General features: G+C 34.8%; 10 protein-coding genes and 2 non-coding genes across 12 annotated transcripts in view; 10 read left to right on the top strand and 2 right to left on the bottom strand.

The window, feature by feature from the left end:
- The window catches only part of LOC108813880 (uncharacterized), a 1673-nt gene extending 1298 nt beyond the window's left edge, over positions 1 to 375 (bottom strand). The window contains exon 1 of the mRNA XM_018586563.2: positions 96 to 375. Within this exon, the coding sequence (XP_018442065.1) occupies positions 96 to 261 (166 nt within the window). The 5' untranslated portion in view covers positions 262 to 375. The remainder of the gene's footprint in view (positions 1 to 95) is intronic.
- An 11207-nt stretch (positions 376 to 11582) lies between these two features.
- On the top strand, positions 11583 to 11689 carry LOC130497257 (small nucleolar RNA R71). Its single transcript, XR_008936263.1, has one exon. It is a non-coding gene; the product is annotated as a small nucleolar RNA R71 (small nucleolar RNA).
- Positions 11690 to 23481: 11792 nt separating this feature from the next.
- LOC108808192 (uncharacterized protein At4g02000-like) lies at positions 23482 to 24117 on the top strand. The gene has a single exon (XM_018580375.1). The coding sequence runs from the start codon at positions 23482 to 23484 to the stop codon at positions 24115 to 24117; it is 636 nt and encodes a 211-aa protein (XP_018435877.1).
- Positions 24118 to 24156: 39 nt separating this feature from the next.
- LOC108808191 (uncharacterized) lies at positions 24157 to 24849 on the top strand. Its single transcript, XM_018580374.1, has one exon. It carries the CDS (start codon positions 24157 to 24159, stop codon positions 24847 to 24849), a length of 693 nt encoding a protein of 230 aa, XP_018435876.1.
- Positions 24849 to 28897, top strand: LOC108808190 (uncharacterized). The gene is made up of 3 exons (XM_018580373.1): positions 24849 to 26690; positions 26882 to 28510; positions 28625 to 28897. Exons 1-3 carry the CDS (start codon positions 24849 to 24851, stop codon positions 28895 to 28897), a joined length of 3744 nt encoding a protein of 1247 aa, XP_018435875.1.
- A 3406-nt stretch (positions 28898 to 32303) lies between these two features.
- LOC108806093 (uncharacterized) lies at positions 32304 to 34160 on the top strand. The gene is made up of 3 exons (XM_018578120.2): positions 32304 to 32492; positions 32992 to 33741; positions 33825 to 34160. Exons 2-3 carry the CDS (start codon positions 33008 to 33010, stop codon positions 33997 to 33999), a joined length of 909 nt encoding a protein of 302 aa, XP_018433622.1. The 5' UTR covers positions 32304 to 32492; positions 32992 to 33007; the 3' UTR covers positions 34000 to 34160.
- Positions 34161 to 34630: 470 nt separating this feature from the next.
- On the top strand, positions 34631 to 36101 carry LOC108809919 (transcription initiation factor TFIID subunit 14). Its single transcript, XM_018582054.2, is given in 6 exon segments — positions 34631 to 34809; positions 34937 to 35025; positions 35097 to 35318; positions 35390 to 35577; positions 35653 to 35780; positions 35867 to 36101. Coding segments are annotated over 6 exon segments (801 nt in total). The 5' UTR covers positions 34631 to 34728; the 3' UTR covers positions 35960 to 36101.
- An 18110-nt stretch (positions 36102 to 54211) lies between these two features.
- Positions 54212 to 55395, top strand: LOC108808189 (uncharacterized). The gene is made up of 2 exons (XM_018580372.1): positions 54212 to 54226; positions 54337 to 55395. The coding sequence occupies exons 1-2, from the start codon at positions 54212 to 54214 to the stop codon at positions 55393 to 55395; spliced, it is 1074 nt and encodes a 357-aa protein (XP_018435874.1).
- Positions 55396 to 60067: 4672 nt separating this feature from the next.
- LOC108809992 (protein SMALL AUXIN UP-REGULATED RNA 10) lies at positions 60068 to 60760 on the top strand. The gene has a single exon (XM_018582121.2). It carries the CDS (start codon positions 60144 to 60146, stop codon positions 60465 to 60467), a length of 324 nt encoding a protein of 107 aa, XP_018437623.1. The 5' UTR covers positions 60068 to 60143; the 3' UTR covers positions 60468 to 60760.
- Positions 60761 to 65419: 4659 nt separating this feature from the next.
- Positions 65420 to 66566, top strand: LOC108805715 (60S ribosomal protein L8-1). The gene is made up of 2 exons (XM_018577648.2): positions 65420 to 65914; positions 66068 to 66566. The coding sequence occupies exons 1-2, from the start codon at positions 65475 to 65477 to the stop codon at positions 66402 to 66404; spliced, it is 777 nt and encodes a 258-aa protein (XP_018433150.1). The 5' UTR covers positions 65420 to 65474; the 3' UTR covers positions 66405 to 66566.
- A 1682-nt stretch (positions 66567 to 68248) lies between these two features.
- Positions 68249 to 68347, bottom strand: LOC130497150 (U6 spliceosomal RNA). Its single transcript, XR_008936162.1, has one exon. It is a non-coding gene; the product is annotated as a U6 spliceosomal RNA (small nuclear RNA).
- A 3199-nt stretch (positions 68348 to 71546) lies between these two features.
- Positions 71547 to 71694, top strand: part of LOC108806071 (peptidyl-prolyl cis-trans isomerase Pin1) — a 1957-nt gene continuing 1809 nt past the window's right edge. Inside the window, exon 1 of the mRNA XM_018578097.2 lies at positions 71547 to 71694. This exon is cut by the window's right edge and continues 283 nt beyond it. The gene's annotated coding sequence lies outside the window, so the exon portion shown is untranslated.

Below are 71694 nucleotides of genomic sequence, written 5' to 3'. Positions count from 1 at the left end.
TCAGAACTACGATTCAGTAACATCCACAATCTTGAGTAACGAGTATTGAGAAATGGAACAATTGAATTGAATAAGAAGAGGAAGGATTAACGAACCAGTGCAGATCCAATCACCGACACGAGGAAGCCACTTGGAGTTGTGAGAGGTATTGTTGTCCATGAAAAGACGAGGCTGCTTGCATCTGTTGCAGAATGATCGAAACGCGTAGTTCCTGTTACTGCAACCTAAACACTCCCAATCTCCTTCTCTTCCATCTCCCATCTCTACTTAACTCTTCTTCTCCGCCTCCTCCTCCTCCTCTCGGAAGCTTCTGTCTCCGGCGACGAATCTCCGGATGAATTGAAGAAAGTAGGAATATAAATGGGCCAAACTTTTATTATAAAACTATGCCCATAAACACACATTAGGCCCATTATTCACATTAGGCACATTAGAAGAAGGAAGAGTAGGAGAGATGAATGAAGTAATCAACGGCAAAATTAGCAATGCATATTCGGTTCTCGGTTCGGTTTCAGTTTGGTTATTTTGGTTCTGTAATTCTAGAGGTTTAGAACCATTCAGTATTAGAAATTTTGATTCGGGTAATAAAGTAGGGAACCGGCTAATATCCAAGGTAATTTCGGATCTTGTTCAGTTTAGTTTTAGGATTTCGGTTAATTGGATTAAAAAAAAAAAACAAAGGGGGGCTTTTAGATTAAATATTATAAAAAGAAAAAAAATGGTCTTCAAACAAAAAATGGATAATTCGAAAAATTTTAAATATTTTGGATAAAACATATTATGGTAATTTAGTTTTTTGGATATACCGGTTTATAAACAACATTTTTAAAATTATTTGATTACTTTAAAACTAAATGTAATTATTATCTATAGTTATATAAACTATACCATAGAAATTTGGCTACCTATTCGGTTCCAGGTTTAATTCTAGTTTGGTTTCCTTTTTTTGGTTTCCTTTTTTTGGTTCCACAAATATAGGAGTCGCTCTCATAATTGATAGGATCGAAACCCAAACCTAATCTTATTTTTTGGCTTGGTTCGCTACAATGCTTTGGTTCCAAATAAATGTGCCCAAACCTAGGAAAAATGTGAAACCCACGATTTAAACAAAACTTGAACTAGAAACCTTAATCATATCTGATCAAAACTGTAAAAATACATGATTGGATTAAGTAGAACGGTATATAATGTATTTGAATTTGAAATGTAAACTAATCAAATACGAATGAGTAACTTAAAAATCCAACCAAGAAATCGATATTAGTATATGCAATAGTATTTAAAACCTAAATAAATATTTAAAATACATTTGATGTTTTGATGTGATAACTAAAATATTCAAAACGATCTACAATTATCCGATCTTGAATTTGGGTCCAAAATGTGTCATATATAGAATTATAAAACATATTCAGTATAAAGTATTATTAACCAAATCTAATTCAAAGATATAAAAAGGATTTAAGAGATTGAATTAAAAAACCTAAAAATAAACTGATCAAAATTTGATTGGGTATCCAAACACCCAATGCATAGAAAGAAGGGAGAAGAGTTGAACAAAACAGAAACATATATTGGATCCTTTTTGGTGTTAAAAAAATAGAAAAACAATTTATTGTTAAGATAACTTGTTATACTAGGCATATTAATCACAATAGGCTCACTCAGCCAGTTAGACCCATTAGACACATTTTCAATTTCTTAGATCAGAAGGTTTTTGCTTATTGATACACTAAAAATGAATCCTTACTACTGCCAAGTTAACAGTTGCAATTGTAGTACTTGAGATTCAAATCCAGAAGACCAATCTACACTCTAGTTCTATGAGTTTCGAAATCTAGCTAAGATGAAGATATGGTTTTGGTTGAAAGAGACGATAGTTAACAAGCAAATAAACACGAGATTGATTCAATTAAACAAGAGCTAGCCTAGGGTATTTCATTGGATGTTGAATTGGAGCCAAACAATTATTCAAGCGCGATGAAGTGCTTCCTAGAACTCGGATCACTCAGCTGGAACACTCCACTATCGTGATAGTGATCGCTTTGCAGATCGATCTCACCACCTAACTGTCGTTGGGATGAGGATCGATTGCAAGCATTAGAGAACAGGTCCGATCAGTTCACTTACCACCCTAATATCTACTTTCGCTGATTAGGGATACTAAGCTCATTCAATACATGTCAAGTTATCATCCTAAACGGTTAACTAGGTGATGAACTAGTGATCTAACATCAAGTGATCAGGTTAATGAAAGCAGTAAGAACAGTATGAATGAAGAACAATTATGGATCGCTTATCTATGTTTAGCTCATGTCTCAACACCCTAAAAACCCTAGGCGAGCAAGGCTACTACTCGATCATGATGCAAAGAATCAAAGACATAAATCCTGAATAAAATTGCATAAGAACAGAGTAGAAAACAATAGGGTTCAGATGATCTTCTCTATGAGAGGATGGAATCTTCTCCCTTACAAGTTGCAGATCGAAAATCACAGTGTTCTCTTGTAAAAACTAGCGTAAGAAAATAATAAAATGATAGATGGCGTTTTATATGGAGGCGTCAATCAGAAGAAAAGAGATTAGGGCAACATGGCTTTAATTCCCGAAATAGGAGTTTCCATATTCGTCGGGAACAATCTCCGGATCACTCCGTCTGCTTGTTCCGTTTGAGAGAGACTGTTCTCTTGAGTGTTCTCCGCAGGATTGCTCCGAAAGGACATCTTTTCATCAGACACCTTCTCTTCTTTCTTCTACTAACTCCAGACCTGTAAAAGGTCAAAAAGGACTAGACTGACACGAATTAGTGACTTGAAACAAATGAAAACATATATACAATGATGTGAAAAACACCATATATCAATTCCCCCAGACTTAGATCCTTGTTTGTCCTCGAACAAGACAAGTACCAAGAACAGGGAGAAAGGGTTGAAAGCGTGGGAACTCGCTTATTCTCAGCAACCATACTCTTACCACAAATATCTGAACCATACAAGCTGTAGATTAGGACCACACACACTTACTGAGAACCCCCTGATCGCTGTTCGAAGATCGGCTCCTTACTCTACATCTCAACCTGAAAAGGCAACACTTTCGAGACAAAACTCCTTATGTTCAATTAAGATCAGCGTGAGCTTCTTGTCACAGGCTCTACTCAGAGAGAACGGGCTAGGTATAGAACATGCTAACTTTTATGGTGGCGTTCAAGAGTGTTTAGGGTTTTACCAAAAGTGGATGCAGGATATCGCACAAAATGGTCGTGAGAGGACGGCTCTATTGAGGTCCACAGTCCTTACTCATCTCTGCTGATCGGATTGCTCTCCGATAGATCGATCATAGGACTGCTCTGCGCGATTCAACTTCCCCTTCAGAACACTTCACTGAAACCACCATCACTTTCTCAACTTCCCCAGTGGCATGCATCATGGATTCTTCCCCTTCTCGTCACCAATAAATCAAAGCAAAAACAAGAAAAACTTTTTCTTTTCTCTTTTTTTTTTTTTTTTTTTTTTTATATATATACATTGAATACAAAATGCTGGGGTGACGAGTAAGGAGGTAACAAGTGATGTATATGATGCCACTGGTGATTCATTATGGTCTGTTCTAGCCACTTACTTCTTCGTTGTTCTCTCTGGTATCGGAACATCACTCTGGTTGTTCTCTTGTCTGCACTGATTGTTCCGCCTTCTTCCACTATGTGAGCATTGATGAGTAAGAACTGCGTCGATTCTTTCCTCTCCGACCTTTTTGCACATATCTTCACATAAAGTACTAGAAAAGCAAATGCATGAGGGTGGAACAAAAGGTCAGTTCAAGGTGGGAACTAGCTAAAGATGAGCTAGTCACTCAGGAACAGCAAGAGGGATAAAATCGGATAAGAAGTCCTGAGTGTAGTTCTCATTCTATCCTGATCTAATGCCCATGACAAGAAGAATTAAAGTCCAGATTAGGTTCATATAAAGTGGAGTTAAGTCTGCCCAGTGTAACCTGATCGGTATAGAACTTCTGGAGTGTCAAATGAGATAAGTCAGGGTGTTCTAGGTCCATGTGTGGGTCTTTCATCACTGCTAAGGTCACTGAATAAAAAGGTTAAAGCACGAGGTGGTTAAAGAGCATCACAAAATAAGGTCCTGATTCCCACAATAGTTTTGACTGACTCGATCCTAAAAACTGACTCGATAAAAACATGAAAATGACACAAGGACTGACTCAAAAAGCACACAAGCGAATAGAGTACAATCGCTCCCCCAGACTTAGTTCACACCATCCCTGGTTGTGAAAATAAATCAGAGGAAGCTGAAACAGACCAAACAGAAACAAATAACATGAAAAAATAAATAGTTCAGATGGATAAGACAAGGGATAGAAATAGTCCTTTCGGACTCAGTCTGAATCGCCGCTACCGGAGTGACCAGCTGTCCTCCTGTTCCTTGGCAGTCTCTCTGCTCCAATCGATGTTCCCGTTTGCTCCTTGCCTGGGCGCCTTGTTCTCTGCGGTGTATGCTCCTCATGTGCCCCAATGCAGCCGCCTGTGATCGTCCTGAGTATCCTCTTCATGAGGCTGTTGTTCTTCTTCTGGGACTCGACCATCCAGCGTCGGTAGGCGTGATCATCAGCCACATCGGTGAAGTCCTCCAGGTCATACTCACCATCAGCCGGTTGAGGAACATGCTCCTTATCATCCATGTCATCGTCATCGTTCTGTACTGGCGCTTGCGGATCATCGCAGAGGTGCTCCTCACTGAGTGAGAACACAATGTTCTCCAGGGACAAGAAGTCTGTGAACCCATGCATAGGGAGCTTGCAGTACAGAGGGTCCCTTCTTTGTCTTGGAACTTGTAGGTGTTCTCGTCGCGCAAGATGTGGCATGCGATCAGGTAAGGAGTATCAATGTACTCCATCTCAGAGACAACCGTGTAGGAGCTGAGGTTGATGTTGAAGCGCTGGAACAAGGGATTGAGCATACTGCCGGAACGATCCTTCTTGTCATCAGTCCGAATCAAGGTATCCTTGCGCTCAGCGAACATGGAGATGAGATGGAACCCTGGGTTGGTCTTGACTTCCTGGATCGGGGTGATCTTCTCTCTGCGCATCTCGTCCTCAAGACCCGTGTAGAGAACCTGGAGCTCTCCATTCGTGATCTTGGAGGTGTACTCCTTCGCGAACAGGATGTTGGATACGATCTTGGCAATGATCCGGGTAGCAGGGTTCCGGATCTGCGACTAATAGGCCTTGCGAGAGGTGAACTTGCCAGATGCAATGAGGTCCCAAAACGTGTCTGCCGGCTTGAACTTCTTCTCCACTGAAACTCCCCTTGGTGTGTCCGCAATCTCGAGTAGCTCGTTTAGATCGTGGAGGGAGATTGAACAGAACTTGCCATCAGCCATGAAGGAGAAGAAGCAGTTCTCGTATGTTGGCTCATTGGGGTTCAGATAAGTGATCTGGCACGTCGCGAGCACTTGCCTAACCAAATCCGGGTAGAGAACCTGGGCTTGGAAACAGAGAGGCATGAGTCCCATAGCCTGCATCGTATCGAACACCTCAGTGTCAAGGCCGAGATCGCCTAGAGTCTCCTGGTGAGCAAACCGCGTGGGCAAGATCTCCGCTTGAAGGAGCCGGTTGTATCTCCCCGCTGACTCCTTGTCCCATCCCTCAACATTGTAGTCAAGGAGCATCGGATCATTGAGGTCAATGGGTTCGCCCTCAATCTTGTTCGGCCATGGGTAACCAGGTGGAGCCCTCACGGCTGGAGAAGCTGTGCTCTTGGCGGCTCTAGCGTTTCTCATCTTTGGAGGCATCTGCAAAACAATAGCAAAACCCAATATCAGCACAGTTCGTCGGTTGTTCTAGAAACGATGGAACAATCCAATCTTCTTGTTTAACCCAAGTCCATCGATTACTAGACAACCTACACAAGCCTCAATCTCAACAGTACAAATCGCAAAGGCCAAGAATCACAATCAACAATCGGTTCCTCTTCCATTCAAAATCAATCATGAATTCAATCCTAGTAGCAAGTATACTATCAAGAGCTACAATCTAGGATGAAATCGCAAAGCATAAAGGAAAGAGAGGATCCAAGAAATCACTCCCAAATCGCGATTTGCATGCGCAAAGGGGGAGAGTTCTTGTCCGATTACCTTGATTGGAGAGGTGATTCCTGCAAAACAACCCAATCTCAAGAGAATCCCAAGAGGTTAGAACCAAAATCGATGAGAAAGAGGGGGAGGTGTGTTCGCGATTTTAGGGTTCTAAGGGGGGGGGGGGTTTGCGGCGAGAGAGATGAAGTGGGGGAGTGGAGTGTTTGGGCCTTAAATAGGTCCATCAAAACCGCTTCCCCTTCTTATTATTTTTTTATTTTTTTTTATTTTTTTTTGTTCGAGCACTTACCTGGGAACAACCGCTGGAGTGCTTTCCTGGAGTGATCTCGAATTTTCTTGATTTTTCAACCTGCAAGTTAGTTCCTAGAAAGATAAAGACAAAAAGAAAACAATATTTACACTCACCAGTGGGTTGCCTCCCACCAAGCGCTTGTTTTCTGTCACTAGCTTGACTTCAATGAGCCGATTAGGCTTGAGGGGGATCGCTTAAGGGTATCTCTACACCTTCAGCGATTGTTGTGTCAGCAAGATATGGCTTGAGACGCTGACCATTGACAACAAATTCTCCACCTCTTGTGTCCAGCAACACAACAGCTCCATAGGGGCGAACCTCCTTAATGGTGAAAGGTCCAGACCATCTGGACTTAAGCTTTCCAGGGAACAGCTTAACCCGTGAATTGAAGAGTAAGACCTGATCGTTCGGAGCAAAGCTTCTGCTGATGATCCGTTTGTCATGGAACGCCTTGGTCTTTTCCTTGTAGATCTTAGAACTCTCATAGGCCAGATGCCTGATCTCCTCCAACTCGTGGATCTGAATGGTTCGCCTCTCCTTGGCGGGTTTGATGTCGAAGTTGAGTAGTTTGACAGCCCAAGCCGCCTTGTACTCTAGCTCAACAGGTAGGTGGCACGCCTTGCCATAGACCAGATGATAGGGAGTGGTCCCTAAAGGGGTCTTGTAGGCTGTTCTGTACGCCCAGAGAGCATCGTCAAGCTTAAGGGACCAGTCCTTGCGGGTGGTGTTGACAGTCTTCTGCAGGATGTTCTTGATCTCTCTGTTGGAAACTTCCACTTGACCACTTGTTTGGGGATGATAGGCGGTTGCAACCTTGTGTTTCACACCATTCTTGCTCAGCAATCCTTGGAACAACTTGTTGATAAAGTGAGTTCCACCATCGCTTATAACCACTCTAGGCACTCCAAATCTTGGAAAGATGATGGAGGTGAACATCTTGGTTACAACTCGCGCATCATTGGTTGGACTAGCAATCGCTTCTACCCACTTGGAGACATAGTCCACAGCAACCAAGATGTACTCATTCTTGTGAGAGACTGGGAATGGTCCCATGAAATCGATCCCCCAGCAGTCGAACACTTCAACTTCTAAGATGTAGTTCTGAGGCATCTCGTTTCTCTTGCTTATACTCCCCATCCTTTGGCATGAATTGCATCGTGATATGAAAGCGTGAGCATCTCTGAACATAGTGGGCCACCAGAAACCGGCTTGGAGGATCTTGGAAACTGTCTTGAAGGTGGCAAAGTGACCAGCATAAGAGGAACCGTGACAGTGGTGAAGGATCCCTGGAATATCAGCCTCTGGAACACACCTCCTGAAGATCCCATCTTTGCCTTGCCGATATAGATACGGCTCATCCCAGAAGTAGTGCCTTGCTTCCCTTAGAAATTTCCTCTTCTCATTCCCAGTGAACCTCAAGGGCTCTTTCTCAGCTGCCAAGAAGTTGGCAATCTTAGCAAACCATGGAAGGTTCGGGTACTGCTTCTGGATCACTACAACGAATGCTCCTTCTACGCGGGAACAGTCCTTGATGACAAAGGACGACTGTTCCAAGTTGCACAGACCAATCGCATTGACGTATACCATCGGTTGTTCCTCGTCAAGAACTATCTCATCTGACACTTTCATCCTAGAGAGATGATCTGCCACTCCATTATCAACCCCCTTCTTGTCTCTTATCTCCAGATCAAATTCTTGGAGCAAGAGAATCCATCTCAAGAGTCGCGGTTTAGCATCCTTCTTCGTGAGTAGGTACTTGAGAGCCGCGTGGTCCGTGTGCACAATCACCTTTGATCCAACCAGATAGGATCTGAACTTCTCAAACGCGAACATGATGGCAAGGAGCTCGTTCTCTGTGGTTGTGTATCGGCATTGAGCTTCATCTAGGGTTCTGCTTGCGTAGTATATCACGTGAAGCTTCTTGTCTTTACGCTGTCCAAGGACTGCTCCCACTGCAAAATCACTTGCATCTGTCATGATCTCAAAAGGAAGATCCCAGTCTGGAGGTTGGACAACTGGTGCACTGACTAGAGCTCCCTTGATCGTGTGAAATGCGGCTAGGCAGTCATTGTCAAAAGCAAACTGAGCTTCCTTGCAGAGCAACCGAGTGAGTGGTCTCGCGATCTTAGAGAAGTTCTGGATGAACCTCCAATAGAAACCAGCGTGTCCCAAGAAACTCCTGATTCCCTTCACTGAAGTTGGTGGTTGCAGACTCATCATGACCTCGATCTTTGCCTTGTCCACCTCAATGCCTTTCTCTGATATCTTGTGTCCCAGAACAATCCCATCTCTGACCATGAAGTGGCATTTCTCCCAGTTCAGCACGAGATGCTTCTCCTCGCATCGCTTCAGCACCCTGCACAAGTTTGACAAACAGACATGAAAGGAGCTTCCATAGACGCTGAAATCGTCCATGAAAACCTCCATTATGTCTTCAATCAGATCAGTAAAGATTGACATCATGCATCACTGGAAGGTCGCTGGAGCATTGCACAAGCCGAAGGGCATCCTCCTGTATACATATGTTCCATAAGGGCATGTGAACGTCGTCTTCTCCTGATCGTCTGGGTGGATGGGAATCTGAAAAAAACCTGAATAACCATCTAAAAAGCAATAGTAAGGGTGGTTAGCCAATCTCTCAAGCATTTGATCAATAAAAGGAAGTGGAAAGTGATCCTTACGAGTCGCAGCATTCAACTTACGAAAATCAATGCACATGCGATGACCAGTAACTGCTCTAGTAGGGATCAATTCATTATGTTCATTGGTTATCACAGTGATCCCACCTTTCTTAGGTACTACATGCACATGACTAACCCAATTACTATCAGAGATCGCATAGATCACACCTGCTTCTAGAAGTTTTATTATCTCTTTCTTTACAACATCTTTTAGATTTGGGTTTAACCTCCTCTGATGTTCTACAGAAGTCATCGATTCATCTTATAGGTGTATTCTATGCATGCACAGATCAGGTGAAATGTCAGGTATGTCAGCTAGAGAATAACCTAATGCCTTACGATATTTTCTCAGTTCACACAAAAGCAGAGCAGTCTCGGCATTGTTCAGGTCAGCATTCACAATGACAGAATATGTAGAGTTGGGTCCAAGAAATGCATACCTGAGTCCCTTGGGAAGGGATTTGAGCTCTACCTTTGGAGCTTTCGGCTCGCTCCATGAGTCATCGGTCTGAGCCGCGGTTGTTCCAGCCGATATGCTGGACTCACTGTTCTCCCCAAGACTTAGATTCGCCTCCATCCTTTCAATACTCCTGGCTGAATCCAGGAATTTGGCATAGGCATCAGCATCAACACTCTCTAAGCTCTGCTCGGCTTCAGCTCTGACTAAGGCGAGTTCAAGTGGATCCTCGGTGAGAATCTCCTCGATCATTCCCTCATGCGGCTCTAGCGGATCACCATCTTCTTGGACAGTGAAATTTGTCCATCCAGCATCGGCTTCTTGAGCATCTGATCCATCTCAAACTTCATCACAATATCTCCAAGGTGGAGATCAATCTTCCCTTGTCGGATATCGATGATAGCTCCAACAGTGCAGAGGAATGGTCTGCCTAGGATCAAGGGATCATTTGAATCTTCCTCGACTTCCAGAACAACAAAATCGGCAGGAACAAGTGTGTTCCCAACCAGAACTTGAAGATCTTCGAGGATTCCAACTGGAGACTTCACAGATCGATCAGCGAACACTAGTGACATCCTGGTAGGCTTGAAGTTCGTGTATCCAAGGAGTTTAGCCACTGTATATGGCATGAGGTTTATGCTTGACCTAGATCGACTAGTGAGCATGAGAAGAGTGTTCTCCCAATCTGAACTGAGAGGACAAATTTTCCCGGATCACCCAGCTTCTTGATCCTTCTGTTCTGGAGCACCGCACTGCACTCCTTAGAGAAAATCATGAATTCGCTGTCATCAGATATCTTCCCAGAGATCAGTCCCTTCACAAAGCTACGCATGGATGGCATCATCTGGATCGCACTCATTAGAGGGAGTTTGACAGTTAGGTCTTCCAGCATGTTCCTGCACTTCATCTCTTCCTTATCCTTGCGTGTAGCCTTAGCTGGAGCAGGGTAGGGTACTTTAGGTACATACTGACGAGCAGAAGAAGGTGCTGCAGTCGGTGGAACAACCCCAGCGGGTCGCTCTGCTTCAGTCGGAACAGTCTCAGTAGGTTGTTCTGCCTCTTCCTCATCTGTGGGTACAGCTTTAGGTGGCTGATCCGAGTCCTTCTGCTTCCCTTTATCAGCCGATGTGAATCTCCTGGGGTCCAGATCAGGCAGTTGCTTTCCACTCCTTAGACCTACTGCATTGCACTCCTTGGGGTTCTTGTCTGTTTTTCCAGGGAGAGTTCCTTGCTGTCTCTTCACATTCTCAGCAGTCTGAGCAATCTGAATATCCATATGTCTCATATGGCTTGAGACATTGTCATACTTGACACTCAGGTCATTGAACATATGATTCATCCTGGTGTTGATGACGTTTGTGACCTGGTTCAGTGCTTTCCCTTGGATCTGCTGCCCTTGGAGCAGTTGGCTCATCATATTGGCGAGGCTCTTCATGTCATCATGCGGAGCAGTATGAGCCGGTTGTGCAGCCTGCTGATTAACCGGATGTTTCTGGCTGTGGAACTGGGCATTCTGAGCTGGGTTGAGGACAAAGGTTCTTCCCTGATTTCCATAAGGCCTTTGATATCCACTGTTCTGACCCTGATTTCCTTGAGCTTTATCGTCTGGTTTAGGGGCATTGAACAGGTGGGGAATGTTCCTCACGTTAGGGTTCGGGTGATAGTTCTTGAACTGCCATCCTTGCCCATTCACATAGCTCACTTCATGCTGATCCTCAGCCGACTGATCTACCTCTGATGTGCCTTCCGCGGTAGTTTTATCCTGAGGGGATTCTTCCATGATGAAGACCTGGTTCTGATTGCTCTTAATCAGCTGATCGACCTTGGCAGATAGCTCATCAATCTTGCTGTTATCGATGCTTTTCACCTTCTGAGTGCGATCAGTCTCGCGGTTATTATCAGCTGAGCTTGAGGCCATGTTCTCAATCAACTCGAAGGCACCTTGAGTGGACTGGGTCATGAAATCTCCCTTACTGGCTGAGTTCAAAGCGTTCATGTACTCCCAGCCTACTCCATCGTAGAACACTCCCAGCAGATAGTCTTCCTCAAAACCGTAATGCGGGCACTCTCTGCGGTAGACGTTAAATCGCTCCCATGCATCGCAGAACGGCTCGTCCACCAACTGTTTGAAGGTCGCGATCTTCTGTCTCAGAGCTGCCGTCTTCGATTTCGTGTAGAAGTGGCTTAAGAAGGCCTCTCGGACTTGTTCCCAAGTGGTGAGTGATCCTGTGGGTAGGGAATCTAGCCAGCGAGCAGCTTTTCCATCAAGAGAGAAAGGGAACAGAGTACACTTGATGTAATCGGGTGGTACTACATTCGCTTTAGTGAAACCACACATCTTCTCAAAGTGCTCGATGTGGTCCATCGGTATCTCACCAAGAAGTCCATTGAAGATCTTCCTTTGCACTAGACTTATCAAGGCTGACTTGATCTCGAAGTCTTGCCTAGTGCACGGTGGAGGGGTTATGGCAGATCGCGTAGCAGGCAGATTGCGCAGTAAGTTTCTCTGGCCGATCTGGACAACTTCCTCCTGTTGGTTCTGCTGGTTCGCAGCATTCAGAGCAGCTTGCTCACAGCAGCTTGCTGCGCTTGGATCGTTTGCTGCATCTTCTGCATCTGATGTTGCGTGAGTGCAAACGCAGCAGTGAGATCATCTTGGTGATCACCCATGTTGGTGTTCGTTGATCTCGGCTGTTGACGGTTCTGTCGTTCCAATCTCGCTAGTTCCTCATTGGTAAGCTGATGCAATGGTCCTTGTGCATTGCTCCGAGTATGTCTACTGGTCATGCACCTGGATCATCAGCTGAAACAAAGAAATAAACACGAGTTAGATATCTTAGACTAGGTATGAAACCGAAAATTAGAGGTAAAAAATCTGGTCCCCGGCAACAGCGCCAAAACTTGATACACTAAAAATGAATCCTTGCTACTGCCAAGTTAACAGTTGCAATTGTAGTACTTGAGATTCAAATCCAGAGGACCAGTCTACACTCTAGTTCTATGAGTTTCGAAATCTAGCTAAGATGAAGATATGGTTTTGGTTGAAAGAGACGATAGTTAACAAGAAAATAAACACGAGATTGATTCAATTAAACAAGAGCTAGCCTAGGGTATTTCATTGGGTGTTGAATTGGAGCCAAACAATTATTCAAGCGCGATGAAGTGCTTCCTAGAACTCGGATCACTCAGCTGGAACACTCCATTGTCGTGGTAGTGATCGCTTTGCAGATCGATCTCACCACCTAACTGTCGTTGGGATGAGGATCGATTGCAAGCATTAGAGAACAGGTCCGATCAGTTCACTTACCACCCTAATATCTACTTTCGCTGATTAGGGATACTAAGCCCATTCAATACATGTCAAGTTATCATCCTAAGCGGTTAACTAGGTGATGAACTAGTGATCTAACATCAATTGATCAGGTTAATGAAAGCAGTAAGAACAGTATGAATGAAGAACAGTTATGGATCGCTTATCTATGTTTAGCTCATGTCTCAACACCCTAAAAACCCTAGGCGAGCAAGGCTACTACTCGATCATGATGCGAAGAATCAAAGACATAAATCCTGAATAAAATTGCATAAGAACAGAGTAGAAAACAATAGGGTTCAGATGATCTTCTCTATGAGAGGATGGAATCTTCTCCCTTACAAGTTGCAGATCGCAAATCACAGTGTTCTCTTGTAAAAACTAGCGTAAGAAAATAATAAAATGATAGATGGCGTTTTATATGGAGGCGCCAATCAGAAGAAAAGAGATTAGGGCAACAAGGCTTTAATTCCCGAAATAGGAGTTTCCATATTCGTCGGGAACAATCTCCGGATCACTCCGTCTGCTTGTTCCGTTTGAGAGAGAACAGTCTCGGGACTGTTCTCTTGAGTGTTCTCCGCAGGATTGCTCCGAAAGGACATCTTTTCATCAGGCACCTTCTCTTCTTTCTTCTACTAACTCCAGACCTGTAAAATGTCAAAAAGGACTAGACTGACACGAATTAGTGACTTGAAACAAATGAAAACATATATACAATGATGTGAAAAATACCATATATCACTTGTGCCATCGTTCTACATCACACTTTATATACATGTTCATCACTCATCTCTGCTTCTGGGTTTTGAAGTTTATCTTGATTGTCTTAGGATTCGTATCTCATGGTTTCTTATTTTCCCCATTGTTTACATGAATCTCTTAGAACTTATTTAATGTAATCACGTAATCTCGATCTGAGATTTTCAAAAAGGATGAAAAGACGATACAGTTTTCAAGCTTCCATGGCTCTCAACCTACACCAGAAACAGATTGTAACTTGTCTCTCTCTCTCTCTCTCTCTCTCTCTCTCTCTCTCTCTCTCTCTTCTCTCTCCTCTCTCTCTCTCTCTCTCTCTCTCTCTCTCTCTCTCTCTCTCTCTCTCTCCTCTCTCTCTCTCTCTCTCTCTCTCTCTCCTCTCTCTCTCTCTCTCTCCTCTCTCTCTCTCTCGTTTTTGTGAACGAATGAGCGGTCTTTTTACTGTAGAACAGATATGATGAAGTTTGTGTTTTTGGTTGCAGATAAAATCCATGAAAGGTTGATGATATAAAATCATGTTCCCAGAGCTATAGCTATTTAATCGAGAAACATATATGTTTCCAAGGATATAAGAAGTTTTATATATGTGATATATCAGTTTTCAGCCATGGTATGTAGTTGTTCTAGAGTATATGTATTATGTTTTAGAGTATTTATATAGGTTCAGGTATGTTTTGCATCAATGTGCTGATTATTATGGAGCATTTTGGAGCAAAAGATAGATAAAACTCATAACTGTTCAAGGAACCAGCAAGAGTCGATATTTAGAGACAATCGTCGATCGATAAACATCTCTTGTCATCGATCGACAGCAAAGCGCGAGAGGACCGACTTGATTCCTGGCCGACTGAAGTCCAAAGATCCACATACTTTAACCTAATATTTAAATGCTCTGCCATTGTATTAGGCAACACACACTTTCTTTCTTTCATTGACAGCAAATATTATTAGGATTTTTTAATAGTTTGGAGAAAAGATCCAAAACTCCTTCAGAGAGCTTGTATTGGAACTCCCGTTTTTCATACCTATTCTATTTTATTCATTCTATTCGTCTAATTATCATGCTTTGTTTGATCCTGTCTGAATAGATCCACCTTGTTCGATTTAGGACTAATTAGGGTTATGAAGGAATAACCAAAGCTATAAAATTGCTAAGGTGATAATTAGACATCCTTCATTAGATTTTTTTACTACTTGTGTTCTATAGTAGCTAAGTAGAACCCTGATATTAGGATTGTAGACAACTACGACATAGTTTCTTCACCAAAATAGATTCTCTTGAGCTAAGATTGCTAGAAACATACGACAGTTGATCTAATAGGACTAGTGAACCTAATTGATCAGTTTGAGAGCTTGCCTAAGGAAGCATCGATCTCGATCTAACTCAATAGCATCGATCGACACTTGATCCGTGTCAACAAGCGACAGCTGAGATACTGTAGTCAATAGATTAGACTCACAGCGGAAGCTGAACATCTTTTGCATTAGATATCGAAATCTAGAGGTTGTTGTATGAACAAATCTCTACTCTATTACTTGCTTCATTTTACAATAAGTGTTGTTTAAGAGATTTTGCACACAGGTTTAGAAAATAGTATTTTTTGTCTTACTTATACATTTAATATATTGTTTTGTTTGATTTTTGTTCATTGATGAATTAAAAATAAGGGTAACAGTTAGAAAAATTATTTAATACTAGGTGATTCAATTATAACATTTTAAATATTTTCAATATTTTATTATTGTAATTTATATGTATGATTTTTTTTTGTAAATAATACTATATTATTTTAATTAGACATGTGATTTTAGATATATAATATCTAGTTGGGTTAGTTGTAATTTAGGTATATTGGATTGCATATATTTTTCTAAATCCAGTCATAACAATTTTACTCTTAACAAATTAGTGTTTTGATTAATTTTATTATTTTCCTTTATTTTGGATGTTGTTTTACATTTCTATATATAGTTTAAAAATGTATGTATAATTTAATCATATAAGAAAATAGTTTGATATATAAAGAAAATATCTTTATTAGTTTAGATATTTATATAATATGTCGGTAATTTCTGATTATACAGTAAAGTATATTTTGTTGCATTGTATATGATTCTATAACTCTATTTACTTCGGTGTATCAATGAATTATGTTTAAAAAAATATATATCTATATATATGTATCATGTTATTTCATATTATTTTTAAGGAAAAAATTATTTATGTCAAAATTATTTTGTAAACTTTTATTTTTCATATTATGTATAATATATATGTTCGTTTATAAAATTTATAATTATTTTGTTTCAATATATGTTTTTTATTTTTATTGTATATGTTAGTTGGAAATATATAAAAATTAAACCAAATTAAAAAGAAATATTTTTTTGATAATTAACAATTTGATATAAATTTTTATTCATTAAGTATTAGCAATGTAATTAACCACTGTAAGTACTAAAGTGGATGTGAAACGTAGGATAGTGAATTCTAAAATAATACTTTCATAATTATTAGATCCAAATAACATTACAGTAAAAAGTATTATAGTTTATTTTTATAAACTAAAAGTATTTCGAAAATAATATATTAAATATTTACATAAACAACAAAAATAATTTACAATTTTTACAGAAATTATGTTTAACCTGCAAAAATTAATACCCATGAAACTTTTGCGGATTGTTTTTAGAAAAGCGTACTATATAAGTAAAATATAAAGTTAGTTTAAAAATTGTAGATATTTTATCTATGTAATTTGATAAAAAAAATATAAGGAAAGTTTAAATCATAATTTTTAATTTATCAACAATTTATTTTTACAAATATAATAAAACTTCTCTGTAGTTTTAACTCAAAATATTAATAAGTCACTAAAAATATTTTGGTTTATGTTATTGAAATTGTTTTCAATATTATTAAAAATAACTAGATATAAAGAAAATAAATTTATATTTAATATATATATATATATATATATATTACGTTATTTAAGATTGTGTTTTAAAATAAATATATATATAATAATGAATGTATAATCTAATATAATAATTGTTTCTTTTAACAAATGTTTCTTTTATTATATATGGTATTTAGAAATATTATAAAAAGGACACAAAAAATAATTGATTTTGTTAACAATGTCTCATTTAAGGAACAAAATCATGGATTTTATTTTATATTCCTTATGTTATTTAATTACTGACTTATGCATATTTTATTTTAAAATCATTTACTAGAAAAATGTGTTTACCGGAATGCCAAATATAAATTAAAATATGTCATACAACAGACTCATTCCCTTTTATTTATGTCACAAATAACGACATACTTATTATTCATAGATTTATTTGATCATCCCATTACAAAAGTTACACTGCCATAGTTTTAGATTTAAAGAACACAACACATTTTTTTCTGAAACTTTTAGGACACAAAATATTTGATCATTTAGAAGGACAACAACAACGATATCTAACAGGTTCGGATAGAATGCAAAAACCGTTTTTATAACCTAATTCAACACAATGGTTATAGCATTCTTTAAATGAGAATGTACCGTTACAATCTGGTCCACATATCGGTTTCGCAGCTTGCACAAAAATGTCCGCTTCAACTAGCAATCAAAAGAAAATTGGAGGGCATAAAAAATTATACAATATAAATGAAAAATATACTTTGAAAAGAAATATACCAAGTAATAAATCACGTGAAATGGCCGCCATAGCAAGAAGAGCAAAAATAACCATCAGTTTGAAGGAATCCATTTTTAACAGTCTTTCTAATACTCAGTTTCTTAACAAAAAAAAAGATTGTATAGTCAAAACAAAGACAAAGAAACCGAAATTGTATATTTCTAAGATATGGTTTGATGACCAGAAGTTGACCATGAAAGAGATCTATTTATAAAATTACATGAATACATTTTTTTCCTTTGTAGGTTTGATGGATTTGTTTATTTTTGCAACTAACTTTTCTTAATTTTAATATAACTGATATATCATAAATTGTTTATTTTCACATATTAACTTACTTTTGACTAAGATTTGTTTGTTTATTTGTTGCCATATTGTACTTTGTTTTGATAATTTACTTGTTTTTCCACAGATTCTTTTCCATTTTCAACTGATTTTATTTGACAAAATTAATTAGTATTCCAGATATTTATTTCTTTGTTTATCACCTGATTTTATTTGTCAGAGTTAATTTTTTTCAGAGTTATTTGTTCATTTTGAACACAAACTAACTGATTATAACTAAGTCGTACCGTGTTTGCTAAACCATACCATGTTTGACAAAGTTAATTAGTGCATGTTTGAAAAAAGATCATACTAAACTTTAGCCATTGATGTTCGAACTCCAAAGGAGAACTAGTATGTGGTAACTTATGTTTTCACATTTTCCATTAGGCCTATCAATACATTTAAATATATTTTATTAAATTATGTTTTTCCATCCATCATTTTAGTAAACAGTTCTGTCCCGAGATCAGAGCTACCGTATTGATAATTCAGAGAGGGAATTATCCCCTATGACACTTTTTCACTTTTCAGTTATAGAAAAAGTCACACTGAACTTGTCACACACATTTTTATGTTGATTTACATTTACATCCTTTTACTACACTCAACTGATTTTGACCAAACAAACGTAAACCAAAGAAAACATGTGTTCAACTCAAAACCTTCTCTTCACAGAGCTTGACCAAAACCCTTTTTGTTTCATTAGACAAATCACTCTTGAATGATTTTATATTTACTAGTGCTCATTCTGGGTAATTATTTTTATCTTTTTGTTTAAAAAGAAAATTTACTACCAAACTAAAGTCAATGTTATGGATATGCTTGATATGGTTTAAGTTTCAAACCAAATTAATTTATTTTACTGTAATGAATACACGAGTATGATTGCACAATGTATGTTTAAGTACACTTTAAAGATAAGAGTTTGGTTTAGCTTTGAAAAAAATTCTGCTTAATTCATCTCAGGTTTTCATGAACAGACTTTTGAATACAGAAGATTCATCAGTTGTTGTGTACCGTGTAACTTATCAAATTTTTAAAGCATCCTCATTCGTAGTACATTAAAAATTCTGCAAATAATATGAGAGACAGACGTTTATGTTAAAATTTAAAGAGTTATTAGATTCTAACCCATTCTTTGAAAGGCTGGTATATATTTTGTTTTAATTTTTTTTTTTGAAAATTTTAATTTTTATATTTGGTTTTTGTTTGTTATCATATTTGTGCTTAAGATCAATTTAATTTGATAGAATAGTCTCTTAAATAAATGAAATACATAGTTGGACATTAATATTTATCAATAGGTCATGATCATGTTTTAATAGAACAGATATAAGAAAATCCTCACAGTTATAAATGACAAAAAAATACAGTTGTCATACAAAGAAAGTTAACAAAATCAACAATCCACAAAAAGTAAAGAATTGTGAAAAAATTGGAAACTAATAAACACATAAGTAACTATGATGAAAAATGAATTGTTAACTATAAACAAAAATATTGAAAACCTAAATTTGGATCTAAAAACATAAAAATCTTCCAATTAATCTTCAAAATAATTAAAGACTTTGAAAATGAACCAACTAATAAAACAACAAAAACACTATAACTAAACACTTCGTCAAATAATTAAGAAAACGTAGAAGAAACTGAACCAAAAATACCAATAATACAAGAGCAGAAGAAGACAATATTCAATATTATAATATTATTAATAAACAATATAATTTACTTAGATAAGATTTCGTTTACTGAATTATATAATAAACATTAGATTAGAGTTTGTTTTACTCTAAAAATGAAAATTTTTGTATGTTTAATTATTTCTTACTTTTATGAAGAAACTTTTGAATACACAAAACTCATCAGCAATCCACAAAAATAAAATAATTTCCAAAACAATTGAAAGACTAACAAACACATAAATAACTATGATTACAAACAAATTGTTGACCAAAACCAAAAGAAAATAAAACTTTAAATTTGAAACTGAACTTTAAATACCTCCAACCAATCTTAAAAAAAACTAAAATACATAAGGTTGAACCAATGAATAAAAACAGTGGAAAACATTGAAGCTAAACACATCACCAAGTAATTAGAGAGATTGTCCAAGAAATTAAACAGAGAAATACCAATATTTAACAAGTATAGAAGAAGACACATGAATAATCCTACTATTTTCAAAACTGGTCTAAAACGATTATGGATAGTCATGAGCTTGGGCATTTATGATTTTTGGATTTTTTTGTGTGCAAAGGAAAGAGAAAACAAAAAAGGAAAAATTTTGAATTGTCAGATGGAAATGAAAACAACAGATGGAAATGAAATGAAAACACGTGAAATTCTTTTTTTTTTTTTTTTTTTTTTTGGCACTGAAACACGTGAAATTCTAAAAGCAATGTTTCTACTCATTTGCATAAGTACAAATTATTTTGTTCTCTTACTTTGATTGGTAAACAATAAAAAATTTGTTAGTAAAGACTTTTAATACGTTTTTTTCTAAACCTTATTAGAAAAAATTATAACCTTATTATTTATAATATTGTAATATTCAATCTTAGCATAAAATTTTGTCTCTCATGTTATTTATACAGTTTTTTCTACATATTGATAATAAATTATGCTTTTAACCAATAATACAATATTATGAATAAACAATATAGTTTAGTTAGATAAGAGTTTGTTTACTGAACAATATAGACAGGGCTATGCCCGGGTTTTTTTTTTGCTTAAATTTTAGTTTTGATTATATATTTTGATGTTTATTTAATATATAAATATTATAATCTGTTATAAAATATAAGTATCTACATAATTTTTTTGCGGAAAGGTAGTTAGGCAATTATAAAATTAGATATTTCATCTCTTTAATATGTCCTAGATCAGTTTGGTGTTGGAGAGCGTGTTATATTTCTCACATAACTATGGGCGCCATAGGAACATTATGTAAGACTTGTTCTTGGTCATACGTGTCATTCAGATCAGATGAGTTACATAATTTGACTTTGCGTAAATTAAGTGTTTACACGCTCATCTATTGAGTATGCGTGAGTTTTATTATTTCAAACTAATGTTGTGTGTTGTGTAGGTCAAGGAACAAAACTCAAATGTTTTTCTTTTAAATAAGTACGTCATGTTGTTTTCTTATTTTATTGATGTCCAAGATAGTGTATACAATTGTTGGAGGTGTCGCGTGTTATTATGTTTGTGGTGATTGATGATAATGAGGATGAATTTTTTTACAGATATTCTTTCTTATAACGTTATTTTTCTTTTACATGGTAGAGAATATCTTATTAGTTTCCAGTAAGGCTTTTTATTCTCATCTTTGAAAGAAATCAACAATGACACGTTTTTTATTGAAACTTTCTTGAAGATCTAGTCTTCTCTTATTATATGAACACACCTACTTACCTAGTGTACTTACTGGGACCTCAATCACTTTCTTACATTTCGAGTCAAGAACTTATGAATGAAGTTAACTTCATGATGGATGACTTTGATTAAACAATTGAGAGGGAAGAATGTCACTACTATACATAAAGCTATGCCACCTGATAACTTCTGTCAACAGTCTATCGACATCTCCACCTACTTATAGATATAAACATCGAGAGAAATAGAGAGGAGAGATGGGCGAACTAACCACTTATACCATCATTTCCAAAAAAATTAAAGACTAACAAACACATAAATAACTATGATTACAAATAAATTGTTAACCAAAACCAAAAAAATAAAACTTTAATTTGAAACTAAACTGTAAATACCTCCAACCAATCTTCAAAAAAAACTAAAAGACATAAGGTTGAGCGACTAAATAAAAACAGTGGAAAAACACTGAAGCTAAACACATCACCAAATAATTAGAGAGATTCTTCAAGAAATTAAACAGAGAAATACCAATATTGAACAAGGATAGAAGAAGGCACGTGAATAATCCCACTCTTTTAAAAAGAGAGAATTAGTTCAATATATCCAAGAGGAGCTCAAATTAGAGATATGCACATTGATTGACATAAGAGGACAAATGTGTACCTTTTTTGTTAGGATGAGACGAAAATATCCCTAATGCTTGACATAAAAATTCAGACCAGGACAAGCTTAGGGGATAGGTCTGATTCATGCTAGTTCGGTAAGTTACTTTTGTGCAGAGTAGATCTGTTTTTATGACAGTTGAAGATAACTCATTTTCTACAACAATTCATTTTCTTTGATTTACGTGATTCAATATCTTAACTTTTCTTAAAATAATCAATATATTTTAGTTTTTAAACAATTGAGAAAAAATAACTAACAATATGATTATAATAATATAAAAGGATTACTAGAACACACTATTTCTTTTTACGACGACCAAATAAACTATCTTTCCACCATGATATAATCATATGGCTAACTCATTTTTATATAATATTTATAGCTTCGCCAATAAAAACATATATCCTACAGATTTCTCTCTATTAGTATTAAAGTAGAGGAACTACAAGCATATAAAAAGAAATATATCTGGGGGATCTTCCAATCTATATAATAGCGATGAAAAACACATGAAAGTTTCAGCTAATGTAATTTGTAACCGCTAAGACATAGTGTTATATTATATAGAATCGAATAGAACATGTATCAGATAACAAATTATATATCAGCTAATAGAACATGTACCAAATAATAAACTATCTATCAATTTTTTTATACTAAATAGATATCAGGTAAGACAACATGTACCAGGTAACAAATATTTTATCAGATAATAAATCATTTATCAAACAATGTATTAACTTACAAAACCATGTATCAACTCATTTGTCAGCTACCAAACCAGATATCAAATAATGTGCAAACTGACAGACCATTTATCACCTACATAAACTATGTATCAGTTAACGAAGTCTATGTAGCTACCAACCATTTATCAATAATTTGGTATCAAACTATGTATAAGCTAAAATAACATATATCATGTAGCAAATTATTTATCAGATAACAAAGTATTTATCAAAAATTGTATCAATTCACAAACCATGTATCAACCAATTTATCAAGTAACAAACCATGCATGTACAAGTAGAAAAACTATTTACCAAAATATATATCAGCTAATACACTATGTAGAAATTAACAACAAGTATTTTATAAAATCTTATTTATTTTTTAAAAAATTGTCGTCTAGATAAGTTAGTGAGAAGGTGTTTAACTCAATAATTTGATCATTAGTTCTAAGAATCCACTCCATTTCATTTTTTCACTTGGCTTTTTTGCTTGGAAGAAGCTCTGGACTCCATAAATTTCCAAAAGAAAATTATTACAAGACACATTGAAAGATTTGGTTCGAACATAAAATTTGTATTTTACCAAAAAGATTTGTAGTTGGACATAGCTAAAATTAAAAGGTTAATGAAAATATGGTGAATTTTCAAAATGATATGAATGTCAATTTTTAGAGATTGGTATAATAATCAGGAACTGAAATTAGACAAAAAATTATAGATCGTGTAAGTGAGAGGAGAGAAAAAAAATTATGTAAGAAAATGATATAGAGATAGATATTTTCAAAAAATCTCTCTCTTTTGACTCCCTTTTTTGGGCAATTTTTCGCTCTCTTTTCTAAAGGAGAATATTCTCTTTTATAAGGAAAGTGGAGCTTTTTGTGAGATTTTTTTCTCTTTTTGTGGTTGCACAAACAGAAAATCTTGGTTTTTTGGTTAGAAATTAAAGGCTCATAGGTGTTTTGGTGTGATTTTACCTAGGGTTCATCAGCCGTCAAAACACTTTTCATATTTTGAAAGAACAAGGTATCATTTTTGCTAGAGTTTTGGAGTGGAAGTATGAATCTGAACAAGGTTTTTGCAACCATGTCGCTGGAGGAGGAGGAAGTACCGTATGAACTCCCGGATTTACCACAGTTTAGTGCAATTGAGTGCAACAAGATGAGTATCATTGGAAGACTAGTCAACCCTGACTGTCAAAAGATCAAGGATCTTATCCTTGATATGCCAAGGAAGTGGCAAGTGTATGATATAGTGCGGGGAGTAGCTCTATCGTCTACTATGTTTCAGTTCATCTTTAAGTATGAACATGATCTAGAGGAAGTGATGCGCAAGAGAGTATGGACTTTCAATGAATGGAGCATTGTGATTGATCGATGGATGGAAAAACCACCAGAGGATTATCTTAAGTACCTGTTGGTGTGGGTTCAGATTCGCAATATTCCGGTTAATCATTACACTAAAGAAGCCATTGAGGCTTTTGGTGATTTCGTTGGTAGAGTGGATGTAGTTGCTTTTGATCCAAGTAAGGCACAGACGCAGGATTACGTTAGGGTTCGTGTCTTCTTTGATGTCTCAAGACCGGTAAGGAAGACGAAGGTGATCAATCTTCCTAGTGGGGAGACAGTGACCCTTCGCTATGATTTTGAGAGACTACAGAAAAGATGCTTTCACTGTCAACGCCTGACACACGAAAAGGATAAATGTCCTGTACTGATTTAAGAGAGAAAAGATCAAGCTCTGAACCGTAGGAAGAGGATCATGGAAGAGAAGGAAAAAAAGGTGTTGATGATCCAGAGCAATGATCCCTTGTATGGGGTTTTGAGTGAGGAGCAAGTTGGTGTGGATATTGCTACTGGAAGGAGGAAGATCAACCCGGAGGTTCTCCAGAACATGAGAGAATATATCCTAGCGGCTGAGGGAGGAGAAAAACGGGTAAGAGAAGAGCGTGTCAGAAACTCTGTTATGGACCTCGAGAAAGATCTGTCGGGGCAGAAGACTTTTCTGAGATTGGAACCTCCACCTTTAATCACATCTGAGATCGAGAAGGATAGAGGTTTGGTCTTTGATTATGCATTGAAAGACAAAAATGACCGTCTGTCGGACCGTGATGTAGTATCAGCTCCGGTTTACGGCAGAAACTTGATCTCTGACTCCAATCACGTCGTCTTTGATGGTTCAACGGGTTTTAGCACTGGTTTCACAGATGCTAGCTCTTCCGGGACCTCAAAGATGAGGGGTGGGAAGCATTATCGACCACCGAAGAAACAGAGGAAGTTCAAGCCAAAAGTTTCAGAACCTGATGGAGTTACGGGCCAGTTACCACATCGAGAGGAACCAGTTGAAAAGGGTTTCCTAAAGAGAAGAGCAGAGGCAGTTGCTGGTGTTTTTTCAAGAGTCGCGAGAAGGTCAAAATCTGAGGTGGTCCCGAATGGGGGACTGCCCAATCAGTAATGCGCATACTGAGTTGGAATTGTCGAGGCTTGGGACGGTCTCAAGATTCGACAATTCCCCGTCTCAAGGAAATACGTCAAATATATTTCCCTGAGATTATGTTCTTGATGGAAACTAAGCAAAAGAAAGATATGGTGGTTGATTTACAAGTAAGTTTGGGTTATGATAGATTAACAGTAGTGGATCCAGTGGGTTTGTCTGGTTGTTTGGCTGTTTTGTGGAAGCGTGAAGTGTGTCTGGAGGTTAAATATGCTGACAAAAACATCATAGACTGCAGGATAAGATGCAGAGATCACAATTTTTATGTATCCTTTGTCTATGGTGAACCAAGTCAGCAAGGAAAGAGGAAGGTTTGGGAGAGGTTAATGCGTATTGGTGCAGGAAGAAAAGAAAGTTGGAGTATGGTTGGGGACTTTAATGATATCCTGAATAATGGTGAGAAGATAGGAGGTCCGAAGAGAGGAGATGCATCTTTCTTGGACTTCGCTGAGATGCTTAATGTGTGTGAAATGAAGGAGCTAACAGGTTCAGGTGATAGCTTTACATGGGCTGGCGTGCGTTGCAAGAAATACATTCAGTGTAAACTGGACAGATGTTTTGGTAATAAACGATGGAGACATGATTTCCCATATGCTACACAGACGTTCATGGAGAGACTTGGATCAGACCATCGACTTGTGATGGTTAATTTACTCAGTGAGAAAGACAGGAGAAAGAAAAACTTCCGTTTTGATACACGGATGGTTGGACGAAACAGAGTGTATGAAACGATAGATTGGTCGTGGAGGAAAGCAAGATGTGATCGGAAGTTACCTCTTCTGCATAGTCTGGGTGAGGTGAGAAAGGCCCTTGGTAAATGGAAGAGAGAAAACAACCTAAACTCCAATGAGAAGATGAGAAACTTGCGTCATGAGCTTGAACTGGAAACTTCATCTCTTGCGCCTTGCTGGGACCGTGTGCATGAGCTTAAGGTTAAGATCGGTAACACTTTCAAGGAGGAGGAAGACTTCTGGATGCAGAGAAGTAGAGATAAGTGGTTAGTGGTGGGAGATAACAATACAAGCTTCTTTCACGCTTCAGTGAAGGCAAATAGGCAGAAAAATCAGCTCACAAAACTTGTGGATGATTCTGGTGTAGAAGCTTCGTCGACTCCTGAAATGGGAAAGATTGCTACTGCTTACTTTGACAACCTATTCTCATCATCTGGCTCGGCTGATTTAGTCACTTTCTTTGCCAGTTTACCTTGCAAAGTATCAGAAGAAATGAATTGTGCTTTAACTAAGGAAGTGAGTAATGAAGAAATCAGAGATGCAGTTTTCTCGATAAAGGCCTCGAGTGCGCCTAGGGAAGATGGTGGGCAGATTACAAAGGAGGTTAGAAGTTTCTTTCAATCTGGTACCTTCCCGGTGGAGTGGAACCTTACACAACTATGTCTAATTCCAAAGATTATAAATCCGACAAAGATGGTTGACTTGAGACCCATTGCTCTGTGTACGGTTCTGTACAAGATTGTCTCTAATGTATTGGTGACTCGTCTCAAACCGCTTTTGGAACATATTGTTTCACCTACACAGTCTGCTTTTGTGCCTAAAAGACTTATTACTGATAACATAATCATAGCGCATGAGATGGTTCATGGTTTGCGTACACATGAGAGGATCTCAAGAGAACATATGGCAATCAAAACCGATATGTCCAAGGCATATGATCGCATTGAATGGGACTACTTGGAGGCTTTGTTAACAGCTCTGGGCTTCTGTAATAAGTTCAAGATGTGGATAATGTTTTGTGTGCGATCTGTATCTTATACGGTCCTCATCAATGGTGAGTCAAGCGGGAAGGTGACCCCTAGTAGAGGCTTAAGACAAGGGGATCCTTATCCCCTTTTCTTTTTGACATGTGTACCGAAGGCTTATCACACCAACTAAATGAAGCGGAACGGAGAGGTTAGATCATTGGTATCAGTTTCTCAGACAATGGTCCGGCTGTACACCATTTATTCTTTGCTGACGACTCCCTCCTGCTACTGAAGGCGACTGAGGAGGAGTGTGAAGCTATGTGCCGAATCTTAAAGGCCTATGAAAAGGTCTTTGGTCAGATGATAAGCTTTGCTAAGTCAGCAATTACGTTTGGTAAGAAGGTGGCAGAGGCAACAAAACTAAGAATCAAACAGATTTCTGGTATCAGTAATGAGGGAGGAACAGGAAAGTACTTGGGTCTGCCGGAGTGTTTTAGCGGCTCGAAAGTGGAGATGCTCCAATATATTCATGAGAAGATGACCTCGCGTTTCAACAGTTGGTACTCTTTCTTCCTTTCGACGGGTGGGAAAGAAGTCTTACTAAAGTCTGTGGCTATGGCAATGCCGGTTTTTGCTATGTCGGTTTTTAAACTCCCGAAAACGACCTGTCAAAACCTCACTAGCGCAATGGCTAACTTCTGGTGGAATGCGCAGGAAGGTAAAAACAAGTTGCATTGGGTCTCATGGGACAGAATGTGCCTTGACAAACGGAACGGAGGTTTGGGTTTTAAAAATATTGAAAAGTTCAATCAATCCTTATTGGCTAAACAGGGATGGCGCCTGTTGATGGACCCTGAATCTTTGTGTGCTAGAGTGTTGAGGAGTCGTTATTATCCTGCTGGTGAGTTCCTTGCGGCAAGTATAGGCGCTCGTCCCTCCTACGCCTGGAGAAGCATTTTGTTTGGAAGAGAACTACTGGTGAAGGGGCTACGGAGGAACGTGGGTTCTGGTGAAAGTATAAACGTGTGGCTGGAGAAGTGGCTGTTTGTTGCTGTGCCTGTAGCTCCGATGAGAAAACAGATTATTTTTGATTTGGATTTGAGAGTCTGTGATCTGATTTGTCCACAAACCAAGACGTGGGACAGAGGGAAACTGGAGGAAGTGTTCTTTCCTAGTGATATCGAACTGGTTATGAAGATAAAGCCAACTTTTGGGCAGAAGGATTCCTACGAGTGGGTACACAATAGATGGGGAGCGTACTCGGTGAAGTCTGGCTATTGGCTAGCTTGCTCTTTGGATCAGAGTGAAGTTAAGAATTTGGCTCTGTGTAAACCATCTTTGAATGACGTACGTAGCAAGATTTGGGAGGTTAAAACGGTGCCAAAAATCAAAATTTTCATGTGGAAAGCTATGTCTAATGCTTTAGCTGTGTCTGAGGAGCTGCGAGGACGTGGTATTAAAGTGGACCCGCGATGTCAAAGTTGTGGAGAGGTAGGAGAAGATATCAATCATGTGTTGTTTACATGTTCTATGGCTCGTGTGGTCTGGGCTACTTCAGGATTTCCTTTTCCTCCTAGAGGTTTCGAAAATCAGAGCCTATATGAAAACTTTAATTACCTGTTCATGTGCGGTAAAAACAAGGAAGTGCCAAAGGATTTGGTGGTTTGTTTCCCATGGATTCTCTGGATGATATGGAAAAACAAAAACGCTTTCGTCTTTGAAGGGAAAGAATATGATGTTGTGGTAACGGTAGCGAAGTGTTTTGAAGAGTCGAAGAGATGGTTTACTGTGTGGGAAGAGGCAAAGAGGCTGGAGAAGGATAGTAATCAGAGAATTCATGAAGTGAAGAGGTGGAAGCCTCGGAAAATGGAAGAGTTAAGTGTAATGTGGGTGTCTCATGGCTCAAAGAATCTGGGCTGGCTGGTGTAGCTTGGATCGTAAAGAATAGTGGGGGTGAAACTCTGATCCACAGTAGAAGAGCTTTTAATGGGGTGACGTCTTTAATGGAGGCTAAGCGGCTGGGATTGACTTGGGCAGCTGAAAGCTTCAGAAGTTGTAGGTTCAGAAGTTGTAGGTTCGATAAACCAACCAAAGGCTTGGCCAGCCTTTCGAGCCTATGGTGAAGAGATGCGGACGACTTTGCAGAAGGTACCTGATTGGAAGGTAGCTCTGGTGACGAGGGCAGAGAACAAAGGTGCCTTTCTGATAGCTCGGAGTGTAACAAAGGAGAAGAGGTTGCAGTCGTATGTTGCTCGAGGAAGTCCATCTTGGTTAAGGAACTTGCTTGGGAATGAAGCAAGAGTTGCCTGAATCTTGGAAGCGATTCTTTGGAAGTGTTTTTTGGAAAGCCTGTGTTTTAGGCATGGGTTTTGTTGGTTTTCTTTCCTGTTTATTTTTCATTCTCGTGATCGAACCAGAACCCTTTTCTTATTTCTAGTTTCAAAGAGTTAAAAGAAAATGATAAAGAGATAAGAGAGAGAAAATGGAAAAAAAAATAAATAAATAAATAAATCATTTGTCTGACACACTTGCACACATATCTGGTAGGATGACATATTGCACAACTACGCATGAAAGATGAGAGTAGAATGGTAGGGGTATTTTCGGAATAAAAATGAATTAAAGAAAGAGGAGGTAGTTCACTAATATAGGTTGGGTTTGTATGTATTCCCGCAAATTATCTCTTTTAAAAACTAGTCTAAAACAATTATGAAAAGTCATGCGTTTTGGCATTTATGATTTTTGGAATTTTGGATTTTTTATGTACAAGGAAAAGAAAAAACAACAAGACAAAAATTTGAATTGTTTGATGGAAATGAAAACAACTTGAAATTTAAACACAACGTTTCTACTCATTTGCATGACTCCAAATTATTTTTTTTCTCTTACTTTGATTGGTAAACAATACAAAATTGTTAGTAAACATTTTTAATACGTTTTTGTTCTAAACCTTATTAGAAAAATTAAAACCTTACTATTTATAATATTGAAATATTCAATCTTAGCATAAAATTTTGTCTCTCATGGCATAAAACTATGTATAGTAGTGACCTACTATACATAGAGTTATCTTAGAGCCAAAACAATGTTTTCCACCAATTCGGATCAAAGAAAGATAGAACAATAAGAATCTCATAGCTCTCAAAGAAAGATAGAACAATAAGAATCTCATAGCTCTCAAACCCACATATATTCTACTTGTACCATATACTTTAGAACATAGTGGTTCCATTCACAATATAAACCTAAATCCAGTGAAGTAGATTAAAGACCCTTTTCATATAAGAAAAGAAATAGTGGCCCAGAAATAAAATTAAATTCATTTGAACCAACATAAATCTAATTGCAAAGCTAAGTATGGTGAGCTCAAAAGTTACGATCTTTGATATTTGATAGAAAAAACAAAACAAAACAAAAGACACTGGCTTATTCTTCGCTTATATAATGTTTGAGTTTCTCTTTAAGAACATGTCAAAATTTATGATTGAGAAGAATGAAACGATGAATTTCACGATAATATTTACTTACATATTTATAATTGCTGATTCACTGTCTAAAAGAAAAGAGAGGATGAATTTTATGGGGAAATTTTGGAAAGAGTGGGAGATGGAATTAATTAGAAGGTTAATGACAATGATTGAATGAGAGGGAGTTTTGTAACAGTGACGGCCTTCTAAACCAAGTGAGAAGAACATCAACAGATTCGACACAGAGGATGGCTTCCACCAGAGATTAGCCAGCAATATTCGTGATTGCCTAGAACTCTATTGTCTATAACAAAAGCTGAAACTCTATGAAGACTTTTTTGACAAAGCAACTATTGAGATAAAATTGCTTGTTTTTAAGAGGAGAACATTAATTGATCAAAAGCAGGGAATTATGCGATCTGAATTTATAGATTTTGTCCATTTCGCTATCAAAATCAAACACCATTAGATGTCAAATTCAGTTAACAGAAACATAAATATAAAGCAACCAATACCACCACATTTCTTCTAGACTAGTAACAAATCAAATAATGCCATGAATCCAATAAAACAAAACCCATTCAAAAGCTTATATGAATATAATAATCAAAAACAAAAAAAACTAACCCAAAACAGAGGCAGGTTAAACATGTGAAAAATTCAAAAATAAATACTTGTTCACTGAGAGGAGTGCAAAGGAGACACTGTAAAGAGATTGATTGCTAGCAGAGTGTAGATTCAACGGTTTCTGATTCAGACACCATTGTCATCGACACCTGAAAAACAGTAGAACCGCCATTTATGCAAAAGGTTGAAGATTTTGTCGAACATACAAACTTGGAACTGGGCCAGTGCCTACGCTTTGCTTTGTACATGCATGAAAAAAAATGTGGCACATCAGGAGAGAAGTCAAGTTCACAGAGGAGATGAATCAACAACCAGCGATTTTCACCACAAATACCACTCCCTCCAGCGTCCTGTCTACCCAGCTTCCTTCCATCTCCGACAAACCTTTGCCTCTGGATTAGTCGCCATCGTAGTTAAAAAAATCTTTTCATATTATATGGGTCTCGAAAACGGAAACCTTCAACCAGTTGTATAGATTTTCTAAATACAGCTCTTATGTCTGAATCAATTACAAACATAAAAAAAAGAGAGTAAATGATTAATTAGTGTGAGGAATGGATGATGTCTTTATACACAATGAAACGTTGAGACGTTACAAAGAGGTGATCATCGATTTACGATTTCTGAATCTAAACAAAGAAAACGAAGAAACATAATTTAACAATGGGTCTGAAATCTAAAAGCTCAAACATAATTTCGACAAAACCTTATTTATTTAGATGCCAGCATAAATGATTTCAAGATTAGGGGGTCTCAAATTGTAAAACCCAAATCACCCAACATAAAGATTTGTAAAACACGCTACGACCTAAAAAAAAGAGAAATGCCAAACAATTGAAATACTAATAAACACCAACTAATCTTCATAAAAGAAAAATTCATATTCTTTCCGTTTACTTATATTTAATTATTAAAATAACAAATGGTATTCATCTCAAATCTATTTAGATATATAGCTAAGTGATAAAATAAACACTAAAATGATTTTTATAAGTGTAGAAATTGATGAATTTTATTCACCGTCTTATGTACATTTTGAAATAAAATTTTATTTTTGAACATATTAGAAATTTTAAACATATCAGTATAAAATTCTATTATTTAGTAATAAATTATGTTAAAATATCATAAAATGATGATGATATATGTATATAAATTATTTAAAATTTTGTATTTGTTTTATTTATTGTTTCATCAATAATTATTTATTACTCTCTCTGTACCATTTTAAGTGATGTTTAAGCATTTTTATTTTGTTCCATTATAAGTAATGTTTTCACATTTCTAGATAAAATTTAATGTCAATTGAAAATTTTAACCAATTACAAAATACTACATGTTTTTTTTATTGGTTAGACTGATTTTATTTAATGCAATTTTATGTAACCAAAATAAATTGCATAGAAATTTGTATTTTCTTAATCTTTATGTAGAAACCTTAAACACCATTTAAAATGGTACAGAGGGAGTAATAGGTTGCGATGTCAACAAATTAAAAACTTATGTGTCACATTAAATTTTTTTTTGCGACAATGTAGAAACGAATTAATGATATTTTGCATATGGTTACATAATTATACCAACAAAAGAAAAAAAAATCAAAAGAAATGAAAGGATAAATTAAAGTAAAGGAGGAAGAGGAGGGGGAAAACAAAAGCAAAGCAGCTCCTTTCCCATTTCAGCCTCTCATACCCTTCCAATCTCTCTCAACCCGCTCTCTTCGGCAAACCCTCAGACGCAAGATCAAATCCTTTTTGCCTCTAATTCCTTCCTCGAATCAATCGATGAGCCGGAGCTTATGATCTCGAATTGTGAGAACCTTTTGTCCCTTTTTTATCTTTAAGATCAATTTCGATTTATGTAGGATTTAGTCTCGTTAGATATGATCAACCTGCGTCCTTTATGTCTCATACCGTTTCAATAGCTCAAGATGATTGAAGATGATATAATGTTTTTTATTTAACTGCCTTGTGTTTGACCCGCCAATCAAAATCAAAGCTTTAAGAAAGCTAATGATCGGTCTAGGATAGAGTTAAAAACTCATGTTCTAGAGAATATAGAAAACTATATCTGTCCTGAAATTAGGCTTATAGAGTTATAGATGCTGGTTTTGGTTCTAAGCTAAGCTGTTAAGTCCAGTCTTAATTGAAATGTTCCCACTTCCTCATACTCTTTGTTTCAAACTCAGATTAAGCTAATCAGGCTATTGATCGGTCTATGACAGAGTTAACACATGTTATACAGGAGATATAATCTAGATCTGTCCTTTGGTTTTGATTCTAAGCTATGTTTTTTTCTGAGTTATTGCAGTTTAAAGAGACTGGGGATGGCTTGTAACGAGGATACTAATGCATCTGCACAAGAGGATGCTAAGAGTGAATTGGAGTCTGGTCGGTTTCAGGTAGATAGTTTAGAAGGTGAGCTTTTGGATGTCAAGGCTTGCCTTGAGTTCGGTTCAGAGGAAGACGCCAGGAAGGAGTTAGGTGTTCTTTCCGGTAGGGTGAGAACGGCTGCGACAATGTTGCGGTGCTTGAGATCAAAAGCTACAGTCTTGGCCATTCCTGATTTATCTCATGGTGTGGAACAGATGGGACTTAAAGACGGTGGTTTGTCTTCTTGTGAAGATGCATTGTCTGAGGCTTATACTAGTGAGATGCTCCAGTCCATAGAGATGGTTACCAACGTGCTTGAGTTTCTTGTTAAGAGGGTTTCAGCAGCAGAATCAGAGACTGCTGTTCAAAAGGAGATGGTGATTTTGGGAGAGGAAGAGCTTAGTAAGAAGACAGTCCAAATCGAGAATCTGGCGGTGAAGTTACAGGAGATGGAGCGGTTTGCTCACGGGACGAATAGTGTTCTGAGCGAAATGAGGGAAAGGATTGAGGAATTAGTTGAAGAGACGATGGGACAGAGGGAGAAAGCTGTGGAGAATGAAGAGGAGCTGTGTCGTGTGAAGAGAGAGTTCGAGTCGCTTAAAAGCTATGTCAGTACTTTCACCAATGTCAGAGAGACACTCCTTTCGTCTGAGAGACAGTTCAAAACCATCGAAGAGCTCTTTGAACGGTCAGTTTTCATTTTTATCTTCTTTATGCAACGTTTCATCCACATCTCAACTGTTTGTGGCTTTTGTTGATGGTGAGAGACAGGTTGGTGAGTAAAACGACACAACTAGAGGGGGAGAAGGCGCAGAAGGAGGTTGAAGTACAGAAACTGATGGAAGAGAATGTGAAGTTGACGGCACTTCTTGACAAGAAAGAAGCTCAGCTTCTAGCTTTGAATGAACAATGCAAAGTTATGGCTTTAAGTGCATCCAACATCTGAACATTTATTTGCTTTTGTCTTCGCCTCATCTCTCTTGTTATTAATTTTTTTTTGAGACAAAGACAATGCTTTCGCAGAAGAGAAGATCTTCCAGATTGTTGCAAAGCTGCGCTTACTCTATTGTTCTTTTGTTTCAGATAAAAGAAACATTCTTGTAACTTTCTCATGGCTTATAGAGCCTTCTGGTCCCATCTTCTATTGTTTTTCCTCCAAACAACGGCAGGTAGTTCTTACGCCTGGGTTTCAGACGGCAGGAAGTACGATGTTGTTTTCCACCAGTTTCATCTTTCATGGTTCTCCTTCAAAAACGGCAGGCAGTCCTTACAGACGGCAATCTGGTTTAGTTTTCTACCAATTCCATCTTTCATGAGTTTTGCTCCAGAAATGGCAGGTAGTCCTTACGTCTGAATGTCAGACGACAATTCCATTTTTCAGGGTTTTTCCTCAATAAAACGACAGGTAGTTCTTACTTCTAAATATCAAACGGCAGAGAAAACCGATTCAGTTTCCTATCAGTTCATTTTCTATTTGATTCCCTCCAAACAACGGCATGTAATGTTCATCAGACGGCAAGAAGTCCGAGTTAGTTTTGTCATCGTGACAAAACCATAAATGACGTGGTAAATAAAATAAACCAACACTCTTAACCCACGTGTCGCCTTGTTCCGTACGTAGAGACTGTGCGTAAAGTTCAGAGAGAAAGAGGAACCGTCGTTCAATTTCCGAATCATGGAGGATTCTCATGTCGACATCTTGTCTGCCTCTAAGCCGAAGCTACGCATTGGCATTGATGGTGGCGATGATAATAAGGTATATATACATACTCTGTTGTTCGATAAACCCTAATCCGACGAAAGATTTTAGGTTGCTGAATACGACGACGTTTTCGTTTCTGCTCTTGTTTCTGGGAACAATGCAAAGTTTCGATTTTTTGTAGAATTGGAAAAGAAGGGTCAATGGCGTTGAAGTCTCTGTTCCCATTGTGTGTGGATCGATTGCTTTTTTCCGTGGCAAGAAAGCTAAAGAGTGAGTCTTTTTCTTCCCTAACTTTACCATAAAGTTTCAACCTTTGACCTTTTCTTATGTTTGTTTATTAGATACCGAACACATAACTGGACTGTCTATGTACGTGGAGCTACAAATGAGGATCTTGGTGTGGTCATAAAGAAGGTCATCTTCCACCTGCATCCAAGTTTCAAGAGCCCTACTAGAGTTGTTGACTCGCCTCCTTTTACTTTGTCCGAATGTGGTTGGGGAGAGTTCAAGATCGATATCACCGTCTTCTTCCATTCTGATGCCTGTGAAAGGAAGCTAGAGCTGTGAGTTATTACACTTTGTTGGATTGTGTGTTTCAGTGGATTAAGTTGTGGTCTATATAAACTTCTTCCAGGTCTCACTTGTTGAAGCTGAACCCGGAGATTTACAGTGGTCCTCAGTCTCCCAATGTACCTGTTGTCACTGAGTCTTACAATGAGATTGTCTTCCCTGACCCTTTTGAGTGTTTCCTCGCCCGTGTGTGTGATCACCCTGCTGTCCACGTCTCTAAGCTCCCAGAGGGACTCAACCTGCCTCCTCCAGGTGTGTTCTTGTTATGGTCTCTAGCTCGTTAAATTGCGGAGGCATTGATGATTATCTTCACTGTAAATGTTGCAGGAGACGCTGCTGATGAAAGTTACTATATGATGAAGAAAGGAGACACCAAAGACCATCCTCTTAGCCATTGGTTTTTGAAGTTCTCAGAAGCAGATGAGCTTTTCAAACTTAACGCAACTCGTCAGAAGGTTTTATGCAACTTCTCTCACATTGTTTGTGTGTATTCTTGTTTGGCTTTGTTTTGAATTTCTAGGATATGGTTACTATGTAACAGGTACAAGCTGATATCGCCGAGCTAAAAAGACAGTTGGTCATGGTAGATGCGCAACCTGAACAGTTTTAGTCATCCTCTGGCTGTGGATGTTAACTTTTGCTAGGAAGTTTTGTCTGATAAACTTTGTATGGGGTGCAAAAACATTTTCTAACGGTTAGGACATGTAAAGAAAAGACCATTTTATTGTCAAATATGGTTGTATGTGACCAAGTACAAATGCATATGCTTTAACTCATCTTGTTTGCGTCTCCCTCAAATCTTTCTTTTGCCATACACTAGCTGCAAGTTTTTTTGTTAATCAAGTTTCACTCAGACATAGGCACGAGAGGTTTGTTTGGATCCATGATGTTGTCCAACTTAGAATTCTAGAGATAGCTTTCTATCTTTCATGCATGCCTTGTCTGTATAGCAGAAAAGGCAGTGGAAGAAGCGAGTAAGGACTTCAAATACTGGCATTTTCCTTGTCTTCTATATGAAACTTCTTGATCGGTGTATTGTCATTTTCATTCAATAGAACATGTGGGGATGCGTAAATTTTAGGCGCTTGCAGATTTTTTTACTTTCTTTTCTATGTTAGAAGGAACACACATTCAGTTCTCGTGGATAGGGACGACTTGTGACAGTGACATTTGTCAGGCTCTTGTCTGGTGAAGCTCAAAGATTCAAAATAATCACATGTGAATTGGAAACCGAAAGAGAGAGAGACAGAGATGTCAAATCGTTGGTTTTATCTGTGACCATAGAACATGGGAAATCAACTTCCCCACCTTAGGTGATCCAAAGAAAATAAAATCAAATCGGTGGCTCATATTGGATGGTGTGGAATATATGTCTGCTTATGTGTTATGACACTCTTAGCTTAGTTGGTGTTGCTGGTGATGTTTTAGGTTTTTGGATAGTAGCCCACATGGGTGAGTTCTTATGATTTCAAGACATTGTTTTCGCACTTGACCTCTTCTTATATTTCTCTTGGCTTTTTTTTCTTTCTAATACTTGTCTTCTTGTTTCTTTTTTTCTTTTTCTTTGTAAATATTCTTTGTTACAATTTTTTGGTTAACTTTTGCAGAATTACATGTTGAACATCAAATGTCTACTCTTTTTCTTTTACCTTTTTGTTGTTGGGTCTACGAGAGCACCTACAACCATAGTTTTACGAAGAATTCAATACATTTAAAAGAAAAAAAAGAAAAAAAAATTAGGAGAGAGGATGGAAAAAAGTTCTTCTATCAAGATTTTTTTAAAAACACATTATATCTCCACATAACACTTGCAACCTATATATTGAATGGATTTTTATTTTACAAGTAATTTTTAGTTGTCTAATTATAATTACTAAAATATTAATATTTTTTGCTTTAAAAACTCTTTGAAATCTCTATAATATTATTTGAGAAGTCAGTTTTCTATGTGTCGCGTTCACGTTAACTCTCAGGATAGTTGATTACAGTGATACCTTTAATGAATTAAAAATATTACATTCATATATTATTATTGAATTTATTATTTAGTTTCCTTTTTAATATTTTCAAATAACATAAGTAAAGTTAAAAAAAGATTAAAACGAAAATATATGTATATATACAATATGATTTCATTAAAAAGGGAAAGTTCACAAAATAAAAATCTTCCATTAAAAATATTTTTAAATAGCATAAATGTAATTTCTTTAAACTTTTATGTTTGTGGAACTTAATATAACCATAATCAAAATACCAAAGCAAATCGGAATTCTCAATTTTAAATAATCAAATAATTTTCAGTTTATCATTTAGTAAATCTAAGGCATAAAATTATTTAGAATTTATAAAATATTTTAATTATTATAATTAGTGATATGTGTTCATAAGCTTCCAAAAATGTATTAGTGATCATCGCTTTATTTTCTAATATATTGTTTAAAGAAATCAACATATAATTTGATAAATATTATGAAAATACATGCACATTTAAATGATAAATAAAATTATTTTCTTTTACTTAATTATAATAAAAATAATTATAATTTAGTTTGAATTTGAAAGAACATATCTAACTCAATATACTCACAATATGAGTTATTTGAATCGTCCAACGTATATCTAATATCATAGATTTAACTATAATACGAATATATAATTTTATAATAATAATTTATTTTATAAAAGTAAACTATAGGATGACTCAAAATATATTAACAAACTGTTTGAATTTAGGTTTTTTAAAATTTTATTTATATGCATGAGACTGTAAAATATTATCGTTATATCAATTTATGTAATTTGGAATTAGACACTTTAGTTTATTTTTATGTCACTTTAAGCATAATATATATTAAGTCATACATAATCTTCCTCAAATATATTTACACATCTAAGACAACAACCAACACAAATGCAAATTAGAAAATTAATCATAATCTTAGTATATTTAAAATAAAAAGTATTATAGTTGAATTCAGATAAATATATGCAATCCAATATACCAAAATTAAATCGACTGTAAAAAAATCGATTAGATATAATATATCTAAAATCATATTTCTAATTAAAGTAATGTAATATTATAAATATCAATTATGCATAAAAATTATAAATTAAATTAATATTAAAGTATATAACAATCAATTATTATAGTATATTTCTTTTATAAATATTTATATCCGTGCATAAGCACGGGAAAATCACCTAGTTCTTATTGTTGGAAGTGCTCTAAGTTTCCTTTATTTTTATTTTTAAAATTCTTATAGGTTACAAAAGTGTTTTCGTTGCCAAAATTAAAACTGAATTATGTAACAATACATTTTTATCGAGTTATAACTTATATCTATTCTATTAAAACTGAAGTACTAAATAATGTTTTTTTCAAATTTAAGTCCTTTTACAAGTTTATTTTCATTTTATAACATATTCTAACCATATCATTTATTCTATTTTCTAAATAATTTGACAGCATTTATTACATAAATACAAAACATAAATAACTATTCTAAAGTGTTTATTACATTTTGCATTTTTTTCATTTTTTAACTAATTCATTAATTATTTTTACCAAAAAAAAGATCAACAACATTTAGGGGGTGTATTCAACCGAGAGTTTTAGGTGATTTGTATTAAAATGACAAATCCACTGTTATTCAATCATGAATTTTAAAAACTCATTTAAAATCCAATGTTATTGAACTTGACATTTCGTAAAGTACTCTGAAATCCACTGTTATTGAAAATATTTTAAGTTGTGGAGTTTTAAAATTTTGAGGTGATTTTAGGTGTTTGGGTAGAGTTTCTTAGTTAAAAAAAATAAAACTCAAATCTCATAGTTTTAGGTGATATTCTAGAGTAGTTTAACAAAAATCACCTAAATCTCTGCAACTTATTCAAATCATCTAAAACTCCATTAAAAATCAAATTACATCAAATGTTAAATTGAATACACCCCCTTATTTTACATGTTAACCATAATAATTGACATGTTAACTACAAACACATAATTCAAGGACGGACAGTCTAGTATGCAGTGCAAGAAAGCAATTGTCATTTGTCATCCATATGTATGTGGAGCTACTAGTTTGGTTATATATATGAGTCTGCTTATGTTGCTGGTAAAAAAATCATAACAATTTGATAGGTTTAAATAAATTTTCTCATGAAAATAATTCAAAATAGTTAACAAATAGTTTTTTTTATTTGTTTACAAAATCAGTTAGGTATGAACATTTTATACTTATTCAGGTATGGATCAGTTTTTCGGGTACTGAGTTTTGAAGTTAGGTCCTGCTCGAATATTATAAATTTATGGGTGGGTTTTGAGTTTTTTCTAACTAATTATTTTTACCAAAAAAAATCAACAACATTTATTTTACATATTAATCATAATAATTTGACATGTTAACCACAAACATATAATTTAAGGGCGGACAGTCTATCATGCAGTGCAAGAAAGCAATTGTCATATGTCATCCATATGGATGCGGATATACTAATTCGGTTGTCTATATGAGTCCGCTTATGTTGCTAATAAAAAATCATAATAATTTGATAGGTTTAAATGAATTTACTCCTGACAATAATTCAAAATAGTTAACAAATAGTTTTTTTATTTGTTTACAAAATCAGTTAGGTATGAACATTTTATACTTATTCAGGTATGGATCAGTTAGTTTTTTCTGGTATTGGGTTTTTAAGTTAGGTCCTGCTTATTATAAATTTATGGGCAGGTTTTGATTTTTTCTAACTAATTCATTAATTATTTTTACCAAAAACAAAATCAACAACATTTATTTTACATGTTAATCATAATAATTTGACATGTTAACCACAAACACATAATTCAAAGGGTGGAAGTCTAGCATGCAGTGCAAGAAAGCAATTGTCATTTTTCATCCATATGGATGCGAAGCTACTAATTCAGTTGTCTATATGAGTCTGCTTATGTTGCTGATAAAAAAATCATAATAATTTGATATGTTTAAATGAATTTGCTTATGGCAATAATTCAAAATAGTTAACAAATAGTTTTTTTATTTGTTTACAAAATCAGTTAGGTATGAACATTTTATACTTATTCAGGTATGCATCAGTTTTTCGGGTATTGAGCTTTTAAGTTAGATCCTGCTCGAATATTATAAATTTATGGGCGGGTTTTGAGTTGGGTCCTCCCTTATCAGGATGAGTTCGGTTCTGATATATAGAAACCTTAAAAAAACTAAATAACCAATGTATTTGAAACATGTTTAAATATTTGTACCAAAATAATTATATTACTCGATCCGATTCGAGTTTTTTGAATACAATTAGTTATATGACAACATATCTAAAATATTTAACATTAATTATAGAGATCAAATACTAATATATAAAACATAAAAGCACAGATGCGCAGATCAACCTCGAGATGATTTTGAAAAACAGGATAAGATAATAGTGATCAAATATGATCTTCAATGAGTAATGGACACATGTCATTGAACATTTGCAATAATCGGACTGACTCTTTTTGTATGCATTTTGTTTCGATTTTTTTCTCAACATCAACATTCATTTCATCAAGTAACTCTTTTGTATGCATTTTTTTTTCAGAGTTATCTTGCACCACTTTTATCTTGCACTATTTTTCATGATTTATACCCTTTATATTTTGACATTCCTAGGTTTTTATATGACAATTTTAACCACATTGCCTCATGTTTTAATATATACTAGATTCTGACCCGCCCTTTAAGAGGGCGGGTATATTTTTTGTTTTACTTTTTTTGAGAAATTTAATTTTATATTTCTGTTATTTTTAATAATATTTGTATTTAATATTAATTTAATTTAGTAAATTTTTGGTAAATATATTAAATATGTCAAGTTGTATAGATATATATTTGTGCCATATGCATATAAGAGATTATTTTGAAACTTTATTCTTAAAGTTTGCAACATATTATATTTTTTAGTAGTTTCCTAACATAATTAGTCAAGAATGTTTCATACCCAAAGAATCTGATTTGGAATCTACTCGAAAATCAAAGTCTCGTGCTCTGTTAGACTTGATCTATATACTTGAAAGGTTCTTAAAATGTTATATCCAAAAACCAATATCAAATCTAACCCGCACCGAAAACCAATTTTTTTTTTAAAAATGTCTTAAGAATTTTTTTTTAATATATTCTGTTAAATATATTTACAAATGGGTTGATATGTTCTTCACTAACTTTAAGTAAAATCACATTTAGTAAATATTTTTTTTCGAATAACCTATTTAAAACCGGTTAAACTAAAATCCATAATTTTCACCGTCTAGGGTAACAATTAAGCGGAGAACACTATGTATGGATGGGTGGTGAGGTCACATATTGACTATAACTGGTCTCTTCATAAGTATATATTTTTATAAATAATAATTCCATAATAATAGCAACTTAAATGGTTTTAGTAATCTTAAACTTACTTCCAAAAATATACTTTGTAGATCATAAATTTAAATTTGGTATATGTATGTACCAAATATGAGTTTGATATTTGTTGTTTGTTGCCTTATACATAGCCCATAAAATTGGAGTTTATAAGTGGCTGTAGAAGGTGGTTTCGTTTTTTTAAAACAGAAGGTGGTTATTTACGTTTTCTAGATGCAGTTGTATTTAGTTATGTCATTCAGTTATATTTTAGATGTAGTTATATTTTAATGTGGACATAACCTTTATCAACTGGTCATGATCCAATTTTAATAGTATTGATTATTTTGTTAAAGTATTCTAAAGGTCTTGTAAAGATATTGTAAGCAATTTAAATTTCTGATGTTTAATATATTCCAGTGGCACATTTGTAAATACTAAAACAAACTAAGATGACCTCAAAATAAAGTCTCATATTTCAATTGTAAAAATGTTATTAGAAATGTTAATATATATTTAAACAGCTAAAATAAAAAATAAGTCTGTTAGAAAAAAGGTTTACAAACTACGACGTTTAAAAATTAAAACAGACTATCTATGCAAATCATACCTGTAACAGTCATGATCCATTTTCAGTTTCAAAAAAAAAACGTGTCAGGTATGATCCACCTTGGTCTTACCCTCATTTACATCTTCTACTCTACTCCTCTCCACCTAAGGAGAGCGTTTCTTTAGAATCCATCAAAAATGGTGATCATGGCAAAAGTAAAAAACTATCTTTTTTTTACTGAAAAAATCTATGTTACCTGTAAAAAAATGTGATACAGAAGTTTACAAAAAAAAAAGTGATACAGAAAAGAATGATTTCAAAGCCTAAACAAATTGGCAACTCGAGAGACGTTTTGGTTAGGTTCAAAGAAAAAAATGATTGTAACATGTCACGTCTTTTTTTTGGAGGGAGGATGATGGAGGATAATCCTCGTATATAGTGATAGGAAAAGCATAATTAATTAAATGTAGGTGTTGTTGTTTAAATAAGAAGAATTTCTGTTGGTTAAATAAAAATAAATTAGGAAAATACAAAATTTAATATAAATCATAGGTTTGAAATATTCAAGTGGTAGAAATCCGTAAATATTATTGAAACAGAAGAGCACCTAAAAAAAAAGTCTTCTGTTTTAATAGTATAGATAAAATATTCAAAATACCATACATCTCCTTCACATAATGGAAACTGCATACAAAATTACGTACGCTGTTGAACATCGTCCAAACTAAATAGGATATACACTTATAGATATAGTCCAGCTAAAGCATTTTGATGCGTGTGTCCTCCAATAGTCTTCTGATCTCTTGGAAACCTGCATTCTGCATATTTTACAAGATATACCAGAGACACTCGAAGGATATATACCAGAATACACCAGTTTGGGTCTCGTATTTAAAAGCCAATGATGTATTTTTAAATCCAACAAAAAATCACAAACCATCCCTTATGGGACCTATTTTTATTTTTTATGGCATCTTGTGTCCTGAATCTTAGTCCTTCCATCACTCTTTTCCAAATCAACAGCCACTTCCATTAACCAAATCGTGTCAGTTGGAATAGATTCGAACTCCTGCATATAAAACCAAAACTCATCTTGTTTAAGTTTTCAATAGTCTTCCATTCGCCAAACAATACATTGATTCCCCAAAGATTTCAAATAGTTATTCCTACAAATAGCATGAATTTTGATCCCCTGAAACAAATTACATTAAAATAATACATAAATCATAATCTCAGTAAAAAAAGCTTAAACCAAAAACTTAAAAATGTGGCAGCACTTATTTACCTTTCTGTCTGCAAATATGATCCCTAAAGTTTCACCAAATGACTTTGGTTTCAATAAACCAAGTTCTTTTCCATGGCCTACTTTCATCTAGGTACATCATCTTTTTCTTAGAAGACATTATATGAGAAATGAAGCTTTGAGTCTAGATGGCGTGTCTTGTTTGATTGTAGATCGTCAATATATAAAAGAAAAGTAAAGGCATCAGGTTTAGAATATTCTCATTCAATTTAGTTATAAAATAGAGGCCGTGAGTTTAGGAAAATCTATTATCTTGACAACCAAGTTTATTCAAGTTATGAAACATTAGATTTTCTGGTATATTATTATCGATATTTCAGTTACCAAATTCACGCTTTCTTGTTTTGATTTTATGTTATTGTCACGTTGAAGATATGGGAATATATGATTGGCTGGGTATTTATGATTTAGATTATTCGTTATTGTTAAGTATAAAAATAGTAAAGATTTTGTTTCTTATACTAAATTTACGGGACTTTAGAAAATATATAATAGTTGCCTAAATATTAGCCTTTTATTTTCTAGTAAATATTTTTTTTGGTTTGTGATTTACAAAGATCTGCAAATTGTATACGTTGGCCGAGTATATTGAACAGTTGGCCGAAATCTTTTTGTTTAGTGATTATCCATATAATTAGGCTGCTGTGTTAATTAAAAAAAATAAAAAAAAATAATGAATAAATTAAACATGATTGTATTTGGGGTTTAGGGTTCGTCTCCACACATCTTAAATTTAATAGCTTCGGTATATATAAAGTGACTGAACATTTTTTGTCACATTATTATGTATAATTTTGAATAGAGCAGGATGTGTGTTGATAAGATTGCAATCGATTTTAACTAAATAATACTTTAATAAAAGTGAACTGAATGGATTTCACAGTTGAAGAATGTATAGATCAAAATGCCAAAGCTTAAATGTTGAAGCATCAGTGTTGATGGGACATGATGATATAAGTTTCATAAAAAAATGGTACATTCAGGAAATTGTCCCGATGGTTTAAGATTGCATACACAATGGTCCATCAATGTATTGCATACACTTGTTTAGTTACAGGAAAAAAGGGAAACACCTTTTTTTTTTTTAAAAGGTGCATTAAAAAGAAAAGCGTTGAATATAAGATAAATAAAAACATTGTTTTAAAATAAAATCAGTGGCACATCTCTGTAAATATTGTTAAAACAGATGGACACCTCAAAAAAGGGCCTTCTGTTTTAATAGTATAGACTAGACTTTGATCTTTGCGTCCACACGGATATATTTTTTAAAAATACGTTGTTATTTATTTTCATGTCATTATTATATATCTATATATGTTATCATATAATTAATCGTATTTTATATCTACCACCATAAAATTAATCATAAAATTAATAGTATTTTATACATATCATCATATAAATAATTACATATGTTATATTTTAAAACTCAGTGTGAAATATAAAAACCATAATTTAAGTTGGTGTTTGAAATTGGGCTTTTTATTGTATTTTTATTATATATATTGAAAACCTTTTTTATAATGGTTATTGGAAAATATTTTAGTAAAAAATAAAATTTTGAATATATGTATCATTTTGAATCAATCTTTGATATAAGTCAATTTTAAATTATTATTTTGATTTGAAATATGTACTTCATTTTTAGTAATATAGATTAAAGTAACTTTCTTAGTATCTCCAAATTTCCAAAATAGAATTTATAGCATATATTTTCACGATTACTTTTAATTAGTTGAATCAGTAAATCCAAACATTAGGGTGATGATTGTTTTGATGGTTTTTAAATTTTAATTTTTGGCTTTTGGATTTATTTTTTAGATTTTGTTTTTTAATTTTTAGTTTTTGATTTTGCAGTAGATTTTAGTTTTTGCGAAAACACGAATGGTGAGTTTTGGTTTTTAACTTGGGAAAATTAGATTTTTAGGACACTTTGAATTAGGATTTGTCACACCAGGATTTCTAATGTATTTTTTTGGAAACTAGGATTTTAATTCTTGTAAATACCAGAATACCCTTCAAAAATAGACTAATATGATTTTTTATAATACATTTTAGTAATCGATATTGATTAAAAATTAGATTTATTAGAAAAAAAAGAAAAAACATAAAGAAAGTTAAAAGTAACTAGGGTATTTCGCTTTACCCTTTTCACTCTGTCTTCTCCGCCGAAGCTCTCCACTCCATCAATGGCGATGCACTCTTTCTTGGAGTAAACCCTTTGTGATTCATCGGGTTCGTCGGCTCATTATCACTCTATCCTCGTTATCGTTATCCTCTTCTTCGTTCTCACACACTAAGCAACGAAAATCTTCTGTGTTCTTACCCTAGGAGTTTCGTCGGACGGTTACGAAATCGAAGTGTTCTTCCATCAGTTTCATCAAAATCTCACGTCTCTTCACACAAGATATTCGATTTCGTCTATTGATTCATTTAACCCTAACTTTTTGTAAACCTAATTTCTCATCTTCCTTAAACTGAAATTGGCATTTTTGACTTGATTAATCATTTTAGACTAGTTGTTGTCCGATTGTATTTGTATTTGATTGTATTTGTATCAAAACGATTTAGGGTTTTGGAAAGGGGGATAATTCGGGTTTTGACATCTTAGACTGTAGTTGTTGTCCGATTGTAATGTATCTTGCTCTGAGAAATTTTAGAATTCAGTGGAAAAGAGGAAATTTGAGTCTTGATAACTTATATCATTTGCTGCCCGATTGTGTATGTGTTCATGTAGAGTAGATGTTGTCCGATTGTAATGTATATTGGTCTGAGAAATATTAGAATTCAGTAGAGTAGATGTTTTCTGATTGTAATGTATGTTGTCTGATTGTAATGTATATCTATTCTATTAATTTAGACTCCTACTTTTTATCTACTTCAAAATGTTGTCATTTAAGTTTTGAACATATTAATATTTTATTAGAAATAAATATAACATCCCTTAAAATTCTGTTATAATATATATCATGTTTGCTTTCGAGTGAATATTTGGTTGCTAGGATCTAGGAAGTTAATTTTGTTATAGTTTAATAAGAGAATACTAATGGAAATATTTGTTATACGTATATACATTTAAAGGAAAGCTAATATAAATAAAAGGTTGATATGCATGTATTTATTTAGTTATCATTAGGTCGATATGCATGTATTGATGTAGTTATCATTCAAATGTATGATATCGAAATTTACCGTAACTACGTATTATGCTCCTATTATTTATTTTGGTTTGTTCGTAACATTTGTGTATGGTTTTCCAAATCATATATGACACAACTATACCAATGCCAAATATGATATATGAAATTCATTCAATCGTTCATATAGAAAAACATGGAATCCTTCATATTATTTGAGAGAAAACAAATTCATTCAATCGTTCATATAGAAAAACATGGAATCCTTTATATTTTTTTAGAAAGTTTTTCGGTTCAAATTTTTATAATTTAAATATATATTACGTATTCAGAAAAGTATTTGAGCATTTCTTTTTTTTGTCATCTTATTTGAGAATTTCTAATTTATATAAAATTAAAGTTTAAAATAAAATTTTAGTATGTTTTTACATTTTTAAATAAACATACAAAAATAAGTGGTTGATATATGATTTAATTCATCAAAACAAATTTTATCAAATATAAATATAAAATAATATTATACATAACTGATATAAAGCATATATTTTATAATTTATTTTATATTATATATAAACAGATTCGCGCGGATGCGCGGGTTCGAATTCTAGTTGCTTTTGAAATTGGACATGTCTTATACCATTTTCTATACCACCCCATAATCCTCACACACGATCCTCTTGACCACCACCAATGGAGTAGTAGTTTCTAATGTTACCATTCGACCACCCCTTGCTTTCTCTACCACGAAACTCCACTCTTCACTGCAATCAGACATCTATTCCCCAGATTTAACATAGATTAGAACCATGATGTATGATGTATTGATGGAGTGAAGAGATGATTTTGTGGATGAAGAAGAGAGAAACGCAAACTATGAGAAAGAAAGATTGTGGGAAGAGGAGAAGAACGTGATTTTAGGAGAAAATATCTTTTGAAAGATTTAGGGTAGATTTAGTTTAGATTTAGTTTAGATTTAGGAAGCTTCTGTAACCGAAAATGGAAGTTTCCATATTTTCACGATTTGCCTAGAATACGCATAGTACCTACACAGAACACCATATAATAGGTGAAAACTGTATTCTACCTCCAGGCGTCATATAAGGTAAAAGACATAACAGGTTATGACACGTAATGTAGCGGAGCTCTGTGACATAGTTGTGGATATATCTCGTTTTCTAGCTGAATGTACACCAAAGACATCTTTCTTGATTATAACTTAACTGATTCTATCTTTGTCAGGGTATAGAAGAAAGGTTCTATTACGGTATATAGCCTGGATATATTAATGTTTTAAACTTAGAATCTGAATTATAAACTAAGTATACTACCAGAATGAGTATTCTAACTGTAGCTAGAAGATAAAATAAAATATGATTCGAATTTTTTTTAAAAAAATTTAAACTATATATTGTCATACTTATGTTTCCTACAGTTTTAATATTTTTTATAATTTTAAAATTCTACTTACTATTTTCTCATAAAACAAGGATAAAATATGTCCAAAATTGCAAAAAGTATGAATCTCCCTTTTAACTTTTGGTTTTTGGCTTTTTGCTGTAGTTTTAATTTCTAAGAGAAAAAAACTTGAATAATGATTTTTAAGTTTTTAATTTGATTATATTTTATTAATTATATTTATGTTGAAATTAAAATTAATAGGAAATATTACTTATAACTGAAAACAACAAATAGTAGAAAATACTACCACTTAAAATACATTTATTTATCTAATAAAATTATGTTAAAATAGAAAATAATGGAAACTAAATAGATGTACCACAATTCATATATATATAAAATACATAATTAGTTCAGTTTAAAAAGACAATACATAATTAATATTTTCAATAAAATTTTATTTATATTTTAAAAATATTCTATAATTGAAATATTATAAACAAAAATATAAATAGTTAGATTAAAAAGTACTGTTCAATTCCACACATATTAAACAGTAGAATAGTTAGTTTATTATTTAAATATTTTAAATATATTTTAAAAATTTTGGAAAGCTGTATATATTTATTTAAATATATTTTTAATTCTTAATTTAAAATTTTTTTTATCTTTTCTCATTTATTAAGTTTGATTAATAATTTTTAGCCAGATGTTTTTCAAAAGGTTTAACGATAGAATTTTTTTTTTTTTTTGACAACAAACGATAGAAGTTAACTACCTGTTTTTGAAGAAAATAAAAATTACTAAATTATTGCATCACGAATTTTAATGAATAGTACTAATAGTAATCAAATGATTCTTATTAAACGTTATTTGTTTATAGTATTTATTAAATTTATTTTTTCTTATATTAATGCATAAATATTATAAAAACAATTTAAATAAAAAAATTGAAAATTAAACCATCGTAAGTTTAGGAAAAACCATGAAAATTTGGCTTTTGGTTTTTATGCTTAAAGATAGTTATTTGGAAAAACTAGTTTCCCTATATTTTAGGGATTCTATTTTTTCAAAATCTTGATTGAGTGTAAATTGGTTCTTGAAAAAAAAAACAAAAACCGAAAACTATTTCAAAAAATACAAACAAATCAACCTCTAGGTCGCACCAGGGGGAGTTTGATACTATGTTCAGTTTCATGAGTTTGTAAATTAAAATCAACCGCCTATAATATAAATTATATAAGCTTATCTTCCCCCCCCCCCCCCCCAAACATGACAGTATAACACTATATATTTTTCTTTGTCAACCATGTAAAGACATCGACATCAATGATTTTTACTGAGTAGTTTGCTATTAAAAAGGTTACAATGAAGAAGAAGAAAAATAAGAGAAATTGAAAGAAATAGTTTTGAACACATTTGTCGTTCTAGCTTGTATTTTTATATAACTAATTTACAAGAAATTTTTTATATATTACAAGATATTTAGATGCTAAGTTTTTCTTAAAACGCAGTAAATGGAAAAAGATATTACAATATGAATCATTGGGTGAGAAGAGAAAATTAGAAGACTATCATTAACAGAAGAAGGTGGGTTGGGGCTTTGATCAAAAAAAAAGGTGTGTTGGGGCTTTCGGTTGATGTCAAGGAATAGGCATGGGCATTCGGATTACCGGTTCGGATCCAGGTCGGATGTTTCGGATTTCGGATATTTCGGAACTAGTGAAAATGGTATCGATCGGATAATTTAAAATTTCGGTTCGGATACGGTTCGGTACCTGTCGGATCCGGTTATATCCGAAGTAACCAAAAAATTAACGGATCCGATTAATATTTATAAATTTATTATATATATAGATATAAACTTTAAAATATATAAATACTATATGATGCATTGGTGTAGTGTCACATGATGTGGTAAGTGTAGGATGAGGTTCATGATTCGATTCGCTAGTGATGCATATTAAATTTTATATCTCGGATACCCGTACGGATCTCGGATTTTTTGGATATCCATACGGATCTCGGATTTCTCGGATACCCGTACGGATCTCAGATATACCCGGAACCAATCCAGTACCCGACCAATTTTAAAACCTCATCCGACCGGGTATTTTTCTAGAACCGAACCCGATCCGAGATCCCATTTTTCGGATAATTACCGGTTCGGATCTTCGGATCCGGATAATTTGACCAGGCCTATCAAGGAAGAATGAATTGATATTGTCTCCGAGTTATAACCACAACAAGTGTCCCATTTATAGTCAGCCAAGTGTCATTGTTCCACCATCATCTCACTGTCCGCCCATTGATCCAACACCACCCATCCTTTTGACTTTAGTTTTTATTAATTTGTTTATTCTTTTGATGTTTATTCAGTGTTTCCTTTTCTTACGAAGATTTGACTAAGAGTGATTCATTTTCTATCGCCCTTTCATTCAGATAGGCTACAATCTAGCTATTAACTAAACCATATTATATTAGTCAACATCATCATACAAATAAGAAAACTTTTAATAAAGAGGAATAGCGTATAAAAAACTGGTTTGAGTTTGCACCCAAAAAAACTGGTTTGAGTAGTAACTAGGATTGCTTTGTTTAATACTTCTAACATGTTCATGGAATATGTAAAGAGTATAATTATTTCTGTAAAATATAAATGTTATGAATGGTTGAACATTCGATGTATATTATAATTTATAAGTCTAAGAAGTTCTGGATGAAACTTCACGCTAGCTAGTATCTTCGCAATTTGATGGTATTCTATAATTTTATTCCTCACCAATAACTAATATGATAAACATACGGAATTTAATTTTAATTGTTTGTTGTAGATTTGACATATAGAATTCGCTTTACGTGTATAGATATATTGATTAGGCTACTATAAATCGAAGGTGAAATCTAAGACTATGATTTGATTATGATCAAATAAAAAGGTAAGAAAAAAAACAGAAACGATGAAGAAGTTGATTTTGATTAAGAAAATAATTGAGGACGGGGAAGAAGTATGTGAACGCAAAGCCTCTATTTCGAGGATAAATTCACAAAAGATTAGGTTCGAGCCTAATCATTGATATAATTCTCACATGGGGACATATAAATATCATTTATGCTTGCCATTTTAGGTATGTATTATGCGTATAGATTTTGGTGTCTAGTTAAATATTAATAACAGTTATTATTAGTTTTTTTTAACACTAATAACAGTTATTAGAATTTGTTAAATAAAAGTGCATACAAATTCCTCCATTTGATACAGATAAATATAAAAATCCATTGCTTTGTACATCAAACAAAATATAGTTTGGGTCTTTAAGTGATAGCACAAAACAAAATATAATTTGGACACGAGTTTGTGAAAGCATGCAAGGAGAAGTTTATATAGCAATAGAAAATTACTATACGGTATAAGTAATGTCACACACGTTTTGACTTTTATATGGTAAAGATTGGTTACCAGAGTTGTGAATATGATTGACATATGCATCTATATACAGTACTTTAATGACTATTAATCTCATGTATTTCTACTGTTTTTGGTTGATGATATTCTTCTGCTAGAAAATTTATGGAAGATATTGACGGAATGTGTGAAAGATTTCGCAGGAGATTAAAAACCAAAAGTTTGTGGTCCATAGTTTAAAGAAAAAAAAAATTGAGAGCTCAATCCAAATCATATATATATTTGGAGTTCAGACAAAAATTATGTAGTATAAAATGATGTATAATTTTGATTACTATGATACATTCAAAAAAAAAAAGAATCTACAAACAAATACTGTATATATAAGTTTTGTCACATATATTCAAAGTGGACAACATAATATAATAAAAAATGTTAGATATGAAGTTTAAAAAGATTTGTGCATGACTCAGAAATTTCTTCATATACGTTTAGAACAAAATTCATTTTACTGTAAATATATCATTGACCATTTTTGCAAAACGTAAAAATGGTAACTTCAAAGATTTTGAGTATGTCATAGATCTAGAAGACATTATTACAAACAAAACATGTTCATCTTTATATTTTTATTGAGAGAAATGGAATTATGTATGTGAGTATGTTTCAATGGTGGTCAGTTGTAGCAAAACAACATACAAAGTTTTCTGCAAAAATAAACGTGTGTACGTATGAGAAACCAAGACAGGTTTTGCGATATCTTTTTGTGTCGACCCCTTATATATTTATCATCGTAAGTACGTACTTTTGCTACAAGTTGTAGCGTACAACTTACGAAACTCTTATTTCGTCCGCAATATTGTACATATATATCTTATATCTATAAAGAAATATAACAGGCCACGGTCTCGTTCATATGATGTATACGGTATTAGAAGTAAGAGAAACAAAATGGACATTTGTCTTAAGCATGTAAAGGCAAATGGGAAACATTGTAGGGCAATGTTATAGTCCTACCCAATTTTGTTTTGTATACATTCTTTCACTAATTTAATTATATCTCTCTAGTCCTTGTTGGCTCTGTCCTCGATGTTTGTTAGTCCTTGCCTCCTACATCCCACATGATTTTGCTTTCACAAGAACAGGAAATCAAAATATAACTAATTTGAATACAAACAGGAAATCTATATTCATGTGATAACTTAAATTGCTTCGGTCTAATATAAGATATCAAGATATATATATACATATATATATATATATATATATATACAAAATATTCGCCATGTTACTGAAACTTGAACTTGGATCCGTGTATATGCTTTGCAATGTCACATGACTAATTGGAGTTACCATCACTATTTATCTATAAATGCTCTACTAAAAAACACGTGTTTACGTGTATTTTGTTGTAAACCAGATGATTTAAGGATTGCTCATAACCAAATGGTCGAGGTTACACTTAACCGAGATTGTACTAAACCGAGATTTATTAAACCAACCATGTGTTAATGGATTGGGCCTTGTTTCTCCTTTTATTGTTAAGTGGCCGACTTTTTAACTTAAGTTAAGAAAATCCCACATTGCTCCCATTTGTGTAATAGGCAGCCAACTCCAACCTAAATAAGGAGAGCCTTTGTTTGCTTATGAATAAGACATCTTATTCCTTCACAAACAAAAGCATCTGATCTCTCTCTCTCTCTCTCTGGTTCGATTAGTTCTTAAGCAAGAACACTAAGATTAGAACACGTTATCAGCACGATTATGCTCCAAGATCAACCAAACTAGGAGATATCATAAACCCTAGCCGCCAACCACTTCTCTCTCTAAGATCTTTTACATTCAATTGTTCCTTAGATCTTAAACTAATCATACTTTGAATTCTTTCTTTGTTGATTGATTAGGGTTTCTAAGAAAGGAACCAAGGAGAAAAATCGGCAAAGTAAAAGGTTAGATCTCAAAACCCTAATTTTACTTGCGGCTCAAGTTTTTATTTCGGTTTCAATTTTAGGTTTGAATCCGATTTTTTTAAAGGTTTCTGATTTGATTAAGTTAATCTAGTTCTTGTTTAAAACTTCTAAATCGATTTTACTAAAACTTATAAACTCTATTAGATCATATTTGATCAGATCCGAAATTTTAACCTAAACCCTAAAATTTCGGATCTAAAACCCTAAAAGCCTCCATAACTTTAGTTTTGTATAAGACAACAAGCGATACCCCTTTTAAGGATGATACACTATATGTTTAAACAAAACATAAGTCTATGTTTAACTAAAACTTAAAATCTGTTTTGAATTTTTAAAATCTAATCCTTAAAAGTTAAAATCAGATTAAAAGAAACTTTAAATCCTAAGAAAATTTTAAGCATGTCATAACATGACTTTCATTTTGTATAAGACAACAAGTGATACCCCTTATTAAAGGATGATACGCTATATGTCTAAAACAAAATTAGTCTAATGTTTCCACATTCTTTTATCAATGATCCACACCATTGTGTGGTTAGATCTTGAATTTTTAGTCAATGATCCATACTACTTAGTATGGCTAGACAATAAGGTCAATGATACGTACATAGCAGTACGAGTAGACCATGGTCAATGATGTGTACCTTCCGGTACGACTAGACCACAGACCGTATTGGTCGATGATGTGTACCTTCCGGTACAACTAGCCCACAGGCCGCATGAGTCAATGAGTGTACCCAAGGTACGACCAAGACCATGCTCTTATCCATCTTATTTTCAAACAAGTTGATGGATGAATTATAAGAAAATAAAATTTTCTAAAAGACCTAAACAATCTGATCTTTGTTTCAGATGGCCAAAATCGTAAATTTGGATTTTGCACCTCTAACTGTGAGGGGTGACAATTACCTACAATGGGCACTAGATGTCGAGATTTCTCTTGGAGCCAAAGGCCTAGAGCATTGTATCGTTCCTCAGAACAAAGCTACTAAGAAAGAGAACTCTAAAACCCTCATGCTCATCCGTCATCACATTGAGGAGAGCTTAAAAGCTCAGTACCTCACAGTGAGTGATCCATACGAGTTATGGAAAGAGCTTCAGATGAGATATGATCACCAGAAGACCTTGATTCTTCCGGGTGCCACCTATGAGTGGATTCATATCAGGATTCAAGACTTTAAGTCTGTGAATGAGTACAACTCAGCCATGTTTAAAATAGTCTCAAAACTGAGGCTATGCGGCGAGACTGTAACTGATAAGCAGTTGTTGGAAAAGACTTTCCAGACAATGTCCTCAAGCAATATGTTGCTTCAGCAACAATACAGACAGAAAGGTTTTAAGACCTATAGTGAGCTCATCTCATGTCTATTACTTGCAGAACAGAACAACGAGCTGCTCTTGAAGAACAGTGAGCTTAGACCACCTGGATCTAAGCATGTCCCTGAGGCAAATCATACCTCAAATGAGCCTAATGATGGTGCTGAAGCCAACCATGTCCGGTATGACCATAAGGGCCGCGGATCCTCATATGGAAGAGGACGTGGCCGTAAAGGTCATGGGCGAGGACGTGGACAAGGTGGCAACAGCAAAGGGCGTAACACCCCTTATGACCGTCCAACCCAGTCCAATAATGGACAAGGTAAAGGCAGAGGCAATGGGACTTCTTCAAAGCCACAGAATCCTGCAAGCTCACCTTGCCATAGATGCGGAATGATGAATCATTGGGCAAAGAATTGCCGCACAGCCAAGCATCTGGTCGACCTCTATCAGGAGAGTCTTAAGGGCAAGAATCCGGAAGCACACATGGTGTACAAGGATGAAGAGGACGATTTTGATCATGACAATGATGACCTCATGGAATTTGAGACTTCAGACATACTGAGTATGCTGAATGATGACCCAGTTGGTTAATGCGATACATCAAACGATTTGTGTTTGGATGTTTTTGGTGTTTTAGGCTTTTGAGAATTTTTTTTTGTGCTTTTGCATTCTATGTTTTATTTTTTTTAAGAATACACTATGTTTTACTTTCACTTACAATAATAATATGAATGATTCAGATTATATTGTCTAGAATGAAAGCAAGTATGGATACACTTGTGGTTGATAGTGGAACAAGCCACACGATTCTTAAAGATAAGAAATTCTTTGTTAATCTAACATTGAAAGATGCCAATGTGAGCACAATAGCTGGTGTATCATCACTAATCAAAGGCCACGGCCAAGCTTATGTCTTGTTACCAAATAGGACACATCTAGAAATAGATGAAGCATTGTATTCTCCAAACTCTAAAAGAAGCATGTTGAGCTTTAAAGACATTCGCAAGAATGGTCTTCATATTCAAACGAGTGGAGAAGGAGCCAAAGAGTTCTTAAACATCTTTGAGCTCGACCAAGACCATAAGAAGGTTTTGGAAATGATACCAGCTTTATCCACTGGTCTTTACCATGCTCAGATCAGTGCGGTCGAAGCCAATGCTATAACAATAAGCAAAGAGTTCAAGGATAACTTCGCTTTGTGGCACGACCGGCTAGGGCATCCAGGAACATCTATGATGCGTAGACTTATCCTAAATTCTAATGGTCATAACCTTAAAGGTAGACGAGTTGTTCCTAAGATCCATACATGTGTACCTTGTGCACAAGGAAAACTCCAAGTCTAACCATCACCAGTCAAATTGACAAAGGAAACCATAGGTTTTCTGGAAAGAATACAAGGTGACATCTGTGGACCAATACACCCACCAAGTGGGACGTTTAGGTACTTCAAGGTACTCATTGATGCGTCCACAAGATGGTCCCATGTGTGTCTATTATCCACACGGAATCTAGCCTTAGCTACACTTCTTGCTCAAATCATCAGATTGAAAGCACATTTTCCAGACTTTCCTTTGAAGACTATACGTCTTGATAATGCTGGTGAATTCACTTCCCAAGCCTTTTATGAATACTGTATGTCCATGGGGGTGACAGTTGAACACTCCGTGGCACATGTCCATACACAGAACGGCCTAGCCGAGTCCTTTATCAAAAGGATTCAGATGATTGCTAGACCTTTACTCATGAAAAGTAATCTTCCAGTCACAGCTTAGGGACATGCAGTATTACATGCTGCGGAATTAATACGCATCAGACCATCTAGTGAGCATACATATTCACCATCCCAGCTCCTCATGGGTCGAGAGCCAGACATCTCCCATCTTAAGTCTTTTGGATGTGCTGTTTATTATCCAATAGCTCCACCACAAAGAACAAAGATGGGAGCTCAGAGAAGGATGGGAATATATGTTGGATATGATTCTCCCTCAATTATAAAATACCTCGAGCCAACCACGGGTGATTTATTTAAGGTCAGGTATGCAGATTGCCATTTTGTGGAATCTGAATATCCAACATTGGGAGGAAATAATAGCAAGCTGGTAAAAGAAATTACATGGAATCATACATCCCAAGCATGGCAAGATCCTCGAACTCAAGTCTGTGATCTTGAAGTTCAGAAGATTATACATCTTCAAGAGCTAGCTAATAAATTGCCAGATTCCTTTGTTGACCCAAATAGAATGACCAAGTCATATATACCAGCTGCTAATGCACCAATAAGAATTGATGTCCACAAGGGACAAAATCAAGTTGCTACATAGTCTAAGACACGTCTGAAACGTGGTAGACCAATTGGTTCCAAAGATAAGAACCCCTGCATAAGTAAGAAAGTTACTAAACAGACCGTGGGCGAGGGGGCGAAGGAGCTGGTCGATGTGGTCGATCCGTCCGTCCAAAAGGACCGAGACATGGACGAGCCAACGTCCGGACATGGGCCGGCCGTACCAGCATCCTCAGACATGAACATTGGCACGGTTGCTAAGGGGCCTAATGAGATTTGGGACGCCAAAACTCAGGGTCCTGAACCACCTGACAATGAAGAGATCTCTATAAACTATGTCATGTCTGGAAAACAATGAAACAGAAAATATGTCGACATGGATGATATTTTTGCATATCATGTAGCACTTGAGATCATTGAAAATGATGAGGATCTAGAACCCACGTCTATTTATGAATGCATGCAAAGAAAAGATTGGCTTAAGTGGAAAGAAGCCATAAACGTGGAGTTAAACTCTTTCAAGAAGAGAGGTGTTTTTGGATCAATACTCCTAACACCACACAATCTAAAACCAGTGGGTTACAAATGAGTCTTTGTGAGAAAGAGAAATGAGAATGGTAAAGTCGTGAGGTATAAGGCCCGACTTGTTGCACAAGGATTCTCACAGAGACCAGGAATCGATTATGAGGAGACTTATTCTCCCGTGGTGGATGCAACAACATTCAGATTCCTTATAAGTCTGGCCATAAGAGAAAATCTTGATTTACGGTTAATGGATGTAGTAACCGCATACCTTTATGGACCACTGGACAATGACATATACATGAAAGTACCAGAAGGTATTGAAATACCTAAGGATGCTAAAGGTTCTCGAGAACAGCATTGCATCAAGCTTAACAAAGCATTGTACGGATTGAAACAATCTGGTCGTATGTGGTACAACAGATTGAGTGAGTACTTACTGAAAGAATGCTACAAGAATGATCAAGTAAGCCCATGTATATTCATTAAGAAATGCGGCCAAGGCTATGTGATCATAGCCGTGTATGTTGATGATCTAAACATACTTGGAACGGCCAAAGAGATTTCCCAAACAGTTGAATATCTCAAGAAAGAATTTGAGATGAAAGATTTGGGAAAAACCAAGTTTTGCTTGGGACTACAGATTGAACATCTTAAGGATGGAATCCTTCTGCATCAAAAGACCTATACTGAAAAGGTTCTTAAAAGGTTTAACATGGATAAGTGTCATCCACTTAGTAGTCCTATGGTTGTAAGATCCCTTGGTCTAGACACTGACCCGTTTAGACCTAAGGCCGAGGATGAAGAGGTCCTTGGTCCAGAGTATCCTTACCTCAGTGCCATTGGCGCCTTGATGTACTTGACTACACATACTAGGCCGGACATCTGTTTTACTGTGAGCCTATTGTCCAGATTTAGTTCATGTCCGACCATGAGGCATTGGAATGGGATCAAACACATTCTAAGATACCTACAAGGAACTAAGGATGTAGGTTTATTTTATGCTAACCAAAACAAAGAAGATTTGGTTGGTTTTGCTGACGCAGGTTACCAGTCCGATCCACACAGTGCTAAGTCCCAGACCGGCTATGTTTTCACATATGGAGGTACGGCCATTTCATGGAGATCAGTCAAGCAGATCATATCAGCCACATCATCCAATCACTCGGAGATATTGGCAATCCATGAAGCAAGCAGAGAATGTGTCTGGCTGAGACTCATGACACACCATATTCAGACAGCATGTGGAATCACGGATGGTAAAGACGAGCCGACCGTTCTTTATGAAGACAATGCGGCATGCATAGCTCAGCTCAAAGATGGATACATCAAGGGTGACAAGATTAAGCATGTTCTCCCCAAGTTCTTCTTCACCCACGACCTTCAAAAAGAAGGAGAGGTCAAGGTACTCCAAGTCAGATCAAGCGAGAACTCAGCCGACCTCTTCACTAAGGCATTACCAACATGCAAGCTCAGGAAGCTTATGCAGCAGATTGGTATGCGATCACTGAGAGACCTTCAGTGATATTCACTTCAGGGGGAGTAATGTGGATGTACTCTTTTTCCTATCCATGGGTTCCCTTTTTTACCACATTGGGTTTTGGGTTTACTATGGAAAGGTTTTAACGAGGCAGTATTTCAAACGCATTATAAGCTCTAGACGGTTATGGCATTCAGGGGGAGTGTTGTAAACCAGATGGTTTAAAGATTGCTCATAACCAGATGGTCGAGGTTACATTTAACCGAGATTGTACTAAACCGAGATTTATTAAACCAACCATGTGTTAATGGATTGGGCCTTGTTTCTCCTTTTATTGTTAAGTGGCCGACTTCTTAACTTAAGTTAAGAAAGTCCCACATTGCTCCCATTTGTATAATAGGCAGCCAACTCCAACCTATATAAGAAGAACCTTTGTTTGCTTATGAATAAGACATCTCATTCTTTCACAAACAAAAGCATCCAATCTCTCTCTCTGGTTCGATTAGTTCTTAAGCAAGAACACTAGGATTAGAACATGTTTATTGATTTTTTGTTGGTACAAGTGTTTTTTCATTGATTTTTATCCCAGTTTAAATCACCGCACGTGTAATATATACATAACTGTATAAATATGCTTCTTTTACGTCAAATCTATATAGTAACCTAGTCACTAATTTTTTCAAGTTCATAATTAAGTAACAAAGTAGAAAGGTGTAGTCTTTGCATTTATCTTAATGCATATCTATATATGTAAATGTTTGAGTATACATTTAATAATTAATACCTATAATATAGTCACTATTTGGCCAACGTCAGCAGTAATCAAACACAGTTTATTATTATCTATATAGCATACTCACCAAATTATAAAAGCTAGTAATCAGTAATGTACTGTATCTATATATTTATTTAATTTATTTTCTTTAGTAATTTATGCCATCCAAACTGTCCATACTCCATATAAATACGTTTACAGGGACGTCTAACATCCATAACATTTCTTCAAACAAACCCCAAGTTATAAAAAAAAAAGAAGAATAGATTTTAAATAAAATAATGGCCATAAAGAGGTCAACTCAAGCAGCATCGATCAAGCAAATCCTAAAGAGGTGCTCAAGTCTAGGGAAGAAGAAGAACGTCCACAGTTGCTACTATAATCAAGAAGATGGTTTTCCACAAGACGTGCCAAAAGGTCATTTTCCGGTTTACGTTGGACCAGACCGAAGTCGGTACGTCGTTCCCATCTCGTGGCTCGAACACTCTGAGTTTCAAACGTTGCTCCGACTAGCCGAGGAAGAGTTTGGTTTTGAGCATAATATGGGTCTAATAATACCCTGTGATGAAGTGTTCTTCAAGTCTCTCATCTCCATGCTAAGATAAAATTCGATCGAATTCCAAGAAATCTGATTAATAGCTACGGGATGTGTTTTTTTTGGAATGATCATAAGAAGAATCAATCCGATTGTTTTCTTTTTCTTTGTAAGACTTTGTAATGGTTGGTATTGGGTATGTGGGAGACTTTTTTTCCCCTCAACTCAACGTGAAAGGTTGACTGGTGATCATCATATGTGTAACTAGTTAACTTCTATAAACCAGTTAACTTCTATAAACCAGTTTTTGTCTATCAAGAAATTTGTATGATCTTTAATCCACAAAATATATTGTTCCATATATATTATCATGTCATACAAAATTAAACATCCAAAACTTGTTTACTCAAGTAAATGTTCTTCATATCTAATTTTTTTTTTCAAATAATATAGCAGATCAAGTGGATACAAGCTATATATGACATGTTTAGGTATGACCAGCAACAACGATTAGACATCGATTGATCAAATATTGTTTTCTGTTCAATTAAATATGAGTTTTAATTTCATGTGTTTACCAACCGATAATATTTTATTATTTCGTAATTCAATATTTTTTAAAAAGAGAAATAAAATAATAAAATTTGTCAAAATATATTATGTTTTTAAATAGAAAGGTAAAATAAAATAGTGGTAGTTACAAATTTTTTTTTAATACTTTAACACCGTCAGAAAAACACTAAACCTTAACCTCTTGGTAAAATCCTAAACTCTTTAAAAAATCACAAACTCTAAATTATAATCACTAAACATTAAATCTTAAAAACACTAAACCTTAATCCTAAATCATAAACCTGTAATTTTAAATATTTTTAGCGCCGTCAGCAAAACACTAAACATAAATCCTATAAACACTAAATTTAAATACTTTACTCTAAATTCTTGGATAAACCATAAACCATAAAACCTAGGGTTATGATTTATTCAAGAGTTTATGATTTAAGATTAAGGGTTTAGCATTTTTAAGATTTAGTATTTAGTGTTTTTAAGATTTAGTGATAAGTATTTATAATTTAGGGTTTAGAACTTATCCAAGATCGAAAAATATAGAATCGGTCCCTCCCGTTAGATCGAAAAATGTATTACAAGCTCCCATGGAGAGCTTTTTATCAATTCATTCCACCAGCACATTTTCTGCTCTTCAAAAACCCACTCCTAGGCAAGGCCCTGGTTGTGTGCCAATAAGGGACTTGGGCTGAGTGCTCAACTAGTTCGGATACTCTAGTGGCAAAGTCAGCAGCTAAGGATCACCAAGATGCGAGACCATCCCTTTCTTTTATAACTCTCTAGTAGCTCAGTTATGAATAAACATCATCTTAAGTCTTATCAATTCTTGCAGGAGCGGATAGATTAGATATTGATGAAAGTAGTAAAAGAGGCGCGCCAACAAAAAGGATTGCTTTTGATTATTTTTCCCGCATAATCCTATCTGAGGAAAATAGAAAGAGAATCCGTCTATATTGTCCTTCCAGCCTCATTCTCTTCATCTTCCTTTATCTTATAATACACTGGCTAGCGCCTTTATTCGATTAGACTGAGATTAAGACTCCTCGTTACCAGGCTAGCTCTTCTCCTCCACTTCTCCTCTTTTGCCCTACTCGAATGGGGGGGGGGGGGGAGCTACTCCCATAAGAGAGCTAATGATCGGGCAAGTAGATACAGTAGAGCTTGTGCTTCTTTGATTTGATAGTTGGAACTCTTGGCTCCTGAGTCCATATTAGGTGAGGTCTAGCTCAAGAAAGATTAGTATTTGTACTTTTCTTTCTCTTTTCCCTGAGACAGCTAATCAAAACAAATATATATGGCCCCTTCTTAAAGAGACTGCCCTTAGGACTCCATTAAATAAAGTCATTTAACAGCGGATAGACACAAGTTATGAAAACCTTCACACGAGGGAGGCTTTCGTTAAGATAATTCGCCCATACAATAGAACAAGGAGAGAAATCAATGCTATAGCTACTTTAGGACAATTCCCACCTTAAGGGCCCCCATTGTGACAACAACTACTATGCATCCCACATCAGATAATGCTATCGACGAAACAACCATTTATCCAATCCAGCATATTACCATGACCTGGCACATAACCAATCTTCACTTTTCAACATCCGTAACGAAGCGTTCTAACAGCAGTTACACAGCCCATCTCCTTGCAGTCGAGTGACTTCGTCCATGAATGTCTTAGATAGCTGTAAGTGAATTAGGGCTATTAAGTAGTAACTAGAAATGCAGCTAGCTCAGCTAGTATACTTACTTGCTCGTTATAAGGGGGGGAGGCTAAAGAAGGTTAGTGAAACTAGGAACGGAGTTGGCTTCAAAGATTAAGAGGAAAGGACAGAACAAAGAGAAGGGTAGTGGGAAAGACAGCAGGATAACTGCTTACTAACGAACCTAACCTACAATCCATCCTCCCAAACTAAGAAAAGAGAAAGGATAACAGTTACCAAGTAGGATTACATTAGATATTCTCACATAAAAATAGATATATAAGAATATTCTCATTCCAGTTAGAAAGCAATCGATAAACCACCGCCCAAAGTTGCTTAGCCAAGCGTGGTCATATATGGCATCGCAAAGCCGGTAACCACACCGCACTCTCTATTTCAGACATTGGTATGATCTCTTTCTCATCTCGTTCTGGGAATGTTCTTAGTTGAGATGAAGCTATGTTGGTTCTTAAAGTCCTTATCATATTCCTTATCAGGAATGGACGTAAGAGCTTGCATCAGCTCATCAAGGTCGCTATATTCTCTTCTTTTGACCACTTGTTACAAAGGTTGTTTTTTTCCAACAGTGAGTTTGGCCAGAATAAAGAAAGTAGTTCCAAGTTAATCTGAAACTAGAGTTGGCCTAGTGGATGAGGGTGTGGAAGATGGTCGGATCTCACTTATCTATTCTATCAACTGAGTTTTTAGACTGGCGAATGGACGATAGCCTAGCAGAGGTCGTGTAAGTGATCGACTTTTTCTTTCTCTGTCTGACATCTATCTCTTCATTCAAATTTATCTCATTCCATCATATGTATACTATGTAGGTAAATACAACAAAGTTGACGTAGGCTAGTACGTAATCTTATATATATAAATACTATGTAGGTAATTACAACAATTCTGTGTGTTTTGAATTTGGTTTAAACGGGTACTGAACGATTCAAGGTAAAAACCATCGGATATCCATGGTTTTTAATTACTTTTTTATATTAATATCCATTGACTAAAATCATAAATAACGAAACCGAGATGAACCAGTCCATTTCGGGTTGGATATCGAGTATTTGGTGTTAATTAAAAGTCACAGGTCTAATTACTGCAATAAAAAAGACAATTTTGGTCGCTCTGATCGCTGTGACTAATCGCTCATAGGTCTCCAGAAAATGAACAACGAGTCATTGTTGTTGGGCGCTGGTGTTAGCAACTTGCAAGTTGCAACTGAACATGGGCATAAAGTATGCAATTTCTTCTCTTTCTCACTTTGGCTCTCATTCTTTTAATTACTTCTGTAAAAATGTTCATGTCTAATTCAGCAAGACAGCAAACCGGCAAACGCACATAGTTATTGTCGTCTTATAGGCTTTATTAGAGAGTATGCCCATACTATCAATTGATTTTGAGTTTATAAATTGTCCCTTTTGACATTGACGTGTATAAATATATTACATATTTCTAGTTGACAAATATATGTATACAAATATATAGTGTAAGGTGTAAAGTCCAAATCTTTGTGTGAATCACACCTCTCACATTATAAGCGAGAGAACATATATATATATATATATATATATATATATATATATATGTATTATACATGCTGTCCAAATATTGTTGTTATTTTGGTGTTTATTCATCAATTATGATAAGTTATTGACATAGATTCGTAGCGATAGCATTTCCGTGTATTGTGTACATCAACGAAATTTTCATGATAATATTTATCCTATTTATTTTATAAGTATATCTTTTTATATATCAATCTATGTATTTATCAAATATCTAAGATACTTAGCTGAACCAGAAATAAAACAAAATTTGCCCCTTCACAGGAACTATATAACATAACCCAAAATACACATACAGTATATACAATGTCATAGGCAATTATCCAATGTGATAGCCAATTATCCAATGTTTTGTTCATCTTGTTTTGATTTTCTGTAAACTTTTTATCAATATATATAAACGAAATTGAATTTATATCTTTGTTTTGTTCAGGTGATATGTGGTCTTCAATTCAACTTGATAATATTTTATCTAAGCTTGCATGCATTTTAAAAGGCAGTATAGACGTATGAATTATAATGTGTTTCCTAATAGCGTAAAACTAGGCATAGACAACAAAAAAACGAAAACCCAAATCCGAATCAAACATATAAGCTGAAAATTTTGAGTTTACATCCAATTTCAACTGTAAAAATTACTCAAAAATAGATTCTATAGAGTGATATTGAATTCAAAATATATTTTTAATAGAACCGAACCGAACATATAAACGAAAAGCCCAAAAGTCAAAATAACTTGAAACTCCTCTACTAGAAAAATTTAATCTAAAAATTTGGATGGAAATAGTATTTCAAAATAAATAGTCGAAACGTAAATAACTATTTCAAATACTCAATTTCATATTTATTTTAATATCATATGTAAAAATACCCGAGTCCAAAGTATTATTAATCAAATCCAGTACGAAAATATATAAATTTTGAACAAAATCTAGAAGATTAAACCTAAAAACCCAAAAAAAAATTCGGATCCTAATCGAAATGGGTATCTAATTCATCCAGGCCTAGTGCATCTACCTCTGATCTGATAGAGACAACAATCAAGTAACCATCGATTTATAAACCTTTCATGATTTAGGCTTTTTATGGGTTTACACAAAACCTATGGGCTTTCATTCCAATAGGCCAAGCCCATTAGGGTTGAAACGACTTCAGGTTGCATAATAAAAGGGTGATTTTTTTCTCACTCTCGACTTCTGTCTCAAACCCTAATTGTAACCTTCGCCGTTCGAGCATCCATCCATGGGTCGTGTCATCAGAGCTCAACGTAAGGGAGCAGGTTCCGTCTTCAAATCCCACACCCACCACCGCAAGGGTCCAGCCAAGTTCCGCAGCCTCGACTACGGCGAGAGAAATGGATACCTCAAGGGCGTCGTGACGGAGATCATCCACGATCCTGGCCGTGGTGCGCCGCTAGCTCGCGTCGCGTTCCGTCATCCTTTCCGTTACAAGAAGCAGAAGGAGCTCTTCGTTGCCGCCGAGGGTATGTACACGGGGCAGTTCTTGTACTGCGGTAAGAAAGCCACTCTCGTTGTCGGAAATGTTCTCCCGCTTAGAGCTATTCCTGAAGGAGCTGTTGTCTGTAACGTCGAGCATCATGTCGGTGATCGTGGTGTGCTCGCTAGAGCTTCTGGTGATTACGCTATCGTTATTTCACACAACCCTGACAACGACACTACTAGGTTTGTTTCCGGATTCAGACATAACTGTTTTGATGTATGAAAATGGCATAATCGTTGAGATCTGTTGATGGGTTAGTGTAGATGTGTAGTTTTGGTTCCAAAGGTTCTGCCTTTGTATCGATCTTGATCAGGAGTTCTTGTAATGTGATACAGGGTCAAGTTGCCATCTGGTTCGAAGAAGATTGTTCCTAGTGGGTGCAGGGCCATGATTGGTCAAGTTGCAGGTGGTGGAAGGACCGAGAAGCCGATGCTCAAGGCAGGAAACGCGTACCACAAATACCGTGTGAAGAGGAACTCATGGCCTAAGGTTCGTGGTGTGGCTATGAATCCAGTGGAGCATCCCCATGGAGGAGGTAACCATCAGCACATTGGTCACGCTAGTACTGTTAGACGTGATGCACCTCCGGGACAGAAGGTTGGTCTTATTGCTGCTAGGAGAACTGGTCGTCTCAGAGGTCAAGCTGCTGCTTCTGCTGCCAAGGCCGACTAGGTTTCATAAGATATTTCTGTTTGCGTTTTGCTGTCTTTCCTTTCGGACCTTGTTGTGTTCTGAAATCTCAAAAATATTTTGTTATAATCTTGTCCTTCTCTGTCGAAGTTATTATTATGTCTTTACAATTTTCATTTCGCAAGTGTTGATTATATTTGTGCATTTTTTCGTTTTGTTCTCTAATTAAACTATACATAATTTTGGTCGTAGTTTGGATGCTAATTGAATCTTGGTCTTTTTGTAACGATATTCTAAAAGCCGTAGAACAAACTGAAATATCTAATCAGCGAAAATTCTGATGACACTTGTCGAAGACTAGGTACAAACTTAAAAACTTAATTCTCTTTTAGAGCAATCTCAATGACACTATTTTTCATCTATAATTTACATAAAAATAGAGTAACTTTACTTCTACCACATTATTTTAGAAGAAAAAATAGTGTGCTATTAGAAATGCTCTAAATGTTGTTACTTATGTCATATTCACTGTTGTCAAAGACTAGGCACAAACTTAATTTTCTTTCAACGTTATTACCTGTTACATTCACTATTCACTGATATAAGAGCATCTCCAATGTATTACTCCAAATTTTATTCCAATGTATTACTCCATTTTTTACTCTAAAATAGTTAATAATTGTTAATAATATCTTATACTTATAAAAGTTTACAAATTAACTCCGACTATTTTATGTTTGCAAAAATGCTTTAAAATATAATTTATTTAAATTAAAAATTTATTATTAAAAGGTACAAGAAATCATAAAAATAGAATAAAACATAATATATAAGTTGGTTCAATAAAAGCATTAAAATATTTTTCCCACAAATGATAAATTAATGCATTTCCCACAAATGATAAATTAATGATAAATTAAAGCATTAAAATATTTTTCCCACAAATGAAAAAATGAGCTTCTTTATTTTTGATATTCCTAAAGCGAGTAAAAAAAATTTGAAATCGGACATTTAAATCACTTATTTTATTTTTATTTTATATTATTTATGTTGTTTAATTATGTTATGCATTTTATGTCAAATAATGAAATATCTTGTTTTCATTTTATTTTATCATTTTAAAATATTATTTAAGTAAAAAATAAAAACATTAAAGATTTAAAAGACTATTTCATAAATAAAAAAAGTTCAACTCCAAAATGGAGTAATGTGTAAAATTACTCCATAAATGGAGTAACCCTAGCCATTACTCTATTTTGGAGTTGAAAATGGAGTGGGGTTGGAAAGGATTTTACTCCAAAATAATGTTTGGAGTAGAAAATGGAGTAGGGTTGGAGATGCCATAATTAACATAGCTTTGGTGCGTTGTTACTTATTTCACATTCACTGATATACACAACTTCGGTGCACTTTGATGCGTTCATGTAAGAGCTCATTGAAGATCTTATTTATTAAAACTTCTGATGATCTGTTCGTTTTGCGTTTCATCGTCATGTTTCTAAAATACTAAGGAAGTTCAGATATAAGTAGAGATATGAGCAATGTAGCTGCTTAGCTCGTTAAAGAGTTTTCTTAAAGAAAATATTTTCTTTGAAATGCATATAAAATTCACATATGGTTGTTGTGAATGCAGTGAGAGACAAGACATCCAAATCCTCATGTTTCTGTGTCGACACCGGAAATCTGAGAAGATTTGAGTACAGAGAAGAGATACCTAATCCTCAATGAAAAGCCATAAATGATAGTTGATTATTAAATGAAGAATATATTGAAATAGAGTACATGACAAATTATATGATTTCATAACCTCGGAGCCGATTCCGTGGATATTGTTCATCGAAAATCCAAACAATAAAAAACCACATCCAAAAAATTTTGGAGAATAAAAACAATTAGATAATTTCTCGATTTGTGTTTGTCATCATTGCGCAGAAACCATCTAATCTTTTATGTATAGTAATTTTATCGGATGTCCCTGAAGGGACAATGATGCTTGTGACTACAATATTAGATATAAACAAATCATTGACGGTCTTTGATTTTTAAATTAAGCTAAAAATCAAAAAGAACATAAAATTGGTTGTTTATATGACACTAATAAACACCTCTGAACTAAACAATCCTTCAAAATTGGTTGTTTATATGATCCATCAATAAAAAAATATTTTGAACAATTATAAATATATAAGAATTGTTTTTAATGTTGTGGTTAATTCGTTTACAAGCCATAACAACACAAGTTTTCACTCAAGTAAAAAAAACTAGAAATCACAAAATCAAACATTGCAGCATATCATGCAAAAGATTGCTAAAGTTAGAAGAAAAAAATACAGAAGAGGTAACTATTATAAGAAAATAAAATACTGTTAAATAAACCAATATAGTAAAACAATATTTTTAAACTCGACATGGATACAGAACCAGATTATATCCAGGGTCACCCGATCATTAGATCGGCTGTTTCTAAACCATGGATCAATAAATTAGAAATATTTATTATATACGTATCAATATAATATATTAATTGTCTAAAATGTTATATAATATAAAATCATGTTTTATTTTCAAAATAGAATTGAAATTTTATTCTTAATCTCAGTTTTTATTTGCATTGAAAAACAAATTATTTGACTAACTTATTAATATAAAATTGGGACCTTGGCCAAAAATTAAGTTCAAATAATTAAATAACATTTTTTAAAAATTAAATAATAGAACTTTTGAATCTAAAAATTACATTACAAAGAGTTTTTTAATTGTTACCTTCGGTCTGTACTATGTATATACTATTAGAATTTTCCAACTTTATTTGTAATGTTATAGCAAATAAATTTGTGTAAAGGTCCATTTAGGTTAGAGCATCAGCAATTGATGCATTTTGCTTTTCAATATACCAACTTAATAAGTAACTTAGGAATCTAAAATAATAATGGAAGTATGTTTTTACTCTAACATACAAACAATATTGCAAGGTTATATATTTTCTACACAATACCAATGGCAAATATATCTGCATATGTGTAATGCACATAATCCATACAATTTAACTTCTTTTTTTTGATGATCCTGGTATCCGAATGCCTCGAGAGGAATCCGACTAGCGCCTAATGACCGTCTCGGAAATCTGGGCATTGCCCGCCAGAGAGCCCGCCGAAGGCATCCAGGAGGGCTGGTGATCACCCCATGTTAAGCCACCAGTAGCCACGCGCAGCAGATCTGGGCTTCTCCGTATTGGGCCCAAAGATCTCTCAAGATAATCACCACAAATCTGCAAGAGATAGCCTCGAACCCTCGACCTTGCGGACAACGGAAGGGAGCACATACCACTTGACCCATGTAGTATCTGAACATGGAATCAATCATTCATAATAAAATCTCCTAAAAGGTTTACCAGTTTATAGTAAATACTTATTTATAAAATAATAAATGCCAAATAAATTTTAAAATTGAAAAATCATATAAAACAAATAAATGATATACACAAAATAAAAGTACTTATTTTAAACTTTGATGTTTAAGTTATACTCCTTCTGTTACAAAATTATCAATGTTTTGGAGAAAAATATATTTAAGATATATATTTTTACATTTTCAAAAGATTTTATTAGGTAATAACTGTAAATTATCAATTTTGAATAAATAAATTGTGATCATTAAATTTTGATTGGTTAAAAGTTATTAAAATAGTTAATCACAAAAATATTTCATTATAATAAAAATAAGATAAATTTTTATATGTATAGAAATTTTAATACATAAATCTTTTAAACACAAATTTTATAGATTAACAAACCGCGCATAGCGCGGTAAAATCTCTAGTATTTCTAAGAACTCTCTCAATTGAACCAAATTTAAAATCACAATAAATATGGTTTGATTCGGATAAATTATCATAGATTATATGTTAACTCTGTGATGCTAGACATTTTTATATATTTACTGAATTATAATCTTCTTCTTATGTCTTAACTTATTCTAAACAAAAATTGTTTTTTTGGTAACAAACGGCTATTTTATTACTCAAATTGGTCTGGGTAACCAAACCGGAATAGAACAACCAATAAAGCAAAGATATATATGAAATGAATGAGCAATCTTAACTAATGAATCAGCGATTTCATTTTGTGCTCTTAGAATGTAACAAATCTTGAAGTCTCGGAAGCATATGTGGAGAGTTTAGAAGATTTCCAGCTCCGTTGAGAAGTTTGGCCAAACTTTTGGATCTTTTATCATTGCAAGCAGTTCTTTGCAATAAGTCCCAAAACTCTGACAGTTCGAATATTGTAGCATGTTCTCCATTGTCCACCTTAGCGCTTCCAGTTCCGAGTGTAATGCTGATTCACGCCTCCTTAAGTTTTGGTCTCCATGAGTTGAATCTTCTCCATGATGTCTTTCCAAATTCATCCTAATCTACTGAATTAAGCTGCAGAGGTCCATGAACCATCCACCATACAAATATCCTCTAAGTTTAAGATTTGTGGTTCTTCAACAATAAGTGGCTATGGAGTAGCATGTATAATATCTTGTGCATCAAACCAAACTTGACACTCACTCTTTGCATACATGACCAGCTCTATAGGGTCCCTATCTATATCTCTAAATAGCTTATCATTCCGAGTATTCCAAAACGTACCATATTATCCAAAGATAAGAGGCTTATCATGTTTTGGCTCCAAAATGTTGTTTTTCGTCCAAAAATGATAATCTATGTTGGCATAAATACTTAAAATAGGAAAAGTTTAGGGGCTTGACAGTGTTGATGATAATGACTATGCCTGTAATATCAGTGGACATTCAAAATCGCATGACTAGCAGATTCTGTTGGCTCTCCACATTTCGGACAATAGTTATCAGATCTCATAGTACGGTATACCAGATTCTTTTTGACCGCTATCTGTACTGTGATTAATTTCCTGTGACAGCATACAAAAATTGTTTATGGATGTCATCTATGTTAACTAAAAACTAAATTGAAAAAGAAAGTAAGTTTATAAAAAATCATATTCTTGTAAAATACGACTTGGTTTTCTTGAGTGTGAAAACAAACTTTGTCTAAAACTCAAAAAGCTCTAAACACAATTCAAATCCAATTGGGACCGAACCGATTCTCACCTAACCTAACCGAATGTACGAATGCTCACAATACCTTTTTTGTGTTGTCATATAAAGACACTTCTCAAAAGAAGAAAGAGCCGCACACTTTTAACTTTCTCCGTTTTCGTCGTCAGAGACATCTCTCTCAATCCCCAAATCTTCGAAGATAGATTCAGATCGGAAACGGAAGAAAGACTCTGTCTCTTCGACAGATCAACCAAAGGACAAGAGAGCCGAT

This window comes from Raphanus sativus, chromosome 6 (assembly GCF_000801105.2).
Source record: "Raphanus sativus cultivar WK10039 chromosome 6, ASM80110v3, whole genome shotgun sequence".
NCBI classification, from domain to species: Eukaryota; Viridiplantae; Streptophyta; class Magnoliopsida; order Brassicales; family Brassicaceae; genus Raphanus; species Raphanus sativus.
The sequence above is the reverse complement of the archived record's forward strand: the minus strand, read 5'-3'. Positions and strand labels throughout refer to the sequence as shown.

What these genes read in the sequence shown, in the direction of transcription:
- LOC108808192 (XM_018580375.1), top strand. Translation starts at nt 23,482, where the DNA reads ATGTCGCTGGAGGAGGAGGAAGTACCGTATGAACTCCCGGATTTACCA.
- LOC108808191 (XM_018580374.1), top strand. Translation starts at nt 24,157, where the DNA reads ATGGAAGAGAAGGAAAAAAAGGTGTTGATGATCCAGAGCAATGATCCC.
- LOC108808190 (XM_018580373.1), top strand. Translation starts at nt 24,849, where the DNA reads ATGCGCATACTGAGTTGGAATTGTCGAGGCTTGGGACGGTCTCAAGAT. An exon ending in ATGGTGAGTCAAGCGGGAAG is followed by an intron (nt 26,691 to 26,881) that starts GTGACCCCTAGT and finishes CTGCTACTGAAG; the next exon opens with GCGACTGAGGAGGAGTGTGA. An exon ending in CAAAGAATCTGGGCTGGCTG is followed by an intron (nt 28,511 to 28,624) that starts GTGTAGCTTGGA and finishes TGACTTGGGCAG; the next exon opens with CTGAAAGCTTCAGAAGTTGT.
- LOC108806093 (XM_018578120.2), top strand. Translation starts at nt 33,008, where the DNA reads ATGGCTTGTAACGAGGATACTAATGCATCTGCACAAGAGGATGCTAAG. An exon ending in ATCGAAGAGCTCTTTGAACG is followed by an intron (nt 33,742 to 33,824) that starts GTCAGTTTTCAT and finishes GGTGAGAGACAG; the next exon opens with GTTGGTGAGTAAAACGACAC.
- LOC108809992 (XM_018582121.2), top strand. Translation starts at nt 60,144, where the DNA reads ATGGCCATAAAGAGGTCAACTCAAGCAGCATCGATCAAGCAAATCCTA.
- LOC108805715 (XM_018577648.2), top strand. Translation starts at nt 65,475, where the DNA reads ATGGGTCGTGTCATCAGAGCTCAACGTAAGGGAGCAGGTTCCGTCTTC. An exon ending in CCTGACAACGACACTACTAG is followed by an intron (nt 65,915 to 66,067) that starts GTTTGTTTCCGG and finishes AATGTGATACAG; the next exon opens with GGTCAAGTTGCCATCTGGTT.